At 50.3% G+C, this 70,869-nt stretch overlaps 1 protein-coding gene and 1 pseudogene across 5 annotated transcripts; both read right to left on the reverse strand.

Moving 5' to 3' along the window:
• Positions 1-6,469: 6,469 nt before the first annotated feature.
• On the reverse strand, positions 6,470-9,463 carry LOC128929296 (uncharacterized; annotated as a pseudogene). The gene has a single exon (XR_008475496.2). The product of XR_008475496.2 is annotated as an uncharacterized LOC128929296 (transcript).
• On the reverse strand, positions 6,470-54,480 carry CHST3 (carbohydrate sulfotransferase 3). Of its 4 annotated transcripts, none has more exons than XM_078345635.1 (3): positions 54,257-54,480; positions 14,223-14,469; positions 6,470-12,987 (listed from the first exon to the last, which is right to left on the reverse strand). In XM_078345635.1, exons 2-3 carry the CDS (start codon positions 14,378-14,380, stop codon positions 11,688-11,690), a joined length of 1,458 nt encoding a protein of 485 aa, XP_078201761.1. In that variant the 5' UTR covers positions 14,381-14,469; positions 54,257-54,480; the 3' UTR covers positions 6,470-11,687. The 4 variants fall into 4 exon arrangements, with proteins under 4 accessions (XP_078201761.1, XP_035123933.1, XP_035123932.1 ...); XM_035268042.3 differs by lacking the exon at positions 54,257-54,480 and adding an exon at positions 53,410-53,590; XM_035268041.3 differs by lacking the exon at positions 54,257-54,480 and adding an exon at positions 53,387-53,590.
• Positions 54,481-70,869: the final 16,389 nt, after the last annotated feature.

Raw genomic sequence — 70,869 nt, forward strand, 5'->3', positions numbered from 1 at the left:
AATGGTGCGATCTCGGCTCACTGCAACTTCTGCCTCCCGGGCTCAAGTGCTTCTCCTGCCTCAGCCTCCCATGCAGCTGGGATTACAGGTGCCTATCACCATGCCTGGCTAATTTTTGTATTTTTGGTAGGTAGAGATAGGGTTTCACCATATTGGCCAGGCCGGTCTTGAACTCCTGACCTCATAATCTGGCCAGCTGGGCCTCCCAAAGTGCCTGGATTATAGGTATGATCCACCACCTGTGGCTAATTCCATTCTTCAAGGCTCTATCCTGATGACTTTTCTAAATGCCTCATATCTCGATACTGTCACATTGGTGATGAAGTTTCAACACAAAAATCTTGTGGGACATTCAAACCATAGCACAGAGCCCATGGGGTCTTAATACATTGGGTGGGAGGCGAGGGGCAAAGGGTAGGACAGGAGGATCTAGGCCCAGACTCTGAGCGGCACCGGTTCACATTCCGAAACTGCTGGTCATTTCGGCTCCGGGTGCCTCACGCTTCTCATCTGTAAAATAGAATGCAGTCGATCCGACCGAACCACTCTGCATCTCTCTGCCTTACAATAGCTCTCTATAGCTCTTAGGAGCAAGTTCAACCTCTTTTTCTTAGCACATTCGGGTCCCAGTTTTCCTTTCCAGCCTCCTGTCTCATTACCGCCTTGGCCAGAGCAAACTGCTTCTTGGTGTCCAGACTTCCCATGTCCCCTTTATCCTCCAGGTCTTTTTTTTTTTTTTTTGAGATGGAGTCTCACTTTGTCACCCAGTCTGGAGTGCAATGGCTCAGTCTCAGCTCACTGCAACCTCCGCCTCACAAGTTCAAGCGATTCTCTCCCCTCAGCCTCCTGAGTAGCTGGGACTCCAGGTGTATGCCACCACACCCAGCTAATTTTTTTTTTTTTTTTGTAATTTCAGTAGAAATGAGGGTTTCACTATGTTGGCCAGGCTGGTCTCAAACTCCCGACCTTGTGATTCACCCACCTCAGGCTTCCAAAGTGCTGGGATTACAGGCTTGAGCCACCGTGCCTGGTCTATCCTCCAGGTCTTTGCACACATAGTGTCCTCAGTCCTCAGAGCTTTCCTGTGTGGGAGAGAATGGAGCAGCATTTGAGCCCAGACACTACGCATTGCCACGCTGATCATGGCTGAGCGTGCCCAAGGGGTCTGTGTGCCCCACAGAGGAGCATGCCCCACCGTGTGCACTGAGGCAGAAATGAGTTGAGAACATTCCAGGGGGGCAGCTCCGGCATGGACTGGTTGTGAGCCTGTTCCTGCTCACCTCCAGGTGGGCAAAAGCAGCTGTCCTCTTCCTCACTGTTTATACTGGCCACCTGCTCAGGTAGGCGGGAGAAGTCCAGGTGGGAGCCGTGAGAGATAGCCAGGGGGTGTTGATTTCCACTGTGTGTGGACGAGGGAGAGCACCTCATTCCTCAGGTCTAAGCATTAAGAAGCCCAGAGTGGGTGTTGTCAGGAAAGCCAGCCCAGACCTTAGCATTCCAGAGCTTTAAGTGAGGGGGCTGCAAACTCCAATGCCTATAGTGGCTGGGGAGCTATCACAGTGAACGGCACGGCAGCCGTGGCCTTCTTGGCCTGCTGCTTTCTCAGGTTGGAGAGACATGAATTCACAGAGACGATATTGTGTTGGAAGTCCAACATCAGTGCAAATGCTATGACGTATGGCAATGGGATTTGCTGCGTCAGTACTGGGGAGATGGAGGGATGGGCAGGTGGGGACCCTGCCCTTCTTCCGTTAAAGAGGCTGCTGCCCCACCCACCAGAACCTATTTTTCTGTGGGAATGAGAGCACCCCAAGGCGCAGATGCTGTCAGACCCCGTCCTGTCCCCCATACCTTACCTTTCACTGTGCTCTGGAAACTTCAGCCACCTGTGTCTTTACCGCTGCATCTTTACACTTTTTCCAGAGTATGGGAATGCTGTTCTGTGGGGGCTAGCGGCTGTGCTGTGAAATTAACACTCTCCAAGAGCAGCCTCAGCCCTAGGCTGGCAGGGGTTGATGTAGGAGCCTTCAAACTCCCTCCCCTCACCCCAGGGTGCAGTGACTTTAAGGCTCGGGCTTTGCACCTGGTTCTCAGAGGGATTTGGTTCCAGTTCCCCAAGGTGGTGGCTGGCTCAGAGGCACAGTTGTGCTGGCTGCCTGCCTCCTCTCCGCCCTTTCCGGGCCGTCTGCAGCTCCTAAGGAAACCATTTGCCTTTGTCCCAGTGTCAGCTGCCGGTGTAACCTAAACCAAGACACCTGATTTTTGAGAGGAGCCAAGTCTGCTTTTTATATAAAACCGCTTTGACCAGGTACGGTGGCCCACGCCTGTAATCCCAGCAATTTGGGAGGCTGAGGCAGGGGATCACCTGAGGTCAGGGGTTAGAGACCAGCCTGGCCAACATGGTGAAACCCTGTCTCTACTAAAAATATGAAAAAAAAAAAAAAAAAATAGCCGGGCGTGGTGGTGGGCACCTGTAATCTCAGCTACTTGGGAGACCAAGGGAGGAGAATTGCTAGAACCTGGGAGGTGGAGGTTGCCATGAGCTGAGATCTCGCCATGCACTCCAGCCTAGATGACAAGAGCGAAACTTGTCTCAAAAAAAAACAAAAACAAAAACAAAAACCGTCATTCTCAGCAAACTGACATGAGAACAGAGAATCAAACACTGCATGTTCTCACTCATAGGTGGGTGTTGAACAATGAGAACACATGGACACAGGGAGGGGAGCATCACACACTGGGGTCTGTTCGGGGGAAATAGGGGAGGGACAGTGGGAGGTGGGGAGTTGGGGAGAGATAGCATGGGGAGAAATGCCAGACACAGGTGAAGGGGAGGAAGGCAGCACATCACACTGCCACGTGTGTACCTATGCAACTATCTTGCATGTTCTTCACATGTACCCCAAAACCTAAAATACAATAATAAAAAAAAAGAAACCTAAACAGTATTTTCAGGACCATTTCCTTTAGGTTTCAACTTTGCTTTATTTTAGCTCTGCCTAATTCTTGAGTTCCAAGTACACATATGGCTACTAATTAAAAAAAATAAAAAATAAATAAAAACCCTTCATTTTTGAGTGTTGTCCTTGAATGTCAACTGTTTGTTTTTGTTTTGAGACAGTCTCGCTTTGTTACCCAGGCTGGAGTGCAGTGATGTGATCGCAGCTTACTGCAGCCTCGACCTCCTGGGCTCAGGTGATTCTCCCACCTCAGCCTCCCGAGTAGCTATGACTACAGGTGCGTGCCACCATGCCCGGTGAATATTTTGTTTTGTTTCTGTAGAGACAGGGTTTCACCATGTTGCCCAGGCTGGTCTCAAACTCCTGGACTCAAGTGATCTGCCTGCCTTGGCCTCCCAGAGTGCTGAGGGTTACAGGTGTGAGTCACTGTGCCTGGCCTGTCAATTGTTAAAAAAACAAATACAATGTGAGCCACACATCCATGGGACAATTAGGCCCATGGCCAAAGGTATACAGGGCTGAGTGCACCTGAGCTTGGCCTGACCCTCTGAACTCCTGGGCACCGTGGCTGTGGCCATCCCCAAGGGTATACTTTTCAATGACTTGGCTGTCTTCCTTCTCTGCACTGAAATGCATCCTCTTGTCATTCTCCCTCCCTTCCTTTCTCCCTTCCTTTCCCAATCTTCTCCTCCCTTCCTTCCTCTTTCTTTTTCTTCTTTTGAAGAGATGGAATCTTGCCATGTTGACCAGGCTGGTCTTGAACTCCTAGCCTCAAACAATCCTCCCATCTCAGCCTCCCAAAGTGCTAGAATTATAGGTGTGAGCCACTACGCTCAGCCTCTTCCTCCCTTTCTTTCTTCTTTCCTCTTCTCTTCCCTCACCTTCCTCCTCCCTCCCTCCCTCCCTTCCTTCTTTTTCCTCCTTCTAATTTTCTTGGGCAGGCCTCTCCTGCTGGGCATTTACTACCTGCTTCTTCTTCCAATAAACAGCCCACAGCACTCGGCAAAGGTTTTACTAGCTACTAGAGGATTACACCTCCAGGAAACCTATTTACTGCTGGTAACCTTTGTCCAACTGTTTCAGAAATGGCTCCTCTAAGAGCTATCTCAAACTCCTGTTTCTCAGATAAATAGTATCCCGTGGTGTTTATGCCTGGCCTGGTTCTCCAGAACCACTCTCTGTGGGGGATGCCACATCTTTTGGGTTATGCCACAGAGGTGTGCGTTGAGTTGAGGAAAACAAGAACCAGGGAGGTTTGGGGACAGCAGCATGGATGTCTCAGGGCCTTGAGCCCTGGCCCACAGTGCCCCCAAAGCTGCTGCAATCTCTGAGGGCTCCTCCTACCCTGGCAGTTCAGTGAGGATGGCGTGAAGGGGGATGAGCCTTAAACCCAACCCTGGGCTTTTTCTCCCAGCCAACTCACCCGCCACCTTCTTGTCTGCTTAGGGTGGCTTTTGGTCCTACACACTTCCAGCTGCAGGCTGCTGGTAGCTACTAACTCTTCTGTAGAATGATGGAGTCTTGGCTGGGTGTAGTGGCTCACACCTGTAATCCCAGCACTTTGGGAGGCTGAGGCTGGCAGATCGCTTGAGCTCAGAAGTTCTAGACCAGCCTGGGCAACACGGTGAGGCCCCATCTCTAAAAACATACAGAAAAAACTAGCAAGTGTGGTGCATGCCTGTAGTCACAGCTTCTTGGGAGGCTGAGGCAGGAGGATTGCTTGGGCCTGGGTGGTCCAGGCTGCAGCAGTGAGCTGTGATTGCATCACCGCACTCCCAACTGGGTGACAAAGCCTTAAAAAATAAAGGAGGCCAGAGTCCTGAAAATGTTGTTGTTTGGGAGGAAAAAAAGGTTTTCATGATAAAGGAATTCATAAAAATTGTTCTTTCTAGGCTGTAAGTCAAAGGAAAGCGGCCTGGCAGAGCCTGTCATCGCTAACGTACACTGTAACCTCCCAAAGCAACCCTGTGACCACGTTCTTGCACACACACTTTGGGACGCTGCTGCAGGCTCCAGGGCTGGGCCCAGCAGGGCTCGGTGGGCAATGGCACAGGTCCCTGACCTCAGACCCCTGCTGACCAAACTGCTTTCTAGAGAGTCCGAGCTGGCTCTCCCTGTCCTAGAGAGCCACGGGGCACTTGGCTTCTCCCCAGGGTTGGGTAAATTGGGGTGTAGGAAGGAAGATTGAGGATCCCAAAGGAGTCTGGGGGTCGGGAGAAGGAGGAGGAGGAGAGACGGTTCCGGCCTGGTGGCTGAGGTGGGGGTGGGTGGGGAGGCATCCAGGCTTCTCCGCTCTGTGATTAGTGCAATTTGTTTCCCCAGGGGGTCATTTGTGGTAGGAAACACAGCCTAGAAATTAAACTAACTATATCCAGTTCCCAGTGCAGGGAGACAGCAATAGCATCGGATTGAGGGGTGGCAGTTTCTGTTCAGGTTGGGATGACAGGCACCGGCTCAAGTACTTTCAGGGGCAGGAGGGAGATGGCTTGAGCTTCCCAGACCTGGACTGGGTGAACTGGCAGACACAGGTTTGAGATCTGGGGAGGGGGCCTCTCACTGAGCCTCTCTGAGTCTTTACTCCATCACTCCAGGAGCCACTGTCCCTGTGCTCAGCCCTCCTCTGGCCTCTTCCTGCAGCTGCTGGTCCTGCTCCCGCCATGTCCCGAGACCTACAAAGGCCCACCAGCTCTGGCTTCTGTGTTAAAATACGAACTCTCTCCTTTCTCTCTGGGGAAATGGCCATGCCCTATAGGCAGCTCTTGGGAGACAAGCAGGGCTGAAATCTAACAAGAACTGAAGTTGTTATGACGGATCTAACTGCAATTTCAAAGGACTCCCTTCAATTTCTTTTTCTATTTTTTGTTTTCTTCTTTGTTTTTGTTCTTTTTAGTATCTCTGGGACTCCCTTCAATTTCTTAGCTGAAAGGATCCTTGGCGATCTTCTCATGAGCTTTTGGAGATTTAGTTGAAGGCCAAATAAATCTAAAATGCTACCTGAAGCATGTCAAAACGCTACAGATAAAGCGTATCAAAAGGTACAGTGGCTCTCCTTAAGAGGGTGCCGCCTACCCTTTCCGCTGACTTTTGACTCCCTAATGGGGCTTTTTGGGAACAACGGTTGTAAACAACTGATTATACCTTCATTTTAAAAGGAAACTGGTGTCCAAGTCAGGGAAGTGACTCATCTAAGGTCACACGGCCAGTGGCAAAGCTGGGACTTGTGCCCAGGCCCCCGACTGCTGGGGCATCGCTCCTGTGTCTGCCCACAAATACCTGGGTTTACTCTCTCTTTACCCAGTGCAATCCCCACCAGCTCTGCCAGCCTGGTAACGTAAGGAATAGTCATCCTGTCCCATAGTGCCCTAGTGCCTTTGGTCCCTTGGGAATGGGCAGGGGAATTCCCTGTCCTGCTTCATGCTGGAAGTCACCTCCCTTCTTCCACTGTTAAAATTATGACCCAATTGCTGCTGAGAACAAATGCAAAGGAAGAGGCAGAGACACACTGCAGGTCTTGCTCATTGCATGTTTTCATTTTTAATTAAATAAGTCAAGTAGGCCAACAGGAGAGGGGTTCACATTCTAGTCTGCAAAGCAGGCCCTGACTGCTGGCGGCTGCCAGCTCTCTGAAGGGCAGCCCCAGCACTTCCAGGAGATGGCAGATTGTCTGTGGCCACAGCAAGGACATCTGGGACAACAGTGACAGCAGTGGGGCTGGGAGCAATGTGGAGCAGTGCCAGAGGCTGAGCAGAATGGGCTACATGCTACACACACACACACACACACACACGTGGGCGCATATGTACATACTGTGGCTATGTATGCCACGAAGGGTTATCATACCATGCAGACATGAAAGAGGACACAGGGCAGAGGTGTTGGCAAAAGGACAGTGTGCAGGACCCAGGCAGAAGCAGGGGGAGTCAGGCAAACGTGGACCAGAAAATACAGCTGAGATGGAGACTTCAGGGGGTGCCCAGTTCAAGCCAATGGCAGAGGAAGCAGACCACGTGGGTCATTTCATTTCCCCAGCGAAGTACCTGATCTAGGTGCCTGAGCTAGGTCCATGAGAAGGTACCATGTCTGTAGCCTTGGAAACATGTTCAGATTTGTCCCGCATACAGTTACGGGATGCCAAAGGACATGAGACCAAAGGATCTTGAAGCTCTTGAGACATGTGAAGTTGCCAATTCTGCTTTATGCTTTTGAGGTACAGAGCAACTTCCACTATCTCTGAAACTGCAGCGAGTCCAGGAAGCCCTGGGCCCTCCCTTCCATCTGGCTGCGACTTGTCCTAGAAGCTTCACAAACAAACCCAATAACTCAGGAGCCCTGGATTCCAGCAGAGGGTCCTTCTATCAGCTTGGACAGATCAATAAGACCCAGTTGGCTTGTGCAGGCGTCTGCTCCCACCACGCCCCCATTCTCTCTCCTTGCCTCAGGAATCAGCCCTTTGAGAGCTGGTTTTGCTTTCAGACTTTGGGAATGGGGGTGGGAGGGGACTGCCTTGAGGACACAGCCATCCAGTCTTCTGTTCCTGTCCTAGCAAGGGACAAGCCCTACAGTTAACTGGTCTCCCCATGTTGCCCAGGCTGGTCTCCAACTCCTGGACGCAAGCAATCCTCCCATCTTGGCCTCCCCAAATGCTGGGATTACAGGTGTGAACCACTGCACTGGGCCCCTCCGGTCAATTAAAATAGGTCCTAGTATAGGAGAGGATGACTCAGAGGAGGACTCCTGCTGGAGCTCCTTCCATTGCCAGACAGATGGCAGAGATAGATGTCATGTGATGCCTGGTGCCCTCTGTTCTGTGGGTTTGGTCAGCAGCTGCCCCGCTACGCCAGCCTCCAGCAGCAGCTCCCAGGCTGAGGGTGCTAGCCGACAGGAAACAAACTCGTCATTTACCATCTCTTTTTTGCTTGTTTAGTTATTTTCAAGTGCATGTATTGAAGAGGGACAAAAGCCTAAATTTGATTTATGTTCCTCAGCTTTTGGAAAATAACTCGGTGACCAGCTGGGGTGCGTGTGACAGAGATGGGCTTCTGTGCACATCTGGGCTTCTCTTGCCCTCTCTATGGGGACCTGGGAATCCTGCCCTCCACTAACTACTCCCAAGGACCCTCCAGGGCTCTCGTCCATTCCCCAATTTATGAACAGGTCCTGAGGGGAAGATGGCAAGAGGCAGAGTGGGGACAGCCTGCGAGCATTAGACACTGCCCTATCTCACCAAGGCCTGGAAGGTTCTGAGCCATTGCTATAGGCTGGGCTGCAGAACTCATCAACAAGAAGGAACATGAGTAACACTCATTGCTGAATGGTCCTCTGTGCTGGGGAGGCTGCGGCGGTGGAGAGAGGCCTCCGCTGCTCCGTCTGTCTCCAGGCAGGTGGGCACTTTGCAGGGGAAGGCTTCTGGCAGAGCAGCTGAAACAGAGGAGAAACCAGGGCTGGCCTCACTGAAAAAGGAGGCCCAGTCTGAAGCGGTTCCACCTTCTCCATCCCAGCTCCAAGCTGAAAACTGTGTCCACGTGGATGACTCCAACCACAGCCACAGCGTGTCAAGCCAATAGTCACACCACAGTCCTTCCCCAAACCCCAAGGTTCCCAGAGCATCACTGAGCCCCAAGGGATCCATTGCTAGGAAACATCCACCCACTTAAGTTGTGACTTAAACACCCAGGCAGAGATAATACAGCAGAAAGGGCCTTGATGTGGCATCTCAGATCAACACGAGAGAAACCAAGGGATCTCAGATCTTTTTTTTTTCTGAGGTGGAGTTTTGCCCTGTTGCCCAGGCTGAAGTTCAGTGGCACAATCTCAGCTCATTACAACCTCCGTCTCTGGGGTTCAAGTGATTCTCCTGCCTCAGCCTCCTGAGTAGCTGGGACTACAGGCACCCGCTGCCATACCTGGCTAATTTTTTTTGTATTTTAGTAGTGATGGGATTCACTGTGTTGCCCAGGCTGGTCTCAAATTCCTGAGCTCAGGCAATCTGCCCGCCATGAACTACGGCATTGGGCCATGATCTCAATGTCCAGGGGCCACTGTGGTGCTGAAGCTCGGGCTTATTCTCCTCTAGTGTTCTGAATCGTCTTCCGGTGTCCTTGGGTGAATGGAGTGTATGAATGGTTTCTATTGTTATTTTGTCTTTCTTGATTTGGGTACAGCTTTGAGTCCCTGCAGATAAAAAGGTATCTTCTGTCCCTTCTTTTCACAAAATAAATAAATAAAGTCAACGTGCAGTGTGCACGTTGTCAACGTCCTGAGAAGTCCCAAAGGCCCACTCTTGGTACCATCCTCAGAGGGCAGCGTGGGAGGCTTTGGCCCAGAGTAAGAAGGAGGGATAAAGTCTGCTGTCCACACTAGCAAGGCCCCAAGGAAGAGCCTCAGATGGAGGTGGCTGCCCCTCCCCAGTCCCAGCACCCCCCACCTTCATGTGGGGAATAAAGGAGGGAGCAGGCGGGAGGCTGGGGAAGAACGGCCAACACTTCTGGGCCTGCCAGAAACATCCTGGCCCCACGGTCACGTTTTCAGAGCTGGTGTTCCTTTGAACTCTAAATTAGAACCATATCTCTGCACATCTTACTCTTGGATTCTAAAACCAAGAGTATTGGGATGTTCAGGCAAAATAGAAAAAGAAAAGAAAAAAAAAAAAAACCCCAAGAGTGGAGACCTCCTTGAATGACTGGAGGCCACAGTGACAGAGACCCAGCAGCTCTAAAGGGCTGTTAGAGCGAGTCCCACGGGATGGATAACAGCCTCACCTTCTCAAATGGTGGCTTCCTGCCAGGACACACTCTTCCCTCCCCCACGGCAACGCTGGACTCAGATCCTGTGCTTCCCCAATGTCTGTATTACTCAACCCAAAATGTAGCCCTCTGGGTTTACAATGGGCATAATCTGACATAGAAGTTGTCCAGGAAACCAGAAACAGAGCTGGGCAGCCTTCAGCAAACGCTTGCAGCCCCTGCAAGCTCTGGATACTGAGCTCTCCTCCTGGGTTTGCGGTGGGAGTGGGGACGGGCTTCTACTCTGGGTACACTTGCTGCTTGGTCCTGAGCCCCTGCCCACCCAGGAAATATATTAGAGCGTGGGAGGGATTTTCAAATCCAGCTTCTTCTCAGGGAGAGGCGAGGGCTGTGAATCTCCACTGCTTCTGGACATGAGGCAAGAACACTGTTGGCTTTGAGATTCATCCCACATGGGGTTCAAACAGAAAAGCCCATAGGGCACTGTGGCCTGCCATGTGCCCACCTGTCCTCGCTCCTCCTGGGAAGGCTCCTCCTCCTGTCCTCTCCCTCTGCCAGGAGCCAAGTGCTCCCTGCTGGTTTTCCCCAGCCTCCCTCAAGCTCTCAGGCCTTCACTGCTTGGGAGAGGCAAAACAAAAGCAAAACATCAAACAAGAAAGACACCAAGCCATAAATAACTTAAAAACCCCAAATGAAACACCCAGCACATCCTGTGTTGAGCAATACTCTTCCCAGAGCCCTAAGGAGGAATTCCAGGCACTGGCTGTAACCATGGGGACCAGCTGGCGACCTCTGTCCACGAGGGAGACGGCGGCTTCTCAGGGAACAGCAACCCGGTGGGACTTCACCCCCAAGGGCACTCTGTACTTTCCTCTTGGCCCTGCCCCACATGAGGCCTGGCTGGAAATGGAAGGCCTGGTGAGCTGCCTTTTGCCTCCAGGGACCACAGCTGCTTCTGCCTGCCAGGCCTGAGGCAGCCTTCAAATATGGACACGTTCTGGAGCCAGCCAAGCTGGCTGCACCATTTCGAAACATCCTGCCTGCCAGCCTCGAGGATGTGGATGGGTCAGAGGAGGTAGCCATGAGAATCTAAGGCGGGCAGGGGCTTTGAACGCTACAGTTCTGAATCCACCGTTCAGTGCCAAATTTAGCTGGGAACCGTGTCACGTCATGGTCCTTTAACGTGTTTCCTTCCCCCGCCCTGCCTTCCAAATATTCCTACAAATGCAATCACAGGCTCCTCTGAGGTGTGTGAAACAGAAAAACCCTGTGAGCACAAGCAGCGAGGAAGCTTGTCTGCATAGATGTGTGTGCACTTGTGCCTTTATGATGCTTGTCTGTCCACGTGTGGTGTACATGCGTGTATGTCTATATGCATGTGTGCTTTGCAGCTCTATATGGGGTCCTGATTCATCAGTAACCAGCACAGCCATCCCATTCATGAAAATGCTGACTCGCTCTGTACTGGTTGGTAAACAGCCACTGTCATCTCAAATGAGCCTCAAATACCACCTTTGACACCCTGGGCTGTCCCAGCCCCTCCTCCAAGGATCCACCCAAATTTCAGACCTCACCATCCAGACAAGAAACGGTTAACATCAAATAAAACAGGAGGTCCGAGCAGAGCCTTGCTCCTTCTGGTTATTAAATATTTGGACTCTGGCCTGCAGGGTCTCCAGGCACAAATGTGTTTCTGTGTGTGTGAGATTGAAGCTTGCCAACAGGCCCGGGCCTGCCTGGGCCTGCTCAGGAGGCTGCAGCCCCTTGGGTCTGGGTGTGATGGCCCTCAAGGAGTCAGGGCACTGTCATGTTCTCCACGATTAACCCTGGGGCCGCCGCTGCGGTGGGAGCGCTGGCTGGGGGCCCTACTGCTACAGGAGACGCTGCTTGCTCACCACGCTGCGCATCCGCCCTCTGCGAGGGCTGCGGCAGAAAGGCGGGGCAGGCCTTTCACCAGGAGGGGCACACCGGGCCCTGGCCCGGTCTACGTGACCCAGAAGGTGCCCCGCTCCTCCAGCAGACTGAACGAGCGGTTGGTGAGGGCGGCGGCGTCCTCAGCCAGTTTGTAGCCGAAGAGGCGCATGGCGGTGCCGCAAGCAGCCTGCACCACCTGGGCCAGCTTGAAGGGCATGCTGAAGCGCCACTTCTCGAACTGCTCTGAGGAGTTCTTCTGCGTGGAGTAGATGCCGCTGCCGTCGTGGGCTGCCTGCGTGTTCTTCTGGATCCAGTCCTCCACCTGCGGGGTCAGGGGAATGCCTGCGAAGCGGTACATCTCGCGGGCCTTCTGCAGCGGCCTGCGTGCCACGTCCTCGTAGCGCACCAGCATGTAGCGGCCCCGCAGCCAGGCGGGCTGCCGCAGCCCCAGCTCTGCGGACAGGCGGATGCTCTCGCAGTTGCCCCGCAGCCGCTGTACCTCCTCCTCCCTCAGCTGGTCCTGGCCCTCGTCGTCCAGCCACTTCTTCCAGGTCTTGTACTTGCCGGCGAAGGCCACCATGCGCGAGGCCAGCACGGCGCGGGGGTCGCGCACCAGCTGGATGACTCGCAGGTCCAGGCGGGGGTCCTCGGCCAGTGGCTGCAGGAACTCCAGCTGCCTCATGCGCACGGCCTTGAGGGCCATGTGGTCCTTGCGGCGGCAGGCCTCGGCGGCCAGTGTCACGTTGAGGGGCCCGCAGCGGCGGTTCTTGCAGTGATACTTCTCGAAGACCTTCTTGACGAAGGGCGTGCAGACCGGGTCCTCGCACAGGGAGCGGCTGGAGCCGCGGCGGAACATGAACTGGGTCAGATGGTCCTCAGGCAACGGCGTGATGAAGGGCTCCAGCACGTACAGGTCGCACAGGAAGAGCTGCTTGAGCACGTCGCGATACACCAGGGCCGAGCCTGCGGCGTTGGCGCCCCCCGGCTCGAAGGACACCGTGCGCTCGATGTGCCACAGTGGCTCGAAGAGGTAGAAGATGTTGCCCTGCTGGTTGAAGAACTCGCCCACGAACGAGGAGCCGGTGCGCGTGGTGGCCATGAGCAGCACGTGGCGCCGGGGCCTTGCCGCGGCCGGTCTGGGCGGCTCCTCCTCCTCTTCTCCCTCCTCCTCTTCCTCCAAGGCGGCTTCCACTGCTGGCTCCACGCCCAGCTGCAGGCTGAGGTTGTGGAGACGGCTCTTCAGCTGGGAGAAGGCTGAATCTAGCTCGCTCAGGGACAAGAGAGACGCGTTCTCAGCCAAGACCAGGGCTGGGTCGGTGCCGTTGGCATCTGCCAGGGCTTGGGGTATCTGCTTCAGCCTGTCTGAGACCCTGTGAGGACACAAGAAGACCAGGGTCAGTGGCTGACTGAGGACCCCGCCTCCCGGGCAACCCTAAGCAGTCCTCCAACTAGATCACCAAAGCCTGTCTCAGTTGGATTTCCCCAAAAGCAGACTTTGAGGCAAGGATTTGTGTTTCAGTCGTTTAATTGGGACATGATTGCAGGAAGAACTGGGTGGAGAAGTGAGGCAGGGGAGGAAAGGCATCCATGTAAGGATGTGCTACTAGGATCACGTGTGGGCATTGGACGCTCAGTCTGATGGGGACCTGGGGGACATTTACTCCCTGGTGCTTCCGGCTTGCAAGTGTGCAGGTAGAGAGGAAGCCCTCAGGTGCAGAGCTGTAGGGGCTTGCAGTAGAACCCAACAGGCGTGTGCTGGAACAGTCCTTGCTCAGTGATCCAAATGGGGCATTGACAGTGTCTACTCTACAACCCAATCCCTGATCTACCCATCTTAGCTAATGCTTTCTGGCAGGGCTTGTGCCTGGGAGGAGAACAGGCTAAGCAATCTTTCTATATCTAACAGGCCCAGGGCACATAGCTGTATGCTGCCAATTTGAAGGGGTAAGGGGGCGTTCCCAGAGTAGCATGCCCCTGGAGTTGACCAGTACACAACCTGGCAGCTGCACATGGCAGCCCTGCCCATCAGAGTACCTAAGTACTAGCACCTTGCCTTTCCATGGGCGCAATGACATCAAGACTTCTACAGGTGATGTGCTGCTAATGCAAGGCATCACTCTAGGCCAAGAAGTACATTAATAGTAATAGTCGCAGCCAGCAGATCCTGGACACCAACTATGTGCCAGATACTGGGCTAGATGCTTTTACATTTTCTCATTAACCTTTACAACAACGCTGGTCCCAACGTTAGCCACATTTTACAGGAGAGGAAATGAAGACTCAGAAATGGGAACTATCTTGCCTAATCTTTCACAGTTGTAGAGGGCCACCACGAGGCACTCCAACCCAGGCCAGTGTCTACTCTACAACCCAAGCCCTGATCTACTCAGACAGGGATTGGGTTGTAGAGTCCAGAGCCCAAGTCTCACCCCTGTACCGTCGTGAGGACGTGTGCAGGATCCACTGCCTGGGACACAAGAGGGGCCTGGGGATGGCTTGTTGAAGGAAGGCATTTGCAGGTCCACAGAGAGCCCTGCAGTTACCTCTCTGTCCCCCCCCACCCCACCTTGAAAGGAGGATGAAGACTTGGGCTTGCAACCCTCACCTTGATATGATTTTATTTTCCTTTTCAATGAAGACAAAAACTATCACCACGAAAATCAAGAAAAGGGCATATTTGCTCCTCATCTTCAGGCTGTGCACGAAGTCCCAACAGTCCTGGGACAAAGTGAGTCCTTTCTCCATGGGGAAAGACGGGGCCATGGGGGCGCCTCAGGCTGGCCTTGGACACTCAGCTCAGGGGCATCACTCAGGACCTGGCTTGTCGTCTTCAGGTTGGGGACACCCTGGTCCTGCAGAGAGACAGGTGGTCAGAACACCATTGTCTGTACACGAGGAATGCAGAGGACGTTTCTCCACCAGACTTTTGAGGATCTCGGCCCTGGTTAGCAGCCAGGACTCCAGATCCACTCTCCAGACAGACTGTGCCTGAGAGAGACTGAAGGTCTCTTTAATAGGTCATTTGAAATGCTAATGAATCATCAGGTTCATCCATCCCACCTCCATCAGCTTCTCCCTTGACCTCACACAGCAAAGCCATGTGTATGGAAAAGAGTAGCCCTCGTAGGATAAATGTTTATAATGGCAAAAAGAGTGCAAACACCTGAATGAAAATGGTGGAGCATCCAGGTAATGGATTTTTGTGGCTACAAAGAATAATGAGGTGGATGTACAAATGTGAATGATGCAGAATATACATGAAAACACACACACACACGGTGCAGACCCTGTGCTTATGCAGGACCAGGTTTCCCAACCTCAGCACTGTTGACATTTTCGACCATGTAAGTGAGGATTGTCCCGTGCATTATAGAATGTTTGACAGCATCTTTGGCCTCTACCCAGTAATCGCCAATTTGGGTTGTTCGTTTTTGAGACAGGGTCTCACTGTGTTGCCCAGTAGCACAATCATAGTTTACTGCAGCCTCAACCTCCCAGGCTCAATTGATTCTTCCACCTCAGCCTCCTGAGTCACCAAAAGTGCACACCACCACACCCAGCTAACTTTTAAATTTTTTTTGTAGAGATGGGGTCTCGCCATGTTGCCCAGCCTCGTCTTGAACTCCTGAGTTCAAGCAATCCACCTGCCTCAGTTTCCCAAAATGTTGGGATTATAGGCACGAGCTACTGCACCTGGCCCCCACTGATCATCTGTAGCAATCAAAATATCTCCAGGCATTGTTAAGTGTCCCCTGGGGTGGGAAGGTGGGGGTGCCAAATCATCCCAGGGGGAAAACCTCCAGTGTAGCAAGATCCCATTTGGAAAAAAAAATGCCAAGAAAACATATAGATGCAGGATACAAATGGACTCTGGCTGCAGGAAAACACAAGGACTGGTAACAATGGTTGCCTCTAGAAGGGGGCTGGGTAGGTGGAGAGAGAAGGTGGAGTAAGTCTTATGCTTGCTGTGTAACACTGTGCATCAGTACACATTTTACAATGTGTATGTGTAAACTGTCAAAAATTAACTAAAGAAAAATAATGTCGGCCGGGTGTGGTGGTTCATGCCTGTAATCCCAGCACTTTGGGAGGCCAAGGTGGGTGGGTCACCTGAGGTCCAGAGTTTGAGACCAGCCTGACCAACATGGAGAAACCCCGTCTTTACTAAAAATACAAAATTAACTGGGCGTGATGTTGGGGGCCTGTAATCCCTGCTACTCAGGAGGCTGAGGCAGGAGACTCGCTTAAACTGGGTGGTGAAGGTTGCAGTGAGCCAAGATTGCGCCATTGCACTCCAGCCTGAGCAATAAGAGCGAAACTCTGTTTCCAAAAGAAAGAAAAGAAAGAAAGAGGCCGGGCACAGTGGCTCACGCTTGTAATCCCAGCACTTTGGGAGGCCGAGACAGATGGATCACGAGGTCAAGAGATCAAGACCATCCTGGTTAACATGGTGAAACCCCGTCTCTACTAAAAAATACAAAAAATTAGCTGGGCATGGTGGTGCGTGCCTGTAATCCCAGCTACTCAGGAGGCTGAGGCAGGAGAATTGCCTGAACCCAGGAGGTGGAGGTTGCAGTGAGCCGAGATCGCGCCATTGCACTCCAGCCTGGGTAACAAGAGTGAAACTCCATCTCAAAAAAAAAAAATTCATAGTGCATGAATTCTACCTAAGTCCTTAATGTGGCCTCAGCCTTCGGGTATCCACTATCTAGACAGCCTACCCCAGGCTATGTTAGGGCTCCCTACAGCCCCACCACTGTACAAAGATGATCATGAGCACCAGGGACTTTGTCATAAAGCCATAAAGCAACAATTGTTCAACCCTGAATGAGAGGACAGGGAGTTTGTCTGGGCCTCTCATTATCTCTCAATTCTGGGCCAGGCAAGAGATACACAGTTGCTGAACAACAGATGGATAAAGGAAAAACTTACCCGCAACTAAAATAGTATGCATTATTATTATCATTTAGAAACAGGGTCTTGCTCTGTTGCCCAGGCTGGCCTCAAACTCCTAGGCTCAAGCAATCCTCCTTTCTCAGCCTCTGGAGTAGCTGGGACTGCAGGTGTGCCACTGGTGCGCCACTGCACTTGGCTATAAAGTTGTTTACGGCTGGAGCGAATACAGCAATGCCTATGGGGCCTGAATCACCATTTCTTTCATTCATCCTCACCACCAGCGGCAGCATCCACATACACCCTGTTCATCTTTTCCAGAAAGAGGAACAGGCAGTAGCAGTGAGCAAGGGTGGCCAGGACCCCATATCCTGCACAGCCCCCACTTCCGAATGTCCATCCATTTTCTCCAGAAGGTCATGCACGGGGACGACCTGCTCCAGCCTGAGGTTTGGAAACATCTTACTGTGTGTGACCTCGTACAGGGCACCCAGGGACACCCTTGCTCACTGCTACTGCCTGTCCTTCTTTCTGGAAAAGATGAATTTTTTTTTTCCCAAGGGAAGGGCTGATGTTGATGTAGGGGAGTGGGAGGGCAGGAAGGAGGGTCTGGGAAGGAGGGTTGAGACAGGTTAAATAACTCACCTAAGGTTCCTCCAGCACAAGCCTCTGGCCACCCCTCCCAGGTCTAGGCCATTTGAGCTTCTTGGTTCGTCCCCAAAGTTGGGACCTGCATCTAGAATGGCACTTGGCACAGACAAGCTGTCCAAAAATCAGTGGTAAGGCTGGTGCCTGGCAGCTGTTGGCATGAGTGTGTAGAATGGCCAGTGGGGCCATGTCCCCCATGCACCCTGTTTAGCTCATGGTGGGGTGTGAGGCCACCTGCCCCACTGAGAGGGTGAGAACCACCACTGAGTTTTCAGAGTACAAGGTATTGACTTTCTGTCCTCTCTGCTCTCAGGTAGTCTAGGGCTGATGATGTGAGGGAGGCAGAAGGAGCTGGGACCAGAACTCCTGAGCTCTAGTTCCTACTGTGTCTCTACCAAGCTTGCAACCTTGTCTACGTGACAACTTTTCGTCAGGTGTTTGTTCACCTGCAGCATGAAAAGGGCAGTCCCTGCAGCATAAAGGTGCTGTGAGGAACGTATCTGATGCATGGTAAATGCTCGTGAAATAGGGGAGAGGTGAAAAGGCAGGTGTGGGTGGGGGAGTTGCCCTCACGACCCTCTCCCTTCTGGGCCTGGCACCTTGGTAAGGTTTACAAGTTGGGGTGCCTAAATGACAAGCCTCTGAACCTTCTCCTTCCCTCCCTTCCAGGGGAGGGACTTATTTGTAAGTTGCTATTCTAGCCTCCTCACCCCAGAACAGCACAGCGTTCTTCAGATCCTTTCTGATGTTGCCCTAAAAGGGAGAAGCAAAACTGGATTCTCAGACGGGAAACCCAGGCAGGCCGTTTGCCCCCTTGCCCTGCCCAGATAGCTGCGCCTCTGTTTAGCTTTGGAAACCTAGCAGGCAGGTGAGCGGGCAGGTGAGGGACGCTTGGAGCTTCCCAGAGCCAGAAGGTGGGAGAAGGTCATGGTGCCAGAGGTCACAGGGGCATGAGGGAAGGGGATAGGGCCTGGATGGGGGTTACTCAGCAAAGCCCCATGCAGACCCCATCCTGCAGGAGGCCCTTTGCAAGAAGCAGGCCTGTGACATATGTGACATCAGATGGATCTTTGTATCACTTCTCTCCCACTTTCATGGTGCAAGGGCTAGGCCTGCCCCGCTGGCTTAGCTCATGGGAAGAACTGAAAAATCTCTTCCTCCTTCTCTTGGTCCCTCCTAGCCACTAGTACTCAATACTTTATATCCAACCAGGCACGGTGTCTCACGCCTATAATCCCAGCACTTTGTAAGGCCAAGGCAGGTGGATCACCTGAGGTCTGGAGTTCGAGACCAGCCTGGCCAACATGGTGAAACCTTGTTTCTACGAAAAATATAAAAATTAGCTGGATATAGTGGTGGGCACCTGTCATACCAGCTACTTGGGAGGCTGAGGCAGGAGAATCACTTGAACCTGAGAGGTGGAGGTTGCCGTGAGCTGACATTGCGCCACTGCACGGCCTGAGCACCAAGAGTGAAACTCCGTCTCAAAAAAACAAAACAAAACAAAACAAAAATTTTCATCCTCTCAATGCTCTAGCAACTACATAACCACCCAAGGAAAAGGTGGCATCCCCTGCTTGGGTCCCACTGGAGGCTGCTTTGCAGGGTGCCAGGGCCAACAGTGAAGCATGTCAGAGGCGTGTGTCTGGCCATGCCTGGGTGCAGCAGGCAGTGGGACAGCTCCCTCAGCCCACTTTTGCCCGACACCGTGCACACTGACAGAAAACACCAGAGGCAGGGAGAGAAGCACAGTGCTGAGTTCTTTCAGGGCAGTGACCATCTGGTGGGTGCACACCACATGCCGGGGCCTGGGCAGATGCCCAGGTATGGCTGGGATGTGGACTCCTACCCCACCTATAACCATGATACAGTTCTCAAATCCCGGTTCCCGCTCTGTCTCACGTCCCTACCTCCAGGGAATAATGCTCCCGACGGCGTCCACAATCTCCTGAGGCCCTAGTGTGGCTAGTGTGGGCCTCTTACCCTCCATGCTGCCTTGCCCACTCCCTCCCCACTGAGGCCCACACTCCTGCTGGCCTCCCCACTCCCCTTCTGCTTCCCTGACTTCCTCAGGCCTGGAGCCTTCTATGGGATCACATATGGGCACACTTGCCACCCAGACAGGGGAGCACCTGAGCACCTGTTACAACTGTGCTGCCGCCTTGCTTCTCAGCCACATGGGAACTTGGAGGCACAGACAATAAGGCAGCTCCTGCTTCAAACACTCCATGCACTACCTGATAAAACACAAACCCTCTAAGGACCTTCGGGATCCAGACCCTGCTCAGCCCTCCTGCCTCTTCTCCCTGGCCCTTCCTGCCACTCCCCACCTGGGGGCTTCTGCATTGGCTGGCTCCTTCTAAACAATCAGGACTCAGCTCAAATGTCCCCCAATCTGGAGTACTTCCCTGACCCCTGACCGAATGTGAACCACCCTCATCACTTTCCCTCCAGGCACCCTGCTTTACTCCCTTCATAGATGGAAATGTGCTTGCTGATGGCCCCTCATCCCTGAGTATGATGGCTCCGGGAGAGGAGAGCTTTATCTGTCTGCTCCACCCTTGCATCTCCAGTGCCCAGAATTATACATGGCACAGAGCGGATGCTTCATAAATACTTGCTGAATGAATGAAGGAATGAAGGAATGAATGTCCTTCCCAAAGTGCTGAGCCCAGTGCAAGATGCATAATCATTCTAAGTTGACAGAAGATATGAAAAGTATGAAAAAAAAGGCAGTTGCCCCACAGTTGAGTGGCACACGTGTGCACAGGCTGTCAGCATGAGCGTGCAGGCCACAGGTGCATGCTAAGGGCGTGTGCTGAGAACCTGTGCCGGGAGCATGGTGCACACCATGGACACCGACGATGGGCAAAACTGCACATAACTGCAGTCCCTTGAATTCTTGTTTCCATCCAGCCTCTCACAGCTGTGGGCTAACAAGGGGGAGGGCAGAAAACAGCCTGAGCCATCCGCAGACAAAAGTGAGCAAGGGGACGCTGTGGGAAAAGGGGGCCGTGAGCTGAGGCCTCGAGAGCACCAGCAAGTGAGGCTTCAGCTTCCCTCCCTTCTCTCCCGCAGGGGTCTTTCTGCTCAGGCCTCCCTCGTGACTTGGCAAGATGCCTCCCAGAGAACGAAGTTTTCTACTTGGATAGCCTCCAGTCAGGTCCTTCCACTGAGGCCCAAAATGGACTGCAGCCCGTTCCAGCCTCCTCCGGGGAAGGTGGGGGTCCCAGCAAGTCGGCTGTGATAAGGGACGGCCCTGCCAGACATTGCATCAGGCAGCAAAACTCCACTCCCCTCGCCTGCCCGGGGCCAAGAGCACAGTGGGGTGGGGCGGGAAGGGGGGAGATTGGGGGGCCTCAGCTGTTGCTGGCCCGGCCTCTCGGCCTTTCCCACGGGGAGGAGGAGGAGTTGCATGGGAAAGAGGAGCCAAGGGAGGGCAAGAGCTGGTGACAGAGGAGCTCCGAGGCAGAGTGGGAGTTCCAAGGCAGAGCGGGAGCCCCGAGGCCGAGTGGGAACACTGAAATCCACTGTGGGAAAGCTCCGCATGTGCTGGGCGCTGGGAGGCCAGCCTGACCTGCTTCCACCTGGTTGCCAAATACCTTGGAGTAGGCTCTTTTGTGAGTTTTCTCAGAATCTGCAGAGTGGAGACAGAGGCAGGGCAGGGAAGCCTCCAGGCCACTGGCACAGCAGGGCAGGGAGATGGAGCTCCTATGCCAGCCTGCCTTGGTTTTTATTTTTCATTTTTACTTTTTAATTTTGTTCTTATCATTTAGCTCAAAATGTCAACTGCCTCAGTTTTAGATGAGAAGAGCTTGTCCATCCAGTGGCCTGTCCAGGCCAGGTTCCATCACATTTGGGGACACACGCAGACAGCTTGGGAAGGCCAAGGCCACCCAGTCAGGAGCGTGGTGTCTGACAGGAGAGTAAATGACCAGCCCAGAGGCTGCTGAATGAGCCAGTGAGTGAAGAAGAGCAGGAATAAAAGAACAGGAAGTGAATGAATGGCTGGCTCCAGCTCCCCCCACACTGTACACACCCTATACAGCCCTGGGGCTATGGGGCTGTTACTTTCGAGAGCATCCTAGCACCCCAGGGCTCCAGCGTCCTCTTCCTCTCCAAAGAAAGAACCGATCTTTGATTTCCTTGTGTCCAATCACCCCCAAGACTGAGTAGAAGCAGGCAAAGGTGAAGATGTGTGTCACCTGAACATCAGTGGATGTCCACGTGGCTGTAAAGGGGTGAGGGTGAGTGCCATAGGTGGACCTTGGGTCTAAGGGCCAGCCTGGCAGGAGTGGGGCTGCCATAGACTCTAAGCCAGCCCCAGCCAGGACAGGCCTGGCTGCCCCTCGGCCCTTTATGCCTGCGCAGGGCTGTGGGGAAGCACATTTTCTTGCCCCCATTGGACACGATCCCTTCCAACAGCTGCAGGAAGTACAGGATCCCAGAGAGCAGCTTCAGGCCTCCCTGTCAGGGTGGAGAGGCAGGAGCTGACCCACACCTCCTGGCTTCACTGCACTTGCCTCGTCAGGAGCTGTGGCTGAAGCTGGTGTCCAGGATGCCTTCAACCATGCAGCCGGGCAGCCTGGAGAGGAGTGTGCTGGCTCATTCAGAACTGACCTGGACATAGACCAGGATTCATGGCCAAGGATGTGGCCCCAGCCCTGAACTCCAGCCTGTGAGAAGCATGGCGAGCATCTTATCAGAGCTGGCAGGCTGGGTAACTGCAGTGCATTGGCACAGTGAAAGCAAGCCATGCAGGGGGCACCGTCACCGACGCAGAGCTACAAAAACATAACGTTATGAGTCTTTTCACCTTATACCCTTTGACTGACTTTTTTGGGGGGGACACAATCTCACTCTGTCACCTGGCTGGGGTACGGTGGCATGATCTTGGCTCAGTGCAGCCTTTACTCAGGCAATCCGCCCACCTTAACCTCCTAAGTAGCTGGGAGCACAGGTGTGCACCACCATGCCAGGCTACTTTCTTTTTTTAAATCACGTATGGAGACAGGGTCTCTACATTGCCCAGGCTGGTATTCTCTTTTATACTGTTTGAATTTTGGTAACTATACACCTGTATGAGTTTATTACTTTTAAAAATCAAATCCAAAATTTCAAAAGAGGAAGGCACGATCACTTTGGAAGTGGTATGAAAAATACATTAGAAGAGGGAGGGACTGGAGGCCAGGAGCCCAGTCAGTCCCTTCTGCAGGGACTGCAGAAGGGAACCAGGAGAGAGCAGGCGGCTGAGCGAGGCGGTGGCAGAAAGGTAGAGGGGAGGTCACACCCGTGAGATGCTCGAGAAGTCAAAACAAAACAAACAATAAAGAGAAACAGGAAAATGCCCCCAGCAATGCCTGTGGGTGGGGGGAGGTTAGGGGGACAGAGGAAGCTAGGAGGAGCCCAGCTCTTGCCTCGGACGATAGCAGTCTGTTCTCCACGGCACCCACAGTGCCTGGCACGCAGCAGGGCTCAGTCAGTGTTTGTGAAGCAAATGAATGGGCTTATGCACTGCCTTAAAGAGTAAGGTGCTGTTTGCTGTAGTTTCCTGTAGGCTGGTGGTCTCCCCCCAGAGCCAGCAGAACATTGGGCACATAAACGATGCTTAATTAATATTCCAGTGAAATAAGAAGGCCGGCATAAAGTTAATTTATTTGCTTAGAAAGATGTATTGCCCAGAAAGATGCTTATGTTTTGACGCTGAACCAAAAAATAGGACATATCAGTATCTCCAGTTGCAGTCTATTTTATTTTTTTTCAAAAGTGTGTGTAAACACACATATGCACCCACACACAGACACATACAGGGTGGGAGAGAGAGAGATAGAGAGTCTTGGCAAAATGTCTGACAAAGTTAGCAATGAGTGTCTCTGAAGCCATGGGTGCCTTCAGTTTCCTTGCTTTTACTTACTGTCTTTGAGGCCCTGTGACCTTAGGCAAGGAACTTAAAGCTCTTTGAGTATAGTTTTCTCAAAGGCGAAATAGGCATATTTACAACAACTACTGTATACTCAGTGGCTGTGAGAAGTTTAATGAGATGATGCTGGCAAAATGCTTCACCTACGCCTGAGATGTGTTAGGTGGTACCAAGAAGGAACCACTGGCCTTATTTTTACAGATGCAGCAGAGTCAGTGGTTTGTACACTGGTGATGAGTGTTACAATGGGGGGAGGTGTCTCAGTTCCCCCCAAACCAACAGAACGAGGGAAACAGTGATGACCTGGCCTGGCCACCAGCTGGCAGTGTCCTTAACCCAATCATTTAGTGGATGGCATTTGGGCCTGGCCTCTCATCCTGCCTCTCACCTCTCTGGGGATAAACTTGCTGACTTGTCCTGTCCCAGGCACTGAGTATGGTTTTCTCTGCCCCAGGCACAGGACTGCTGGGTGGTGGAATGTGTACCATGCCCTGAGGCAGCAGGTCAGCTAGAGAAAGATGGAAACACTAGAGCCAGACCCCAAGGCATGCCCTCCCCTCAGCTGCCCTGCAGGATCCAGCTGCTCCCACCTTCCCTGTGGCCTCTCATGGCCAGAAAGGACTGAGCAGGCCTCAGGAATGGTGGGAGCCATGGGTATGGGATGAACACAAAGGACAGCAGCTTTCTCCGCTCTGGCTGCTATGTGAAGGTCCTGGTGTGAGGCCTGAACCCAGCAGGTCTCAGAATGGTTGGGCCAAGAACAAGCAGAAATGCCAGTGGATTTTGTCCCTAAGACATAACCCTGTTGTTGGCTGTAGCTCAGGTCAGCAGCCTTACACAAAGCAGTCTCGCTTGCCAATGCTACTTGTGCTTTTCTTCCACTGTGCAAGTCTGAGGGGGTATTTCTTTCTTTCTTTTTTTTTTTGTCTGATATGGAGTCTTGCTCTGTGGCCCAGGGCAGAGTGAGGTGGCATGATCTTGGCTCACTACAACCTCATCTCCCCGGTTCAAGCAATCCTCCTGCCTCAGTCTCCTGAGTAGCTAGGATTACAGGCATGTGCCACCACACCCAGCTAATTTTTGTATTTTTGGTAGAGATGGGATTTTGTCATGTTGGCCAGGGTAGTCTCAAACTCCTGACCTCAGGTGATCTGTCCACCTTGGCCTCCCAAAGTGCTGGAATTACAGGCATGAGCCACTGCACCCAGCCTGGGGGGTGTTTCTTTCTAAGTGGTTCAAGAGAAATCTGTCCTGTACACCAACTCACTAATCAGGAGAAAACATGGCGCTTGTCCTGAAACTGCAAAACATCAGGACTGAAAAGAGCTCGGTAATTTACTTATCCATTCTTCCTCACTTTTCATTTATAGAAACTCTGGTTCAGAGAGGTCAACTGCTCGACCAAGGTATAAACTGGGTAGTGACAAAACCCAAACTACCACCAGGTTTCCTGTCTCCCAGGTTAGTGACATCCCTGCCCAACTGCATCATCCTGACTCTTACAGCTTAGGCTGCTCCAGAATCTTCAGCATAAGAATGGCAAATACATGGCACACCTTCCACCACCTAGCAGGCCTGTGCCTGGGGCAGATATCACTAATCAATCACCATCCTTTTCTCAGCTGAGACTGGATATAGCCTTACAACCGTCTCAAGGCAGGGCCAATCCATTAGAGTTGGTGTGTAAGATAAAGCCCATGGCCTTCACCACTTTTCAGAATCCTCACTGGCTACCAAACGGAATTCCTCACCATGTCTTGGTTTAGTATTCTACCACGTGACACGACCCACAATGCCAGCCCAAATTCCAGCTCTCCTCTTGCTTACATAACCCCTTCATTCAAGCACATATGCCTTGTGCATGCAGCTTTCAAGCCTTTAGCCCATAAAGCCCTTTATTGCACAAAACACCACAGGCCATACTAATTGTGAGGTTATTGAGAATAGCTCAGGACAGCTGGGCACAGTGACCCAAGCCTGCAATCCCAGCATTTTGGGAGTCTCAGGCAGGTGTATCACTTAAGATTCAGAGTTTGAGACCAGCCTGGCCGACATTGTGAAACCCTCTACTAAAGACACAAAAGTTAGCCAGGCGTCGTGGCTAACTTTGCAATGCTTGCAATCCCAGCTACTTAGAAGGCTGAGGCAGGAGGATTGCTTGAACCCAGGAGGTGGAGATTGCAGTGAGCTGAGATGGTGCCACTGCACTCCAGTCTGGGTGACAAAATGAAACTTAAAAAAAAAAAAAGAATAGTTAAGCATTAAAGTTTGCGAAAAATCAGCCTTGTGAAAAGAACTGCAATGAATACGAAGTTCTCCTTATAATTCTACCTTTGTCCCTTGCTTGACTTGTGATTTCATGAATGAGGAGGAGGTGGAGTTACAGCGAGCCTAGGAAATTGCACAGAACTGCTGACAATCCATTCCACACCACGGCTGGCAAAGATCTTGACCCAGCTAATGTTATATTATTACTTACATGCCTTTATATGTTTTTACGAATACGAGCGGGCCAGATTTTATTGTGCTTTGCTTTATTATGCCTCACAGATACAAACCAAAGGTGGTGGTAGCCCTGCCGTAAGCAAGTCTGTCAGCACCACTTTTCCAATGGCATGAGCTCGCTGTGTGTCTCGGTGTCACATTTTGGTCATTCTCGCAATATTGCAGACTTTTTCATTATTATTATGCCTGTCATGGTGATTTGTGATCAGTGATCGTTGATGTTACTATTGTAATTGTTTTGGGGTGCCAAAACCACACCCATAGAAGGCCATGGATTTAATCGATAGATGTGTGTGTTCCAACCGCTCCACCAACCAGCCATTCCCTGGTCTCTTTCCCTCTCCCCAGGCCTCTCCCTGTTCCCTGAGATACAACAATATTGAAATTAGGCCAATTAATAAGCCTACCATGGCCTCTAAGTGTTCAAGTGAAAGAAAGAGTCACACTTTTGTTGCTTAAAATCAAAAGCTAGAAATGATGGAGCTTAGTGGGGAAGGAATGCTGAAAGCCAGAAAGGCTGAAAGTGAGGCCTCTTGCACCAAACAGCCAAGTTGTGAGTGCAAAAGACAAGTTCTTTTATTTATTTATTTATTCTTCTAATCTTATGACAGTGTTGTTTTTTTTTTTTTTTTTGAGACAAACTCTCGCTCTGTTGCCCAGGCTGGAGTGAAGTGGCGTGATCTCAGCTCACTGCAACCTCCACCTCCTGAGTTCAAGTGATTCTTGTGCCTCGGCCTCCTGAGTAACTGGGATTACAGGTGCCTGCCATCATGCCAGGCTAATTTTTATATTTTAAGTAGAGAGGGGATTTCACCATGTTGGCCAGACTGGTCTCAATCTCCTGACCTTAAATGACCTGCCCACCTCAGCCTCCCAAAGTGCTGGGATTGCAGGTGTGAGTCACCACACCCGTCTGGAAAAGTTCTTGGAGGAAGTTAAAAGGGCTACTCTAGGGAACACACAAACGACAATAAAGTGACATGGACTTACTGCTATATGGAGAAAGTTTGAGTGATCTGGGTAGAAGATCAAACCAACCACAACATTCCTTTAATCCAAAGCCTAAACCACAGCACGGCCCTAACTCCCTTCTATTCTAGGAGAGCTGAGACAGATGAGGAAGCTGCAGAGAAGCTGCCAGTTTTGGTTGGTTCATGAGGTTTAAGGAAGAAGATATCTCCACAACATAAAAGTGCGAGGTAAAGCAGTAAGTGCTGATGGAGAAGTGGCAGCAAATTATACCGAGGATCTAGCTAAGATCACTGATGTAGGTGGCTGCAGTAATCAATAGGTTTTCAATGTATGGAAGGAGATGCCATCTAGGACTCCCATAGCTGGAGAGGAGAAGTCCATGCTTGGCTTCAAAGCTTCAAAGGACAGACTGATTCTCTTGTTAGGGACTAACGTAGCTGGTGACTTTAAGGTGAAGCCAATATTCGTTGACCTTTCCAAATCTCCTAGGGACCTTAACAATTAAGATCTACTATGCCTGTGCTCTGTAAATGGAACAAGTCTGGATGACAGCGTATCTGTTTACAGTATAATGTATTCAGTATTTTAAGCCCACTGTTGACACCTATTGCTTAAAATATTACTACTCATTGACAATACACCTGGTCACCCAAGAGGTCTGACGGACAGGTAAGAGGAGACTAATGTTTCCATGTCTGCGAACACAACAATCGTTCTGCAGCCCATGGATCAAGGAGGAATTTTGACTTTAAAGTCCTTTTTGTAATTAATTTTTTTTTTTTTTAGAGACAGGGTCTTACTCTGTCACCCAGGCTGGAGTGCAGTAGCATGATTATGGCACACTGTAGCCTCAAACTCCTGGGCTCAAGCAATCCTCCTGTCTCAGCCTCCCAAGTAGCTGGGACTGCAGGTACATGGTATTTCACCTGACTAATTTTTTTTTTTTTGAGATGGAGTCTTGTTTTGTCACCCAGGCTGGAGTGTAGTGGCATGATCTCGGCTCACTGCAACCTCCGCCTTCTGTGTTAAAGTGATTCTCCTGCCTTAGCCTCTCTAGTAGCTGGGATTACAGGTGCTTGCCACCACACCCAGCTAATTTTTGTGGCAGTGCACTCCAGCCTGGGCAACAAGAGCAAAACTCCATCTCAAAAACAACAAAAAAAGAATATTCCATAAACATAATTGACAAAGCAGCAGTGGCGTTAGAAAGAATTGACTCTAATTCTGGAAGAAGTGCTACTGGGAATCAAACAGCATTGCATGTTACAGAGAAGTTTGTCATGAAAAGAAGAGTCAATTGATGCAGTCAACTTTACTGTTGTGATAATTTTAAGAAATTGTGGCTGGGTGCAGTGGCTCATGCATGTAATCCCAGAAGTTTGGGAGGCCCAGGCGGGAGGATCCCTTGAGCCCAGGAGTTTGAGACCAGCCTGGGCAACACAGTGAGACCATGCCTCCACAAATAATAAAAACATTAGCTGGGTATGGTGGCACACACTTGTGGTCCCAACTACTCGGGAGGCTGAGGTGGGGGCACTGCCCAGGCGATCAGGACTGCTGCAAGCCATGATCGCAGCACTGCACTCCCACCTGGGCAACAGAGCGAGACCTCATCTCAAAAAAAGATTAAGAAATTGCCACAGCCACCCTAATCTTCAGCAGTTAGTCAGCAGTCATCAACGTTGCGGCTAGACCCTCCCCAGCAAAGAGACTACAACTTGCTCGCTAAAGGCTCAGATGATTGTTAGCATTTTTTAAAGAAAATAAAGTATTTAAATTAAGGTATGTACTTTTTTTTTTGGACATGCTACAGTATACTTGATAGACTACAGTATATTGTAAATGTAATTTTTTTTTTTTTTGGAGTTTTGCTCTTGTTGCCCAGGCTGAAGTGCAATGGCGATGATCTCAGCTCACTGCAACCTCCGCCTCCTGGGTTCAAGTGATTCTCCTACCTCAGCCTCCTGAGTAGCTGGAATGACAGCTGCCTGCCACCAGGCCTGGCTAATTTTTTGTATTTTTAGTAGAGACGGGGTTTCACCATGTTGGCTAGGCTGGTCTCGAACTCCTGACCTCAGGTGATATGCTCGACTTCGCCTCCCACAGTGCTGGTATTACAGTCAGCGCACCCAGCCATATAAACGTAACTTTTATATGCACTGGGAAACAAAAAATTTGTGTGACTTGCTTTATTGTGATATTAATTTTGCTGCAGGGGTCTGGAACTGAAACCTGCAGTATCTCTGAGGTATGCCTGTAACAACCAAAATATAGAAAGTTTTAGGGCTTCCCCCAAAAGGTTTTGGGTTGTGGGGAAATTTGGGGAAGGCCGCTGGAGGGTGTCTGGAGTGTGAACATAATCTCCTGTGAGTATTTCAGCAGAAAAAGGCAGAGGGCAACTGCCCAAAGAAAGCACAGACATGCAGAGCAGAACGACAGTCTGTGTGATGCCATTTTTCATATATTTGATTAGCGAAGAACAAAACGCCCTGGAATATTCTGTGGGGGTGAATTTATGAGGAACTGACTGGCAGAGACGTGAGGCTCATCAAGTGGCCATGGGCTCCTCCACATTTCCCAGACTTTTTCTGCAGTCAGGTGGAGGCCATATGACTGGTTCTGACAGGTAGGATGTGGGTGAAAGTGATGTAAGCCACTTTGCTTAAAATTATCCCACACCTTCATCCAGGCCTCTCTTCCCTGGCTGTGGTAGCAGTGGAGGCCACATGTTCCAACTGGCTTAGTTCATGATGGAAGCAGCCTGGATCCCTGAGATGCTGCTTGGAGAGCCGTCCCATCTGCGTAGATGTGATACAAGAGAAAAACAAGCCTTTGCTGTGCTGAATACTGAGCTTCTAATTGTGCCTGCAGCATAAAATAGAACCTAACCTGTCCTGTCCTAACACGTAATGTTCATGGAGGTGTCCTTTCTGAGCACAATTTGGTCAAACCATCACAGTTTTAAATATGCATACTCTTTGCTATGATCTGAATGTTTGTCCCCTCTAAAATTTTTGTGTTGTAATCGAATCCCCAGTGTGCTAGCATTAAGAGGTAGGGCCTTTGGGAAGTGACTAGGTCACTAGTGTGGAGCCCTCATGAATGGGATTAGTGTTCTTTTAAATTAAGAGTCCTGAGGGGGCTTGTGTGCCCCTTCCATCAGGTGAGGATGCGACAGGTAAGTGCCATCTTGGAAGCAGAGAGCAGCCCTCCCCAGACCAAATCTGCTGGCTCCTTGATTTTGAAATTCCCAGCCTCCAGAACCATAAGCCATAAATTTCTGCTATTTGTAAGTTTCCCAGTATACGATATTTTGTTATAGCAGCCCCAAAGTCTGCTATATAACACTCTTCGACCCAGGAATTCCACTTCTAGGAACTAATCTTGCAGACATGCTTGCATGAATACAACAAGGACACATACAACCATAAATTGATTATAATTACAAAAGTTTAACTATGACCTTAATGCATGTTAATAGTCAAAATCAAAACAAAAACAAAAATCCGCAACTTGCTAGCTCAATGTTCGGTACGTTTACCAGTGCAATATTCTGTAATGATCAAAAAGAAAGAGGCAGTTCTGCAGGGCTGACATAAAACAGTGTTCAAGACACGGGCGATAAAGGCAAGGGCAAGAGTATGTGTGGCATGCTACCAACCACCTAAAAACTGGGCTGGAGCCACACAAACGGCATGTGCTGGATATCTTTGGAGATGGAAACAAGAGACTGACGAGAGTGGCTGAGAGAACCGGGAAACAGGTGGGAACTGTCACTGGACTTTGAACTTATGCTTTCTTCTACTATTTAAATTTGTTACCATGTTATTAAAATAAAATATCAAAATACTCTGAAAGTGTTTATAAAAATAAGTAGAAATAAAAAGCATACGGAGTTGTGTCCCAGTCCATCATCCTACACACAGTTAGCGCTTAATATCTACTTGAATGACCAAGTCCATCTAAGCAGCTTTATGACGAACCTAACCAAGAACAGGCAAGAGGGAGCCTGACAAAGATGGCGACTGCACCAGGTTTCCAGCATTTTTTTTTTTTTGAGACAGGGTCTTGCTTTGTTGCCTAGACTGGAGTGCAGTGTGGTCATAGCTCACCTCAGCTTCAACCTCCTAGACACAAGTGAACCTCCTGCCTCAGCCTCCCAAGCAGCTGGATCACAGGCATGTGCCACCACACCTGGCTATTTTTTAAAAACTTTTTTCGAGAGACAGGGTCTTTCCCTGTTGCCCAGACTGGTCTTGAACTCCTGGGTTCAGGCTGAGGGTGGCAAATTATTTCCTTTTCTTTCTTTTTAATTTTTTTGGAGACAGTCTCACTCTTTCACCCAGGCTGGAGTGCAGTGGTGTAATCTTGGCTCATTGCAACCTCCACCTCCTGGGTTCAAGAGATTCTCCTGCCTCAGCCTCCTGAGTAGCTGGGATTACAGGCACATGCCAGCATGCCTGGCTAATTTTTACATTTTTTGTAGAGATGAGTTTCACCATTTTGGTTAGGCTGGTCACAAACTCCTGACCTCAAGCGATGCGCCTACCGTGGCCTCCCGTAGTGCTGGGATTACAGGTGTGAACCACCACAACTTGATCTGGCAAATCATTTTTATCTCATGAATAAAAGCTAATAGATTGGTAATTGGCAGCCTGGAGCACTTTAATGAGAAGAATTCTGAGGTCAGGCTTGTTTTCTGTGGGAAAGAATGTGGCAGTTGATTAATGATGTCTGCCGTGTGTATAGATAGAGTGTATTAGGCTGTTTTTGCATTGCTATAAAGAAATACCTAAGACTGGGTAATTTATAAGGAAAAGCAGTTTAATTCGCTCATAGTTCTACAGGCTGTACAGGAAGCATGGTGTTGGCATCTGCTTGGCTTCTGGTGAAGCCTCAGGGAGCTTTCATTCATGGTGGACAGTGAAGCAGGAGCAGGCACTTCAAATGAGAGAGAGAATGAGGAAGTGCCACACGCTTTTAAATGACCTGATCTGGCAAGAACTCATTATGAGGAAGACAGCACCAAGCCATGTGGGATCCACCCTCATGAGCCAAACACCTCCCACCAGGCCCCACTTCCAGCCCTGGGGATTACAATTCAACATGAGATTTGGGCGGGGACAAATATCGCAACTATATCACAGGGGAAGGGCTAGCACATGTGTCACGTTCTTGTTACCCCTGCTTTAGGAGGAGACGGCTAAGGAAGGCTAGGAATCTTCTGGGCCCTGGAGTCCTTTATCTTTCCTCCTCCCTCACGTGCCCTATTTTTTTTCCATTTTGGTCATGCTCATTATTGCAAATCGCTGTGCCCACGTGTGGGGTTTGGAGCTTTTGTCAGTTTTATCAATTAGCAACCTTTTGACCAGAAATGTGTGCAGTACATATACATGCAAGGGGTGCATATTCATGCAGATGCTCAGAAGCTCATGGAAGCAGTGAGGGGACCATGGGCTACCCTTCAACCGCTATACAATGGCCACAGCTTCCCACTTTGTTCTGCACCTCATAAGATGGTTCCATCACAGGATTTCCGAGATAACCGGGTAGAGAAAAACTCTCCATGCATAAGTCCAGGATTTCCAATTCCTGCTCTATCCTCCTTCCTGACCTTCTAAGGAGACGTTCTGTACCTGGAGAATGACGAAGTAAGGGACAGGACAGAGAGGATAATTTCTTCTGCTCCCTGCTTTCTTCCAACCCTACTTCTGAGTGTTTCCTCTGTCTTTTTTTTGAGATGAAGTCTTGGTCTGTCGCCCAAGCTAGAGTGCAGTGGCATAATCTTGGCTCACTGCAACCTCCGCCTCTCAGTTTCAAGCAATTCTTCTGCCCCAGCCTTCCCAGTAGCTGGGATTACAGTCAGGCACCACCATGCCCAGCTATTTTTTTTTTTTTTTTTTTTGTATTTTTAGTACAGACAGGGCTTCACCATGCTGACCAGACTGGTCTTGAATTCCTGACCTCAAGTGATCCACCCACAGCCTCCCAAAGTGCTGGAATTACAGGTGTGAGCCACTGTGCTGGCCCCCTCTGTTTCTACACAGTGGCAACTGAATTTGAGTCCTCTGGAGCCTCCTCAAACTTCCACTTAATGGTCCCAGTAAGAGCAGGAAGTGGTTTTATTCCTGTGATGAAAAGAGAAACCCCAGCCTCTTCCTTTTCTTTCTTTTTTTTTTGCTGCTGCCCTGACTTCAACCTGTTGTCTTTTTTGTCAGCAAGTTCTGTCCCAATCTCAGCTCTAGATCTGTAGAAGAAGCAGAGGTTAAGGAGAGAGGGGCCACAGGGGTCTTGGGCAGTAGGGGGCTTGGTCTGCTGCTATCCTCTGGGCTGATCTATGGCCACAAAGGAGCCCATCTACACTTGGTCTGCCGGTGGAAACAGGTCAATTGTCTAGCTGCTCTGAGCACTGGACACATGGCCCTGAACTTGGACAGACTTGGAGTGGGTCCCAGCTCTCCCACTTACTCTCTGCTGACGCTGGGTGAGGAATAACTTCTCTGAGCCTAGGCTGGCCCCATAGGATTATTATGAGCATCAGAGAAGCTGTGTGAGCTCTGAAAATTGGGAGGATTGCACACAGGCTGGGCATTATTGCTGGTCTGAACAAATGTCAGCCGGAGTCCATCTATGCCAATGGCACTGTTGGTTGGTATTTTTTGGGTACATCTCTCCCCACACTGGACTGTAGGGGAGGGATGCTGGCTGATACACTTCAACTTTATCCTACAGAACCAGCCCAGGCGATGCCTGCCTGCTACAGCTATTCCTATCAGTCAAGGGCCCACCTTTCCAGCATTATTTACAGGGACACTCACCTAATATGCCAGGCCTTGGGCCTGGGCACACCTGGACTTGGCCATGGCCGAACAGTTTCTCAGCTAGGAGGGCAAGTCAGTTTCCACTCCAGGCCAAGGCTGATGGATGGGAAAGGGCTACCTGGCACGCTGTATTTGAGCAGGTGGATTCCCTGCAGGAAAAGAGTGCTGTGATTGTTCTGTGACATCTATCATGGGTAAAGGATGGTGTAGCTATTGTGAATCTGCTGCACCTGTTTTAGAGTACTGGGTTTCAACTCTGACAGCATATGAGAATCATCCAGAGAAGTTTTAAAATTACTGAGGCCTGGGTGCCAGTATTAGGATTAGGATTGTATTCTTGTGGGTATGGCCTGGGCATCAAGATTACTTGAAGCTCCTTAGGTGATTCTAACCTAGAATTCACAAAGATGGAGAGCCACTACTTTTAGAGCACCCAGCTTCACTACCCGGGAGCTCTTAGAGGCAGCGGGAGCTGCTGCCGCCTGTACATACACTAGCTATCAGCAAGGCCAGAGTGGCAGCAGGCTGCTGAATCTCTTCTGAACCAGGGAGGGATGCCAGGAGAACAGGTCTGTGTCCCTTATTTTACCTACTCAGTAATAAAAAGCAACACTGATGCACATACAATAATCTGGATGAATATCGAGGGAACTGTGCTGAGTGAAAACTTTTGTGTAACCACAAAAGGTTACACACTGTATGATTCCATTTACAGAACATTCCTGAAATGACAACACTGTAAGAATGGAGAACAGACTAATATTGCTAGGGATCAAGGAAAGGGTGGGGCAGGAGGGAAGTGAGTGTAGTCATAAAAGGGCAACACGGGCTGGGCGCAGTGGCTCATGCCTATAAGCCCAGCACTTCGGGAGGCTGAGATGGGTGAATCACCTGAGGTCAGGCGTTCAAGACCGGCTTGATCAACATGGAGAAACCCCATCTCTACTAAAAATACAAAACACCCGGGTGTGGTAGCGCATGCCTGTAATCCCAGCTACTCGGGAGGCTGAGGCAGGAGAATCGCCTGAACCCAGGAGGCGGAGGTTGCGGTGAGCCGAGATCACGCCATTGCACTCCAGCCTGGGTAACAAGAGCGAAACTCTGTCTGGAAAAAAAAAAAAAAGAAAGAAAGAAAGAAAGGAAAGTAAAGAAAACTAGCTCCCACAACAGCAGGCACGGTTTCAAGAGATCTTTGAAAAACGGAAAAAAAGAAGTGAACTAGTTGTGTTCCAACTGAAACTCAACTGGAGTTTGGCTTTTTGCAGAACCATGAGCAACCAACCTTCCTGGGGTCTATACAGGTGGAGTAATAAGCGTGGGGACTTTCTGAGGGAAAGCCGAAGTGAAGATGCTCCTCTTCGTGGTAGGGGGAGAAAAACAGGACAGGATTCTGGAGGGAATGGCATGATATCTGATCCCCCATCAGCGGAACAACGTTTTGTGGGTTCTGCTAAGGAGAGGAGCTGGGACAGCGAGTCCAGTGAGACCATTCAAGGCTTGGTGCCCAAGCAGTGGTGCAATAGGGCCCAAAAAGCTCTGTGCGACCTCAGCGGGTCGGCCAAGCAGGGCCTTGGGGTGAAGGAGGTGGGGGCGGCCGTGCCATCTGTGCAGCACAAGCACTCTGACCGGGAGGCCTGGGACATCTGGGTTATCTTTGAATTGCTCACTGGACTTTGCAAGGGGCACAGCAAGCTTCAGGCTGCTCAATGGCAATTTTGCAACAGCTCCCAGGCAGGCAGGAGGAGAAGGATTTGAAGAACTAAGATGGAAATTGGTTAAGATTGAAAACTTTTGGGAAGGTACCTAAAGAACCTCTGAGTGATAAAAGCTCACATGAAACAAGCATATTCATTTGCTGAGCACTTGCTCTGGGCCAAGCATGGAACCAGGCACTAGGAACAGGAAGGAAAAGACCCAGCCCCTGCCCCAGAGGAGCTGAATAGCAACAGAAGTTAACACGATGAACAGGAATTGTTGTTCCAAGTACTTCATGTACATAAATGTATTTAATCTTCACAAGAACCCTAGATCACGATCAGATAACAGACACCGTCCCCATCAAAGGCAAGGGGAAGAGAAAACTTCCCCTCAGTTAAAGGGAGAGCTGGGAACTGAACCCAGGAAGCCTGGCTCCATAGTCCATGAGTTCAACCACTAGGCTCTATGTCTGAGCAAGTGGATTTAGCCAGAAGGAAGCAACTGTACAGCAGTGGGCAGATTGGAGCCCTGGTCAGGAACTGATCTTTGGGGACCTGTTATCAACTTGTGGTGTGGCTTTGTGTTAAAGGTGGAGGGTGTCCATGTTCTTGGTGTCTTGAATAAAGAATTGGGGCCTGGCGCGGTGGCTCATGCTTGTGGTCCCAGAACTTTGGGAGGCCGAGGCTGGCGGATCACCTGAGGTCAGCAGTTCGAGACCAACCTGGCCAACATGGTGAAACCCCGTCTTAAAAAAAGAAGAATTGGACAAAGCACACAAAGCAAGGAAGGAACGAAGGGATTTACTGAGAAAGTGGAGAGTCTGAGGCCTTGCCTTTCCCAGCTTCTGGAGGCTGCCTGCTTTCCATGGCTCATGGCCCCTTCCACCAACTGCAAACCAGCAATGGCTGATAGTTTTTCTCACCATGCATTATTCTGACACTCCTCTTCTGTAGTCAAATCTTCTGCCTCCCTCTTATAAGGACGCTTATGATTATATTTAAGGATCTGCTGGATAATCTAGGATGACCTCTCAACTCAAAATCCTTAACACCATCTGCACAGTCCCTACCATGCAAGGTCACATATCCACAAACGCTGGTGGCTCATATGTGGACATCTGTGGGGGTCATATTGCAGCATCCCATAAGCACCTGATTCCTTAAATAGGGAACTCCAAGTTAAATGCTTAGCACAGCATCTAACAGACCAGAGGCCAGTGATACTGCACCCTAACTGGGCGTGAGAATCACTCTGAGAGCTTTTAGAAAATATCAGTGCCAGGGGTTCACCCCTGAAGATTTCAAGGTGGGGGGATCTGTGCCTGGGAATTTTTATAAGTTCCCTAGAGACTGCTGGGCAGCCAGGGGCGGGGTTGACAGTAATAAGCACTGAATTCATGTCAGCGGTTATTCTTATTCCGCATAGCTACTTAGCACCAAACCTCAGTGGCCAGGACTGTTCAATAACTGTCTGTTGAATTGGGCTGAACGGAATCGCTCCTGGGATGGGCGTTTCTCTCTGCTGCACCAGGGCCTGAAGAATGAGGTTCTGTGGGCTGACAGAGGCTCGGGCGTCTGAATCAACCTCACACCCAGAAATGGCTGCCTGTGGGGGCTAGAGTCTTTTCTCCTTCTCGAAGTCCAGTTGAGGGGGCTGACCTGGGAAGAATCTAGTCATCAACGGGCCATTGTTACTGGAACAGAGGGGCTCTGTGCACGTTTAACACCCCTCTCCCTTGCGGAGCTGATCCCAGCTGAGGGCTGGCTTCTGGAGGGCTGCGAGGCTGGGGAGGGGGCCATGGGGGCCCCAAGGCTACGAAGGAGGAGGATTAGGGGTGGGGGCTGTCAGTCCCTGGTTGGAGAGCAGCAGCAGTTTGGGATATAGGCCAGTCTCTGAATCTGGCAGGCTGCAAGGCCAAGGTGCTGCCATGTGCTACCATGCCAGGAAAATTTCCGGTTAAAGCTGGGAAACCAGGGACCCCCAGTGAAACCCACCAGACCCGTACCAGAGGCAGCAGGGACAGCCTTCCCCATGGGGCAGTCACGCTTGACCTACCTTCTTCCCTTTAAAAAAACAGAAAGGTAAAACCCACATGCTAAATAGCGCCTTTCATTGCCTTTAGAAGAACAGTGTTTTCAGAAAGACTGGGAGGGTTTTATGTTCTGTGGGTCTGGGATTTGAGAGGCAGGGAATTTAACCAGGGCTAGGCATAAATGTCCCTTTGCTTCGCAGACCTTTTCTACATTCAGCACTTTATATTAATAGAGTGAACGAGATTTTAGGAGGGTGGTGTTAGGAGCCCAGTGACAATGCCTGACCAGCATCCTCAAGTACCTCAGAGATCCACCGTTCAGACGTTAGCGACTAGTACTTCTCATCCATTCAATAAAGCAAATCCCCTGATGGTCTTTGCCAAGGGAGCATGTTGCCTTAAAAATATTCTAGGAGGGTGGGTCTCAAAGTGGGGTCCCCAGACTAGCAGAATCAGCCCCTCCTGGGAACTTGGTGGAAATGCAAATCCTCAGGTCCCACTCCAGACCTAATGACTCAGAACCTCAGGACAGGGAGCATGTTGTTTGAGCACGCTCTGCAGTTGGGTGTGATGCACACAAATGTTTGAAAAGCGCTGGTCAACAGCGACATTCCTCAAACTGCAGGCTGTGCCAACAATTCGGTAGGTTAAGATAAGCTTTTTTTTTTAACAACAGCATTTTGATGATTAGAAAATATCAGAATGCCTCATGTATCATGATGATAAGCATGAGTTGATAAGCATGAGTTTCTTTTCTTTCTTTCTTTTTTTTTTTTTGACACAGGGTCTCACTGTGTTGCTGGGGCTGGAGTACAGCAGTGCAAACACTGCAGCCTCGATCCCCGGGGCTCAAGTGATCCTCCTAACTCGGCCTCTCAAAGTGTCTGGGATTACAGGCATGAGCCACCGTGCCCAGCCAAAATATGGGATTCATAAGGCTTTTGTTTCAGTTCCGTGTGTGTGTCTGAGTCTGAGGTTTTATTCAAAAAGTTGGAAAGCCACTGTTGTAGAGCTGGAATGTGCTCAGTGAGACCGGCTCCTTTTCTGTAATTTGTCTGAATGGGAGGTTTTGAAGCCCATGCCTGAGAGTTCCCCATTCCCTCTTTCCCCATCCGATGCAGTCATGTAGGCAGCAGACAAAAGGGAAGGACTGTTTCAGGGCAGACAATCTTTACAACTCTGGGCTGAAGGTAAACTCAATTGTGCATTTTCCTTGTGCCCCCGTGCTCCCACTCCCTCCAGGTAGACCTGCCTACTGAGGTGGCTATCAGCACCTCAATATTAGTGGTGATTTGCTGCTTTCTTTTCTGTACTTACCCATTGTACTTGAATTTTACATACTAAGCATCAAGCATTATTACAAAAATAATATTCTGACTGCTTTAAAGAAAAAAATAAAAAAATAAGGAGAAAAAAACTAAAGTCATTTCCTAAAAAGAATTCAGAGCTGAGAGTCCATCTCTGGGAAGAGAAAGGGAAGGTGACACCTGAAGGGGCTGGGCAATCATTAGCCTAGGGCTGGGGGTGCCTAAAGCACCAGCCCTCCCCGATCTGTGCCTGGCCAATTTCCACCCATCCCTTAAGGCTCAGCCCAAATCCCACACATCCCCACAGCCATAACCAATCCCCCAGGGGACTAGTCTAACCCCTCTCCAGCCATCTGTCACCCTCACCTACTTAGAAAGCCCTTTTGTACCTCCAATTCTCACAAGAGCCTGGCAGGCAAGCTGGGTCCTCATCTCCACCCTCTCCTTCATGAGAAACAGAGGTCCAGAGACCTTGAGTGACCCGCCCAAGGCCACCCAGCTGGATGTGCCAGGCCAGAATGAGAAGGGAGGGCCTCCTACTGCCTGTTCCTCTCCCACACCATTCCTCTCTCTACCTTGCACCATTTCTATCACCTTTCACCTTAGAGGTCATGTGTATGGCACTGAACAAATATGTAAGGGAAGAAGGAAGGAAGGGAAGGGAAGGGAAGGAAGCTGCCCCGGGGCCAAGGAGAAACCGGTATGTTAAGAACCTCCCTTGGCACTAGTTCCCCAAGGTCAGACATGGGGAGGCATCCTGGGGAGGGTGCAGATGACGTCTAGCTGTGCCTCAAGCACTTCTGCTCTTGGCCCACAGAGCTATGCTGAGGGGTCCCTCGGAGAAGGGGAGGGCACCGCCCCTCTGGGGTACAACAGGAGCCCTGTATTCCCTAGAGGCCAGTTCCTCAGTGCCCTTTAAACACGGGCTGCTCACCAGACAAACTCCTGTGCCTTGATCTTCTCATCTGCAAACGGGGTATAAGGACAGCGCCCACCACAATGGGAGCGCTGTGAGGACTAAACGATGGATGTGTGTGCTTCTAGAACAACGCTTACACATAGTGAAGGGCAGAGAAGGCTGCTCTGATCACTACTTTTGTTATTAAATAAGCACTGGGGAATGACAGGTCACCCTTCGGAAGAAGGGAGTAGATTGTTGAGTTCGTGGTACTCTCTGGGGAAGCCTGGCAGCACGGGGTTAGGAACCTGGTGACTGGGGCCTGATACGTTGGGGATCCAAGCCTAGCTGAGGCACTTTTTTTCTTTTGAGGCAGAGTCTCACTCTGTCGACCAGGCGGGAGTGCAGTGGCATGATCTCAGCTCACTGCAACCTCCATCTCCCAGGTTCAAGAGATTCTCCTGTCTCAGCCTCCCAAGTAGCTGGATTACAGGTGCGTGCCAGCACACCCGGTTAATTTTTATATTTTTAGTAGAGACAGTGTTTCACCATGTTGGCCAGGCTGGTCTCGAATTCCTGATCTCAAGTGGTCTGCCTGCCTTGACCTCCCAAAGTGCTGGGATTACAGGTCTGAGCCACCGTGCCCAACCCTGAACCACTTTGTACAGTGTGACTGGGCAAGCGACCAGCCCTGAACCACTTTGTACAGTGTGACTGGGCAAGCGACCAGCCCTGAGCCACTTCGTACAGTGTGACTGGGCAAGTGACCAGCCCTGAACCATTTTGTACAGTGTGACCGGGCAAGTGACCAGCCCTGAGCCATTTTGTACAGTGTGACCAGGCAAGTGACCAGCCCTGAGCCATTTTGTACAGTGTGACCGGGCAAGTGACCAGCCCTGAGCCATTTTGTACAGTGTGACCAGGCAAGTGACCAGCCCTGAGCCACTTTGTATAGTGTGACCTCTCTGGGCTCCTTCCTCCTTTGTCACACGGGGACAGCAATGCTCCCTCACAGGGCTGCCATGAAGGTGAAATAGGATGATGCCTGTAGAATGGATGGCACATGCCCAGCATAGAGACAGGGTCAGTATGAGGAGGAGGTGGTGCAGTTACTACTGCTGAATGCTTCAGGGACCTCCCTGCTCAGCCAGTGGCTCAGCCCAGCTGGTGGGAGACCTTCTTTAAAAAATAATCATCCTGGCCAACATGGTGAAACCTGGTCTCTACTAAAAACACAAAAATTAACTGGGTGTGGTGGTGTACACCTGTAATCCCAGCTACTCAGGAGGCTAAGGCAGGAGAATCGCTTGAATCTGAGAGGCAGAGGTTGTGGTGAACTGAGACTGCGCCACTGCACTCAAACCTGGGCAACTGAGCAAGACCCTGTCTCAAAACAAAAACAACAAACAAGCCCCAGCCTGGGCAACATAGCAAGACCCCGTCTCTTAAAAACATTTAAAAATTAGGTGAAGCACACCTGTAGTCCCACCTACTTGGGAGGCTGAGGTGGGAGGATCACTTGATCCTGGGAGGTCAAGGCTGCAGTGAGCTATGGTTGCACCACTGCATTCCAGCCTGGGTGACAGAGTGAGACCCTGTCTCAAAAAACAATCAAGCTTAGGGGACTTTGAATACACAATGTGGCTAAGAGGCAGCATAGGTCAGTCAGATCACCCCTGCCATGCCCTGACCCCACTGCCCCAGCTGTGGCTACTGCCTGTAAGACAAGACGCGGCAATGTTGAAGGGGCAGCTGGGAGGGCAGGTTTCACCTGGAGCCTGAGAATGCTAGGCTTGGAAGCTGAGTGGGCAGGCTGGGGCTGGCCTCATTCATACTGTGTGTGTGACTGCTCAGGGCTGGGGGCTGGGACTGTGGGCAGTAGCCCTGCTTGTTGGGGGGCAGCCTCAGCCTCAGCCATGATCATTATCATAATAACAGTCCTCTGGCAGTGCTGGACGCTGCAAGGGGCCCGGTGCTATTTCCAGGTTGTGCCTTGGTTGACTGAATTGTGAAACAGGGAAAGGTTTTGTTTTTAAGCTGGACAATTTAAATGCAGCTGACACACACACCAAACTAACATTGCTGAGTGTCTCAGTCCAGCATGGGAAAGAGACTGCGCAGAGACTGTTTTGTGCCTTTTCAACTTTGTGCCATGGGCATGTATTATTGATTTTTAAAAATTTAATAAAACTAAAACTGAGGGGAGGGGCGTTAAAAAAAACCCCACTAAAACCAAAATAAAAGTAGGTTCCAGTTTTCTACCTGTAGAGGCAAAGTTCTTCTGAGGTTAGCCTCTTGTTTGGGAAAAGTCATTTTCACAAGTCTTTGAATTTAAGCAGAGAACAAATCCTATCACAGAAAGGAAAACTTGGGGGCAACTGGAAGCAAAATGGCTCTGCCAGTCTAACTTCAAAGCCTGCCTTCTCTGCAAGCACAAAGACGGCTTCCCAGAAATTATTACTGCAGTGACTGGGCCTGAGCCTGAGGAGGGGGAGTTGCTGGTTTGAATTCTCTCTCCTATAGCAGAGGGAATGGCCACCCCTAAAGCCTGATGAGACTGGGGCTGGGGTGGGCGGACTGTGGCGTCATTAGCATTCCTGGGGGCTTCCCAGAAATCCTTGGGGCAGGGGCTGGAGTTGTACAAACTCCATAGAACTAGGGATTGGGGTACATTGATGTAGGCATTAAAAGGCATGGGGGACCCCTAAAGATGGCAGGCTCGCAGACCCATGTCCCCACAGCACCTGTCCATTGAGTGCAGTGGCAGTGTGTTGCATGCTGGGTAATCAGTCACTACAGTGAGTCCCTTCCAGGGACAGGTACCGCCAGGACTAGGGCGTGCTGGCATCTGGGTGGTGAAGGAACATTTCCCAAAGCCTGGGGAGGGCCCCTGTGGCTTCAACAGTGCTCCAGGAGCTTTTCTCCTACCCTAGAGGGCCATTTTCCCCAAATCACAGACAGCCGCTGACTGCAGAATGAATCAGAAGTGCAAGCCCAGAATAGAGAACCGAACAGGACTGTGCCAACCAGTGCCAGGAGGGAATGCCCTCTCCCTGCAGAAAGAAGACTGAGTCTCCATTTTACCTCTTTCCCACTGAGGGAGTTCAGACAGCCAGAAAACTGCTCTAAGCCTCAGTGTCCTCACCTGGAAAGCCAGGATAATCACAATTCCCTTGCGAAGGTGAGAGGGCATCATTCTGCACAGGGCCTGGCCACTGACCCTCCTCTCCAGCTACCCTGACTGATGGCAGCACCGGGAGAGAGCTGTGAGTTGCAGCAGCAGCTGCAAAGGCTGACATCTGCACCCCCCGACGGGCCAAGGAAGCTGGCACTGGGCCCCTAGCTTGACTCATACTCCTTTTCCAGGTGTGGCCACCAGCACCAGGACAGGCACCCCCTGGGTCCCTGTGCTCCTTCCAGAGAGGAGAGTCAACAGACATTTAAAGAAACCTCTCACCCCAAACAGCCACATGGGTGGGATTTGCACAGCAAGAGAAGCTGGACGTTCTCCTAAACAGATCTACAGACTTCAGGCTGCTCTGGGGAGGGACCTACACTCTGAGATGAAAACCCCGTGTACTTCCTGTCTGCACTGTATAATTTATTGACCAAATGTTGAGTACATCCCACCTTCTGTGGTTCTCTGGTGGCTTCATTTGTGGCCAGATGGCAGAGTGGCTAAGAGTACATCTGGAGTTGGACAGTCATGGGTTTGAATCCTGGCTCTGTGACCTCGGACAAGTTGACTAACCTCTCTGAATCTCCAGGATGGCATCTGTAAAATGAGACTACACTGTGCAATCAGACGGATGAAAATAAAGCACTCAGCTCAAAGACGCTTAGTACAGAAAGAGCTCTCAGACACACAACTGGATTCTCCAGGAAGGTGGGGCCTGCCTGTCAGTCTCTGAATCCCCTTTAGGTCATGGCATAGTGCTGGGCACATAGCTCTACCAGGCTCCACTTTTAAAAAATTGATCCCACCCAAACAGCAGGCACCATTCTTAAGGAAAAGCAACTCTAAAAGCTTGACACAGGCTTCTGAGCTATTCCCCCTCTGCTCAGAATTCCAATCAAGGGCTTGGCATGGAAGCCCTTCTGGAAGCTCTTCATGCCCATCACCACTTCCAGAAGCTTCTGCCTCAGCAGTGTGTACGAGTGGAGCTGGGGCAGGGGCCCTCGGCAGGGAGGGGAGAGGTGGGAAGGTGGGAGACCAGGGCTGGGGAGAGGAAGCCAGTGCTCAAAGCTGGGGTGCTGACCTGGTCCTGCTACCTGGGACCTGCGGGTCCCCTTGGGGACTTGGGGCACTGAGGTCATCAGAAGAACCACAGAGGGCAGACAGCAGGTGGGCGGCAGACAGTGAGACTCAGTGATGTCATGTTTTCCCCAAATGACTCAATGGTTTGCCCTGGGCTATGAATGGTGAACTGTATGCTGTGGCCTCTAGGCCCGCCTGGCATCTCTCCCTGTCTCCGCCCTGCCCCAGGGACCCACAGTTGCCACATTCCTGCTGTGCTCCTGGCTGCAGCCCCCGCCCAGGGCTCATCCTCATGATGCCCCTTCCATGTCTCTCCAATCTCCACTTTGAGGGAAGACGCAAGCGACAGCAGACCTGGGTGTCATTACTGTCTCTGACTCTCCCTGACTGAGTGACCTTGGGCAGGTTACTCTACCTCTCCGAGCCTCAGTTTCCTCATCTGTGAAATGGAGACAACTGTGAAATTGCTAACAACTTGCTGGGCTATAGAGGGCCTGGTGAGCATGACTGTGAAGAACCTGGCATGTGGCAGGTGCTTAGTGAATGGAAAGAATGACATTAAAGGGCCTTTATGATCTGACCTCAGTTTCCTTTTCTAGCTGCATTAAAACATATACCTATATAATAGCTCACCCTTCTTGATGCTCACTGTGTGCCAGACACTGCTCTCAACAATTGTATAGATACACATCTTATTCCCATATCATCCCCATGTGGTGGGTACCAGTAGTGAGAAAACTGAGCACAGAGAAGGTAAGCAACTTGGCCACAGCCACACAGCCAGTATGTGGGGAGCTGGGGTTCCCATGGAAGCAGCCCAGCTCTACAGCATGTGTGCACAACCACAACTCCATCCTGCCCATCCCTCTCTCTTTGTGCATCCTGTACATTTCAGTTCAGTCCCGCCAGACTCCACACCAGGCCCTATCTTCAATCTCAACTTTCCCATCCCCATGCCTTTGCCCAGCTTCCCTCATGCATTGGAATGCCTGCCTCCTCCAGGAAGCCTCCCCCAAGTCCTCCCTCATGTCCACCTTTGTGGGCTCATCACAGTGGGACTCAAAGGTGGTTACTGGGACACCCAGGTCTCCTCTCTTCCAGCCTGAAAGTCCCTCGGGTTATCCCACCATCTTGCAGTGCCAGCATGAGCATAGGCACACAGTTCCTGGACAGGTGATAACCAAGAACTCAGCATTCTGGGCCCCACTACTTTTGTAAGGACAGACAGCTTGAGGGCTGGAGCTGGGGCCCCAGAACACTTCCACCCACCCCTGGGGAGGCAGCCAGCCAGGAGGGCTTCCCTCTTTCTGCTCAGGGAAACAACTCAGTCATGGGAGGCCTTGTTACTTGGGGATGGGAACTGGACCCTGGAGAGGGTGAACAGATGTCCACTTGCTGGTGGGGTTCAGTAGAGGCCCCAGAGTGCAGCCAGCCACCAGCCAAAAAGCGGGATTCAGAGCAGGCAGACAGACAAGTAGCAGGACTGGAGGGGCTTCTGGAAGGGTTTCAGGCCCATCCTCAGGATCCCAGCCCAATACCCATGGGGTAACGACCTCAAGAGGTCATGTGCTGGGGTCCCACTCTCCCTGTCCCCTCCATGGCCCACATTAGCCACCCCACTCGCTCACCATGGGTCCCACTATCCTCCCCAGACATGAACCACTCCCTCACAGAAGCATCCTGGATTGGGCCTGCCCATCCTCCCAGGCAGCAGCCCCCTGCGGGTCCTGTGCCACATCTGTCACTCACTCCTTCCATAATCAGGTAGTGGCACTCACTGCCAAGCTTGGGGCTACAAAGAAGAACAAGGCAGACAGCTGTCCTCCCCTTGCAGAAAGCATTGCCTGGTGCAGACCACAGATCACTGAACCAGTAATCATAATATAGCAGGCCGAATGTGGCAAGGGGGACCCTCAGGCAACCATGGGGAGGGCCACCACCCAGGCTTCCAGGAGAAGGTGACATCCAAGCCAAGGGGAAAAGGGGGAAGGAGGGAATGTCCTTGGCAGCTGGGAAGGCTACAGAGAGTGGGGTGTGTGTGTCTGGGAAATGAGGACAATTTGGAATGTGGGATACCGAGTCTAGGTGAGGCTGGGGAATAAATATTTGTTGAAAGATCACAGGACCAGTTATCACTTGGGGTGGGGTTTTCTGTCTTGTTGAAATGGCCACTAGGGAGGCAGAAGTTCCCGATCTGCCAGCGTCCCCTTGCCAACTGAGACCACAGCCGCTGCCATCTATACCCTTCCTGAGACCAGGTCAGGGCACAGGGGAGCAGCATCAGCAGAGTGGGCCTTGCAAAAGACCCTGATGCAGGATCCAAAATGCCCTGCCCAGGGCAGCCAGCAGGTGCCAGAGTCAGACCTGGAGAAGGCCAAGGCAACGCCAACCTTGCCAGAGCTTCCCAGCCAGAACCTGGTGGCATGCGCCGGCCACGGTTTGAAAATGAAGGTCAGCGTGTGCCATTTCTCCTCTTAGTGCAGCCACGGTGGGACAGACACACACGTGGTACCAAGGCAGGGCTGAGAGTCCAGACTCTGGAGTCGGCCTCGGGGTTTGGGCCCGGCTTTGTCCCTCACCAGCTGCGGCATGTCAACAACTTATCCAGCCTGACTGCCTCTGTTTTCCCATCTGTAAAATGGTGGGAACTTCCTGGGAGAGCCACCTCTGGAACTTCCTGGGAGAGCTCGGTGAGGGGGTGCCCAGGTGCTCAGGGCAGTGCTAGGCATACCAGCAGCTCTTACCATTATTGTTTCCTGTGCACGCTACCCCCTCCACCTACACCAGATGCAAAAGATGGAAGAAAAGTGAAAGAGAAACACATGTCTCAGGGTAAAAAGAAGGCAGCTGCCTGACCTCTGAGGTCACGGCCAACCCTTCACCCTCTGGTGGGTGACCCTGAGTTGTGACTCGCAGTTTCCAGGTTTCTATTCTCGGGGCCTCTTCAGACACGTCTGTCCTCAACCCTGCAGGACAGGCCTTCAGCTTCTCTCTGTGTTCCTGACAAGTCCCTGGAAGTCTCCAGAGGAAAGCTAGGCACCTGTAGCCCTTCCCTGTGGCTGGAGTTGGGAAATTCCTTGCTGAAAATCAGCATAGTCAGGGGGTGGCCCAGTGTGTTTTCAAAATATTTCCTCAGATAGCACTGTTTGGCTCAGACACGTTAGCACTTTCCAGAATCCTGCAGATGGCGAGGCAGCTGGAGAGGAAGGGAGGAGAAGATGGAGAAGCGGGGAAGTCGGGGCAGGGAGGAGACGCCCAGGGCTAAATCTCAGGTAGCTGAGTGGGCTGGGGCTGGCACAGGCGGGCATCGGCGTGGCATGTGTGAACAAGAACAGCACACACACGACAGAAAGCCGATCAACCTGCAGACATACTCGGCAGACGGTTAAGCTGTGGAGCCGTTTTATGAACCAGAACTTTCCTCAGAAGCCCGAAACGTAGAATAAGGACAGGCAGATGTGCAGTGCAGCCCACTAGGCCTTCCCCACCAAGGCTGCGGGATGCAGGGCTCACCCCACAACCACCCTCTCCAGAAGCCTGGCAGCAGCAGGACAAAGTAGCAGGACCCAGAACTTTCCGGCAGTGCCCCACTCCCTAGATCCCAGGGGCTTCAAGGCCTGCGGACTCAGCTCAGCACAGCCAGAGAACCAGAAGGGCCCTCAGCCACTCCCTGGCTGCAAGGTGGGAGCCCTCCACTGCCAAGCCCTGGTTCTCCCCCTGCTCACCGGATGCTTGATTTTAAAGGTGGTCACTAAATAAATTGAAGTTATTAAGAGATGGAAAATGTGCTTCCTATCCCACAGACTTAGTCACTCAGAACAGTGCTTGAGTTTCTGGAAATCATTGGCATGACCTTACCCAACCACCCCTGAGCTGATAGGACTCCAGTCCAAAGCAAAGAAACCTGGCTTTTTGTCCAGGCAGCCTACAAAGTAAATGAATGCATGAGGGTTTGCTCACAGGTAGGCCCCACCTTGAAGAGACATGCGGGAAAATCAGCTTTGGTCTGTCTACCCTAAAGCAATGTTGAAGAAGCAAATATTCTCGGATGCCACAAAACTGGAGAAAAGCCCCATCACTCTGCACCATCAAAGTGCAACTCACCAACCAGCCAAGAGGTCACCGTCTGCTCGCTGGGCAGGGCCTGGGCTCGGGACTGACTCAGAGAGAGTATGGCTGAGTGGGGACCCCCCGCTGTCTTCTCTCCCACATACATGTTCTTCTGTGCCCGGCCACTAGCGTCCATGCAGCACAAGCACTGGCCAGTGGAGGGTGTGTTCCCTGCCTTTTGAGGCTCTCGAAGTCAAGGAGGAGGGGCTGGGCGGGGAGGGGGCAGGTGTAACCACAGAGGCCAAATAAGAACATCCCGGGCTGGCTTCTGAGGTGGTTGTTTACTTGCGGCATTCAGGAGAGGCCGAGCTGGAAACTGGCTTGTTTATTTTCCACACTTTTCCTCCAAATCTTTTTCATAGAGTCCTCTGGAACCTCAGTGATAATTTCCCAGGGCCCAGGGAAGCCACAGTCCCTTCACACACAGCCATCTTTGTGAGGAGGCAGCAGGGGTGGGGTGTTGCGGGGATCAAGAGGAAGGAGGGCGACTGGAGACAAGAAAGCCACCGGTGGTCAGGGGCTCCTGGGGCCACCCCGGCCCTCCACGCTAGTGGGGGCCCAGGAGCCACAGCCAGATTTGGGGCAATGGAGACAGAGGGCTGAAGCGTGTCCACCAGCAAGCACAGAACAGACCGTCCAGGCCTGCCAGGGTCACCCCAAACCCCGCTGTGGAGTCCACGTGCTTGGAGTGGGACTAGCAGCATTCTGCCATCACTTCAGGCCTCAGAGAAGAAAAAGTGACAAATATCGTTTCCGTTTAGGAATGAAAAGGAGAAGGGTCTTCTCTCTGGGGCATGACTTCACAAAAGCCAGAGACTGTGAGTGTTCCCTAGCAGCAAAGACCCCACCTGAGCCGCTGCCCTAGGAGTTCCTAGCAGAAGCATTCAGAGCCCCTCCCAGAGTTTCACCCAGCATCTGACCACATTCTCCTGAACCTCCCATGTCTCAGGCACTGGGATGGAACCGGGAGTACAAAGATGGACAGCCCCAGCCCCTGCAGGGGGTTGGCTTCTCCCCACACCTAGTCCCCCAGCTTCCGTCCTGGTCAGCATGTCCCCTCGGCAGTGGATGGGGAGAGGTTTCCAGTTTCTTTGCAGCTCAGCACTAGGAAGGCTCTCAGAACTCACCCAGATGGGCTTCCCATGGAAGGTGGGCAGGGACCAGCTGGGCAGTGCTCAACCAATGCTCCTTGCATCTTTTGAAGGGTGCTAGCTTTTCCCATTCTATGGACACCTGTATCGGGGCTCTCAGGGCAGAGATGAGTGTGGGTGGAGCAGTGAGAGCCCTGCCCCAGCAGGGGTAACTGGTCTCAGCTCTTGGGAGGCAGGGTAGAGAATACCACCCCAACTGAAAACACAGCTGCCCCGGCCTTTGCAGCTCCCTGGCTTCGTGACCTCGGGCATCCACTGCACCTCTCCGAGCCTCATGTCCTCATCTGTAAACAGGGCCAATGGAGAACTGCTGTCTCCTGGTGGGTCATGGGTGTAAAAGCAAGAGCTGGGGACCAGATGGGCATGTGGTTATCACCTCCCCTGGCTGCCCTGGCTCTGCTCCATCCTTCCCTCCTGTGGACTAGGAGCTGCTAAGGAGTTCAGCTCTCCAGAGCATGTGGCGGCGTGGGAAGGGCAGCTGTGACATGGGCCCTTATGTTCACCGGGTAAATGACAATAGGAGGTGTCAAGTAAGGGCTGATTTCCCAGGTAATGGATAACCCTGGAGAGGACCAAAAAGGGGGGAAAATACCGTAACCCATTTGAGGATGTTTGGTATTCAAGGTATGGTCACAAGTGGCAGCTTTGTCCCAACTTCTCAGATAAGCAGTGAGTCATCTCTCCCCGTGTCCCCTTCCAAATCTCCATAATTTCCTGACTCCAGAGCCACACAGAAGGTTCCAGCAGCCTGGTACCACCCAGCCATTGATTCCCAGGACCTAAGGTATAATCCAGGCTGGGCAGAGCGTGTGGAAAAAGAGGAATGCAAGCAGAGGCCCTGGGACCACGTTAGTAAGACACTTCAGTGCTGTTTCCCTGTTGCCATGGAGAACCAATAAGGACCTTGCAAACAGCCTGGCATGGTGGAGACAGGGTGGGTTCTGGAGTCAGACGATCCAGGTTCAAATACTGGCTTTGCAATTGCAACAAAAACAAAATTTGACAAATGAGACCTAATTAAAGAGCTTCTACATAGCAAAAGAAACTATCAACAGTAAACAGACAACCTACAGAAGAGAAAAATATTTGCAAACTATGCATTCAACAAAAGTCTAATATCCAGAATCTATAAGGAACTTGAACAAGTTAACAAGCAAAAAACAATCCCATTAAAAAGTGGGCAAAGGTCCAGGCATGGTGACACCTGTAATCCCAGCACTTTGGGAGGCTGAGACTGGTGGATAACCTGAGGTTGAGAGTTCGACACCCTGACCAACATAGAGAAACCACATCTCCACTAAAAATACAAAATTAGCCGGGCGTGGTGGCAGGCACCTGTAATCCCAGCTACTGGGAGGCTGAGGCAGAGGCTGCGGTGAGCCGAGATTGTGCCATTGCACTCCAGCCCGGGCAACAAGAGTGAAACTCCATCTCAAAAAAAAAAAAAAGTTGGCAAAGGACACAAACAAATGCTTTTCAAACCAAGACATACATGTGGCCAATAAGCATATGAAAAATGGTCAACATCACTAGTCATTGGAAATATGCAAATCAAAAGCACAATGAGATACCATCTCATACCAGTCAGAATAAAAAGTCAAAAAATAACTGATCCTGGCCAGGTCGTGGAGAAAAGCGAGTGCTGGCCAGGCGTGGTGGCTCACACCTGTAATCCCAGCACTTTGGGAGGCTGAGGCGGGTGGGTCAGGAGATTGAGACCATCCTGGCCAACATGGTGAAACCCTGTCTCTACTAAAATATATATATATTAAAAAAAAAATTAGCCAGGTGGGTGCCTGTAGTCCCAGCTACTCAGAAACCTGAGGCAGGGGAATCGCTTGAACCTGGGAGGCGGAGGCTGCAGTGAGCCGAGATCACACCACTGCACTCCAGCCTGGTGATGGAGCAAGACCCTGTCTCAAAAATAAAAAAGAAAAGAGAAGAGAGGAAAGGGGAGGGGAGGGGGGGAGGGGAGGGGAGGAGAGGGGAGGGGAGAGAAGGAGTGCTTATATACTACTGGTGGGAATGGAAATTAGTTCAGCTATTGTGGAAAGCAGTTTGGTGATTTCTCAAATAACTCAAAGCAGGATTACCATTCCACCAAGCAATCTCATTATTAGGTACATATCCAAAATAATATAAATTGTTCTACCATAAAGACACATGAACACATATGTTTATCATAACACTGGTCACAATAGCAAAAACATAAAATCAACCTAAATGCCCATCAACGGTAGACTAGATAAAGAAAATGTGGTAGATACACAACACGAAATACTATGCAGCCACAAAAAGAATAAGATCAGTCCTTTGCAGCAACATGGATGGAGTTGGAGGTTATTGTCCTGGGCAAACTAACACAGGAACAGAAAACCAAATGCTGCATGTTCTCACTTAGAAGTGGGAGCTAAACACTGAGTACATCTAAACACAAAGAAGGGAACCACAGACACCAGGGCCCACTTGAGGGTGGAGGGAGGGAGGAGGGTGAAGATAAAAAAAACTACCTATCATGGGCCTGTGCGGTGGCTCAGGTCTGCGATCCCAGCACTTTGGGAGGCTGAGGGAGGCAAATCGCTTGAGCTCAGGAGTTTGAGACCAGCCTGGGCAACATGGTGAAACCCTGTCTCTACAAAAAATATTAAAAAATTAGCCAGGCATGGTGATGCCAGCCACTTGGGAGGCTGGGGCAGGACAATCACCTGAGCCTGGGAGGTCGAGGCTTTGGTGAGTGGCAGTGATTGTGCCATTGCACTCCTGTCTGAGCAACAGAGACCCTGTCTCAAAACAAACACAAACAAAAGAAAACAAAACCAAACCCAACAACTATCTATTGGGTACTATGCTTATTATCTGGGTGATGAAATAATCTGTACACCAATCCCCCATGACATGCAATTTACCTATGTAACAAACCTGCATATGTACCCCAAACCTAACATCAAGTTCAAAAAAAAAAAACATGGCTGGGCACGGTGGCTTACACTTGTAATCCCAGCACTTTGGGAGGCCAATGTGGGCGGATCACGAGGTGAAGAGATTAAGATTATCCTGGCCAACATGGTGAAACCTCGTCTCTACTAAAAATACAAAAATTAGCTGGGCTTGGTGGTGCTAGATTGTAGTCCCAGCTACTCAGAAGCTGAGGCAGAAGAATCACTTGAACCTGGAAGGCGGAGGTTGCAGTGAGCAGATATCCCGCCACTGCAGCTTGGCAACGGAGCAAGACTCTGTCTAAACACACACACACACACACACACACACACACACACACACACATATTGGCTTTGGGTCTTACTAGCTGTGTGATGTTGAAAAACTTACGTAACTTTTCTGATCCTCGGTTTGCAAAATGGAGATAAAATGCTAACCTTATAGGGATGTAATGATTTATTTAAGTAACGTATACAGAGCTCTCGATTCACAGAGGGCATAATGAAAGGGGAAAGGTGCTATGGGAAAGGAACTGGCTGCAAGGTTCCACCTGAAATTGGGGGTAGCCAAGCCCAGATCCCCTCCTCTTTCATCTGAGGCCACAGTCCTTGGTGCTACTACCCACATGCCTTGCTAATTTCAGTGTTTAGAAGTTTGAAATGCACACTGAACCTGGTCAGAGCTCTTCACAAGGGGGCAGGGGTGGGGAATGACACATTTCCTTTCAATGACATGCCCAGGCCGCCCCCACATCTTCGTGCACTCTCAATCCCAAGACTACTGGCAATCCAGTTCCAGGAAACATGGATGTTTCTGCTCCTCTGGAAAACTCATGCAAACTGACACAGAAGAACCCACAGCAATACTCAGTACAGGGACTGTGACCACCCCTCCACCTGCTGCCACCACAGAGCCAAGCCACTGCTGCAGGACACAGCTGCTAGACCTTTCATGAGACCCATCTCCAGCCAGGAAGAAAAGCAGCTGCCCCCAAATTCTACATGTTCACTTGTTCCTCCTGCCCCCAGCACATGCCCAGCAGCCTGGCCCATCTCTTTCTCCACTTACCCACCCCTCTCCCCTGCAGCCAGGAGATGGGAGGATTGATGGATCTAAAGTTATTCTTCAATGGAGATCCCACAGAATCTACCAAATAGCCTGCCATCTACCAAAACCCACATCAACCTCAGCTTAGCCAGATACAGAAATGAAACTTTTCCTGCTGCCCTCTTAGCGGGGCAGAGGCCAACGATGAGCTCAAGTCCCCCAAGGGCAGCCCACAGGACACAGTGGAACACACACTGCCTGGACCATTGTCCCAAACAGATCAGGCAGAACTCCGAGGAGCTACTCAGGCCCCCTCCTCTGCGGAAGACCAAGTCCAACCCAGCAGAGGCCCACTGGGCTTGCCTCACAGTGAGTCCATAAAGAATGTCAATTACCGGTGTCATTTTCATCAAGCAAGTACTGACTGAGTGCCCACTGTGCCAGGCACTATGCTAGGCCCAGCAAAATCCCTGGTACATCTTGGGGCCCAGGAATATCACGCATCAGAAACCATACACAAGTTCAAGTGCAAGGAAAATAAGGCTTCAGGTCTCCCCTGGCTTCTCCCTAACCTTTTAGGCTTAAATCCGCCCACCTCCGCTTCCCCTGTCCACACCCAGGGCTGGAATCTCCTCACTCAGTTCCCCTGGAAGTCCCGGAGGTAACACATCCGCTGGGGGGAAGGGTAGGGACCCTTCTTCCCTGGAAGACTGTCACGGCCACCATCCTGCTGTCTAGCGCAGCAACGGCCTGCCAGCCTCTTCCTGGCTGCTCACAGACCCTGGCACGCCGGCTCTGAGTTTATGAATCACTCCCTCCTCTCTCCGGGCCTCGCCTCCGGAAGGGCTTCGCACACCCAGACACATCACCCAGACACCGAGTTTCCACACCAAATCCGCTCCTGCTGAGCCCCGAGAACCGACTGCAACGTCTGCTCCCCCGACCCTTGGTCTCGAGGTTCTGGCCACGAGTTTTCAAAGCCCAGGCAGCCTCTCTCCCGCCCGCTGCGCTTTGGGGGCCCCTCTCCCTGGGGGCTGTTAGGGCAGCAGACAAAGGCCGTGGATGTGCTGGAGGGGTGTGAGGACATGCATGGTGTCGAGGCCAAATCCCCCAGTGCTCCAAGGAATGTGCATTTCGGTGTGTGGCACGTGCCTGGCCAGTGTGGGTGTGCGCAGACCGGCCTGTGCGGAGTGTGGGGCATGAGTGGCGATGAGCTGTGTGTACCTGGCAGGTGTGATCCGGGTGCAGCGGTTTGTGGGCGCCTGCCTGGTCTTTTCCCCGAGCTGGGAACTCCCTCTCCCACCCTCCGCTTCTTCCCCTTCTCCCTCCAAAGTTTGGCGCGCCAGCCCGGACCCGGAAGGCAGGCGGGGGAGGGGGGGCTCCCGGCTGTGCGGCCTCCCCCGGCCCTGGCTGCAGTTCCCGGACGCCGGCGCCTCACTTACCCCGGCCGCCGAGGCTCCTCCGGCGCTGGCGGCCCCGACCCTCCGCGGCTGGGGTCCGGCGCGGGCAGCATCCGCTCGCAACTTCGCGTTCCTCTTGGAAGATCCCGGCAGAAGCGGCTCCGCAGCCCCGGCGCCCGCGCGGCCCGGGCTGCGCGCCCTCCCCGGGGCGGGCAGGAGGGATGCAGGCGCGGCCCGGCCGGTCGGCACGCGGGAAGGGAAGCGGCGCCAGGCGGGCGCAGCAAGCGGGCTAGTGGGCTTGCCTGGCGCCCTCCCCGCTCCGGCCCGAGCCGGCGAGCGGCAGCGGATTCCTGAACCGCGTCCAAGGCGCCCGGGAGCTCTCCTCCTCCTCCTCTTCCTCACCCCACCCAGCTCCCACCCCTGCGCGCCCGGCAACTTGGGAACCGTTGGCGAAGTTGGCGCTGCTCGGGCTACGCGCCGGCCGGGCCTTTAGGGGAGGAAGGGGAGGAGGAGGAGGAGCCGACGGGAGAGGACGAGAGGGAGGGGAGCCGCCCCCAGGGAGCCGCTCTCTCCAAGACCCCTCTGCGGGCCTTTGTTCCGGGCGCTGCCCCTCTGCCCTCCAGTCCCCTGGGATTCTCTTGGGGCCTCTCAGGTACCCACACTCTCCCCGCGAAGCTGGTGGGTGGAGGCTATGTAGAGACCCCAAAAGCTTCGTGCTGGAGCCCCCGGACTGTGACCACCCCCCACCCCTACCGTCGCCAGGGAGACCCCTCTGGCTACACTGGTTTTCCGTCATCTCTGCCCAGAGAGACTCTTCTTGCTCCCGCCTGGGGCAAGAAGACTGGAGGACGGTTCTCCGCCACCCCCCGCCGGTTCCCAAAGAACACAGCACCGTCTCCCTGGGCGGCAGCAGGTCCCCCACCCACCCTTGCGCGCTTTCGTGCACGGCAGGCCAGTCTCAGGTTCCCCGAATGGAAGAGCCAAGAAGCAGGAGGGACAGAAGATCTTTCTGGCCCTCCAGGGCTGCCTGGCTTTATCTTCGGACTCTCCCAGGCAGCTGAGTCTCCGGCTGGGCTGCCAGGCGAGTGGGGTCCTGGTCGCCTCCCGCGCATGGCGTGGTCGGCTGGGCAACACTGGCTCCAGGTTGCAAAGGCCAGCTTCTCGAGGGACGAGGTCAAGAGCTCAGAACTGGAACACAAACCGAACTTCCCTGTTCCTTGTCCGAATCCTGGTGATGGTCCTGTCTCCTAACACGCGAGAACGTCTTGGATTCCACTTGCTGGGCTTTCCTCCTGGGACTTCCAGTACTTAACGTCATGAGCTATTTCAGGCCTCTCTAAGACAGCAGTCCTGACATTTAACGGGATAGTATAGTGTTTAGACAATAAGTTATTTCCTGTATAGCAGAAGCAGGAAAATCCAAAAAAGCTAAAACCTGAACATCTACACTCGGAGGCCCTCTGCCATTCTCAGCTTTTACAGATGAGCAGCAAACAGGAGAACCAGATAGAACTGATCCTGACCCACGGCTTCCCAGGAGCTGGCCTCTCAGTGGGTGGGAGTCAAAGGTCCCAGTTCATCCTCTAGGTCCAGACCAGATAAAGCTTCCACCAAGGTTGCTGGGGGGAGGGGGGCTGAGGGGGGCATGGATGAAGCACTCCAGATCCTCCTGTGAGATCTGAGTCTCTTGTAGCAGAAAAACCTGATTGGGTGCTTTGGTCCTATCACTAACAGTTCTGTGACCTGCCCTAGGAATCCAGAGGTTTGCTGAGAATTCAGAGCCCAGCTGACCTCTGAGTCCCTGTCTGCATCTTCAGCAGCCCTGGCTGCCCTTCCCCGCCTCCCCACCCCACCCCACCGGTGGCCTCTGTCTTGGATTCAGTCTGCCTGCTCTCCAACAGCTTTTCAGAGCTCTTCTGTCTCAGATGGGAGGGTGGCATTTCAGCCTCACAAGTCTGTCAAGAAGCCACATTTTACCTGCACCTGCTGACCTTATAAGGGGCCTTCCCGCTGGGACATTTGGAGTCTTGAATTTTATTTGGAGTCTTGGAACTTTGTGATGCACCTGAGGGATACAAAGGCCAAATGCCAGAACGGTGTCACCATCGTATTAAGGAGAAAGGGGCTGTGCCGCTGTTGCGGGGTGGAGAGGAAAAATTCCTGTTTTCACTCAGCCCTTGTTGAGCACATACTGGATACCAGGTCCATAGGAGGAAACATGCCTTAGTCCCACTCTCTGTCTAGAGAAGACACACATATGTCTAAGCAAATACTCATTCATCCTGGGATGATGCTTAAAGGCCCCATGAGAGGGGCTTACAGCCCATGGACCACACAGGCATGTTAACCAAACACAATGTGTGGACTTTGGCCAGGCGCAGTGGCTCGCACCTGCAATCCCAGCACTTTGGGAGGCTGAGGCGGGCGGATCACTTGAGGCCAAGAGTTTGAGACCAGCCTGGGCAACATGGTGAAAACCCATCAGTACAAAAAATACGACCATTAGCCGGGCATGGTGGGGTGCACCTGAGGATTGCTTGAGCCTATGAGATGGAGGTTGCAGAGAACCAAGTTCACGCCACTGCACTCCAGCCTGGGTGACAGAGCCAGACCCTGAGTCAAAAATAAACAAACAAATAAATAAAAACAGTGCATGGACTTTATATCTTGATTTAAACAAACTGCATTTTTAAAATATTCATAAAACAATTTGGTGAAACATGAATTTTGATGGCATATTTGATGATTTAAGAAACTGTCATTAAATTGTATAGGTGTGAAAATGATGTTGCGGTTCTGCTTTTGTGAAAAGGAGTCTTTATCATCTAGAGTTATGTCTGGAAATACAGGTAAAATGATGTGTAGAAGTCTCTTCCAAATACTCTGAGGAGAGGAAAGGCATGGGTAGGAGTGGGTGGAAGTGTGGATGAAACCTGTGCCTTGTAGTGATCACTGTTGAAGCTGTGATGGGTATGTTGACTCATTAGACTATTCCTTCTCATTTTTTACATGTTTAAAAATTTCTTTGCTGGACACAGTGGTTCATGCCTATAATCCCAGCATTTGGGAGGCTGAGGCAGGTGGATCACCTGAGGTCAGGAGTTCGAGACCAGCCTGGCCAATATGGTAAAACCCCATCTCTACTAAAAATACAAAATTAGCCAGGTGTGGTGGCACATGCCTGTAATCCCAGCTACTTGGGAGGCTGGGGCAGGAGAATTACTTGAACCCAGGAGGCGGAGGTTGCAGTGAGCCGAGATTGTGCCGCTGCACTCCAGCTAGGGAGACACAGTAAAAAAAAAAAAAATTTCTTCAGCTGGATGCAGTGGCTCACGTCTGTAACCTCAGTACTTTGGGAGGCTGAAGCAAGAGGATCACTTGAGCTCAAGAGTTCAAGACCACCTGGGCAACATGGTGAAATCCTATCTCTACAAAAATTAGAAAAAATTAGCTGGGCATGCTGGCATGTGCCTGTAGTTTCAGCTACTCAGGAGGCTGAGGTGGGAGAATGGCTTAATCTCAGGATGTCCAGGCTGCAGGGAGCCGAGATTGTGCCATTGCACTCCCAGCATAGGCAATGTCAGGCGCGTCACTTGTGTAAAGAGACCGCCAGGCAGGCTTTGTGCAGACAACAAAGCTGTTTATTTCGTGCTTGGGTGCAATTGGGCCAAGTCCAAAAAAGGAGTTAGGCAAAGCGTGTAGGAAAGGGGACTGGTTATATAGGCTGGGGCAAATGATCAGTTAAAGGTGGTAATTTATCTTGGGGAGGGGAAGGGCATCACGGGATGCATGGTTACAAGGGTGGAGGTTATTACGAACAGGCATGATCATAACGGTGGGGGGTATTGGTTGCAGAGGGGAAGATGCCATTAATTACATATTTACAGGGGTGGGGGTTTTGAGAAACTCAGTGTCCAGGAGGAAATTTTTGCAAGGCTGAGCAGGAACAGTGATTGCAGGTGCAGGGAGAGAGCAATTAGTTGAGGCAGGAACAAGTTGTTTCACTTTTTTCTGTGGCTACCTGGTTACTCGTGGGTACTTCAGACTTCCTGGCTCCTGGGGATCATCCAGAGGTGTACGTGCGGGTCACCAAGGCTACAATGGCCAGGCTTGGACTTGGGGGCCTGACAGGCTGCAGAGTGAGACTATCTCAAAATTAAAAACAAAATTCTTAACAAAAAGTTAAATCAAAGGCTCCCTGTTTCTGCTGATACTCAGTGTCAGCCAGATGAAGAGGGGCATGTGGGCAGAGACCATTCTCTTCTAGGAGGAGCCAATGCAGGCACAAAATTGACAGGAGGGGAGAGCAGTAGACTGCAGAGTTGAGTGTGGTCAGGAAAGAGACCAGAGCAGGAGGCAGTGATGTACAAGTGTCACCCAACTGGCCACAACCAGCGATGTTTGAATGAACTCTCAGTTATGTGAAAGCATTTTTCAAGAGGCCCTATAAAACGCACCCCAGTGTTTTCTGGCTTTTTTAAGTTAAAAAATGCACCCTAGGACAGTCAGACCAAGGAGAGAAAGAGATAGAATGTACTCCCCAGCCCGCATTGACCACTGTCACCCCAAGGGCCTTTAACTCCTCCTGCTTTGGGGTTTTGCAGGGGTAGACACCAAGGAGAGTCCTGCATCTCATGCTTTAATGACTTAGAAAAGCCCCAGGACGTGAGGCCAGGTGCTGGCAGGCTGCACCCAGTGAAGCTCATCACAGTCTGTGCAGAGCTAGTTGCCATGGCCATGGTCAGAATGAATAAGAGGAGAGGGGCCAGGCATGGTGGCTCATGCCTGTAATCCCAGCAATCTTAGAGGCTGAGATGGGCGGATCACAAGGTCAGGAGTTCGAGATCAGCCTGGCCAATATGATAAAAACCCTGTCTCTACAAAAAATACAAAAAAATTAGCTGGGCATGGTGGTGCATTGCCTATAATCCCAGCTACTCGGGAGGCTGAGGCAGGAGAATTGCTTGAACCCAGGAGGCAGAGGTTGGAGTGAGCCGAGATAGCACCATTGTACTCCAGCCTGGCTGACAGAGTGAGACTCCATCTCAAAATAAAAATAAATAAGTAAATAAGAAGAGAGGGCAGAACATCTTGAAGTGGTGCCTAAGAGGTGTGTGATACACATCACCATCCATATCACCACCACCATTATTATCCCCATTTTACAGGTGAGAAAACGGATGCTCACAGAGCCTACCCAACTGGTCGACAGTACAGCCAGGATTCGAACCCAGGAAGTCTGGCTCTCAAGCTTGCATTCTGAGCCATTACACAAAGCTGCTGCTTGGGGGCAGTGGCCCTGCACCCTCACCCTTAGTGGGCCTGGGGATTCCAAAGCCTTTAAGGGTTGTGAGGGGAATAGACCAGGGTAGGCTTAATTATTGAGGAACAGTCAAAGGTAGGAGAAAAAAAGAGAGTAGAAATAATAAGCATATATTGGGAAAGAGTTTTGGCAATTTGTACTTATTCATTCAGTCAGTCAACAAATATTTGTCAGGCACCCATCCCATGTCCAGCCCTGCTCTGGGGCTGGGGAGACAGAGGTAAACCTGCTACACAGTCGTCATGTGACACACAGACTGGTGGAGAAACAGGCATGCGGTGAGTTCTTCAGAGCAAGGTGACCACGGCAAGAAGTGGGATGGCACAGGGGTAAGAACAGGGGCTTCAGGCCAGACACCATGGCTCACGCCTGTAATCCCAGCACTTTGGGAGGCTGAGGCTGACAGATCACCTGAGGTCAGGAGACCAGCCTGGCAATGTGGTGAAATGCTGTCTCTACTAAAAATACAAAAATTAGTCGGATGTGTTGGCACACAACTGTAATCCCAGCTACTCAGGAGGCTGAGGCAGGAGAATTGCTTGAGCCCGGGAGGCAGAGGCTCTGTGATGGTCTAGAAAAGCGATGAGCAAGGCGGGAGCAGGGCCAGGCAGATGGAAAGGAGGAGACATGAGTTACCTAATTCTAGAAATAGCCGGTGTCCAGTCCTGGGGACCAAAGGGAAGGGTGACCACATGGGATGCCACAGACCAGACTTGGGTCTGCTCACTGATCCGTGTAGCCTTGGGTATCCATTATCTCTTACGACCTCAGTTTCCCCTTCTACACATCAGGGACACAGTGCCATTGCTCTGAGCACCCTTCCTGCTTGGGATTCTGAAACGGAGAGCAAAACCGACTGTGCTCTAGCCTTTCTTCTGCCCCACTGACTTTTGTGCAAACACTGGTCTGGTGCATTTGGAGGATGTGCACATCAGCCAGCAAGTTCTTTGAGCATTTTTTTTTTTTTTTTTTTTTTTTGAGAGGGAGTCTTGCTCTTGTTGCCTGGGCTGGAGTGTAATGGCACAATCTCAGCTCACTGCAACCTCCACCTCCCAGGTTCAAGCTATTCTCCTGCCTCAGCCTCCCAAGCAGCTAAGATTACAGGCACCTGCTACCACACCTGGCTAATTTTTGTATTTTTAGTATAGAGCCAGAGAAGGCCGTGAAGAGATGGTTCTCATGCTTGTGTGCCTGATAACAACTATCACAAAAGACTGCACAACCACAGCCTTGCACAAAGGCCAGTTACAACCTTACACAAAAGTCCCTTCTGCAAGGACATCTGCCCGGCAACTGCCTGTTGCAAACGTGAACTGGCGTCACCACGTTATTGATCTTTGTAGCCAAGGATACATGGTTGCCATGTTGACCAGGCTAGTCTCAAACTCCTGACTCGTGAGGAGTCTGGCTCAGCCTCCCAAAGTGCTGGGATTACAGGCGTGAGCCACCGCACCCGACCTTTCTGAGCATTTCTAGAACACTCCTGTGTGCAAAGCCAGTGTGTCAGTTGGAGCCAGACACACCAACAGCTTATCTGAGCATTGTCTATCTCCTCTGGGCTTTCTCCTCTTTCACCTCCCTCATTTCCAGCAGCTCAAGGTAAGAGCGTGATAAGAAACAGCTGAGTAAAATGGGAAACTCATAGGACTTGGAGCCAGGAGAGTTGGTCCCAGGCCTGGCTCTGCCATTAACTAGCTGTGTGACCTTAAGCAAGTCACTGGCCTCTGAGCTCAAGTTCCTTCTCTGTACAATGAGAGAGAGAAACTGGTAAACTCTGGAGCAGATGAGTCTTTCCTTCCTGCTTCCTTCACTTCTGGGCCACCCTCTCCCGGTGCACTCCACGCTCCCACCACCCCAGCCAATGCCTTCATCTCTTTGTTGAAGGACTGGCCTGGGCTGCAGCACCTAACTGGCCAGTGCTCAGGAGGGAGCCCTGGAAGTACCTGGGAATTCATGCCCCCCAGGGGCAGATCCCTTGTCACCTGATCAGGACAACTTTGAGATGTGTCAACCTAAATAACGGAGACAGGCTCTCCAAATATATTTCACAAGAAAAGAACTGTATTTGGAAATAGAGCATTACCTTGGGAATATGCATGCCACAGTAAACTATGCGGGTATTCAGGGAGGTAAAGGAAGACAGAGGTTTCTAACGGGAAAAATGAGGAGGATTACATGACTGTTTGGAAAGAATTATCCTTGGCGACAAAGATCAATAACGTGGTGACACCAGTTCAAGTTTGCAACAGGCAGTTGCCGGGCAGATGTCCTCGCAGAAGGACTTTTTGTGTAAGGTTGTGATTGGCCTTTGTGCAAGGCTGAGGTTTTGCAGTCTTTTGTGATAGTTGTTATCAGGCGCACAAGGATGAGAACCATCTCTCCATGGCCTTCTCTGGCTCTGTTTGTCAGGTTTTTTGTTTGTTTGTTTGTTTGTTTTGAGATGGACTCTTGCTCTATCGCCCAAGCTGGAGTGCAGTGGAGCGATTTTGGCTCACTGCAACCTCTGCCTCCCGGGTTCAAGCGATTCTCCTGCCTCAGCCTCCCGAGTAGCTGGGATTACAGGTGACCCTCGCTGCCTCCAGAGCTGAACTCCCTGCAGGACTGGGTCCCCACCTCCCCACCTGTGGTACGTGGCTTGACATCACCTCTTTGTTTGGCCTCCATCCTTTCCAAATAATCACTTTTACTCAAATCCTAGACTCAGGCCCTGCTTCAGGAAATCCAACCTAAAACTATTCCCACCCTGACAGTCACATCCTATGTGACCTTGGGCAAGTTGCTTCCCCTTTCTGGGCCTCAATCTCCCTATCTGAACAAGAAAGACATTAGATGAGTTGATGCTCAAGGTCCCTTGTAGCTCCAGATCAGCGACTCTGCAGTAATCCATGTTCCAGCCTTGAGCACAGGGTTCCAGTCACCTGCATCCCCCTGCCAAATGTGCTAATCCTGGCAATCTCTCCTTTCTTGGAATCCTGATCAGAAACTGGGTCAAGAGGTCAGTCCTGAAATCCTGGACATCCCAGGCCACTCTGAGCCTCTCCCCAGGGCCAGTTTGGGCAAGAGGGGCTACTGGGCTGGTGGGATGCTGTTCAAAGATGTCCTTAGAAGGAAGCCCAGGGGCCTAGTTTCCATGGTGACCAGAATCCCCTGGGAGCTGGTGAGGAACACACGGACCCATTCAATTGTGACTGTAGGCCTGGCACTGGATACTCGCCTTCGGTCCAAGATGGTCAAGGGTTTTATACAGGGGCTGGCCCCATTAGTAACTCTTGCCCTGCTGGAGAACTTTGAATGGGTTTTGCTGTCATGCTCAGAAATATCCCAGATGTCGCATTGGTGGTCTAGTGGTGAGCATAGCTGCCTTCCAGAAATATCCCAGATATCTACTATTCCCTCAAACACCTTGTTTTAACTTTCCAGGCAGGAGGTAGGAGGAAGGAGCATGGGTGTTTGGCAAACTCTTTTGCGGCCTCACCCACTAGGGACTCCACCAGGAGAGCCTGGGATCGGAGGACCTGGGTTGGAATCCTGAGCCCAGCTCCAGCTGGCTCTGCAGCCTCCTTCCATTCCATAACCTCAGTGTGCTCCTTTAGTAGGATGGTGGATGGAAAAAGCAGCCATTCAGCATCAGGCAGACTGAAACTGCCTTTGCAAAATGATCACTGAGATAATGAAGATCTACCCTAACCAACTCCATCTTGCTTCTAACCTCCAAGCTGTCCTCATTCATTCCTGGGCATAGACTGAACTAACTTTGGGAGGAACTTAGTTTATAGTCTATGGTTTAAAACAAAAACAGTAACAGCCCTTTCCCAAAACAATCTTCCTTCTTGCCCGGGGACTAGACTGCCTTTGTAAGGAGTAAGAAATTAGCCACAAGATGAGAAATTATGGTTTAGGAGTCATGCAGCTGGAGGCTACAGGATTCTGACCCTCCCTAAACTGCTTCTAACCTCAGTGCTTGAGATATTTTGCAGACCCTGCACTTGATGGATCAGTTGGCACCATTCAGATTGATAAACTGGCTCATCTGATCTTGTGGCCCTCACCCAGGAACTAACTTAGCACAGGAAGACAGCTTCAACTCCCTCCAATTTCATCTCTGACCTGTCCAATCAGCACTCCTAGCTCACTGGCCTCCCCCCATCTACCACATTATCCTCAAAGACTGATCCCGGAATGCTTGAAGAGACTGATTTGAGTAATAATAAAACTCTGGTTTCTTGCACGGCCAGCTCTGTGTGAATTACTCTTTCTCTATTGTAATTCCCCTGTCTTGATGAATTGGCTCTAACTAGGCAGTGAGCAAGGTGAACGCATTGGGTGATTGCAAGACCTGCATTTGGATTCCAACTTTGCCCCTGAATTTGTTCAGTGAAACCAGTTGTTTGCCCTCAACATGCCATCCCTACTCTTGGTGCTGAGATTCAGTTGCCATCAAAGTGGACTAAGTCCCTATTCTCAAAGGGTTTATACTCTGGGAGAAACAGGCAAAGATCTGATAACAGAATGGAAAGTGGATGACACTGCAGGAGATAGAGGTTAATGCTGTTAAGAGATAGAATACTGGGATGGCTGTGCTGCCTGTGGAGTAGCCATTCTTAATTTCTTTACTGTCTTAATAAACTTGCCATGGACTCACCTTGAATTTTTTCTGCACAGAATCCGAGAACCCTGGCTGGGTGCAGTGGCTCATGCCTGTCATCTCAGCACTTTGGGAGGCTGAGGTCAAGAGTTTGAGACCAGCCTGGCCAAAATGATGAAACTTCATCTCTACTAAAAACACAAAAATTAGTGGGGTATGGTGACAGGTGCCTGTAATCCCAGCTACTTCAGTGGCTGAGGCAGGAGAATCGCTTGAACCTGGAAGGTTGAGATTACAATGAGCCAATATCGGGCCATTGCACTCCAGCCTGGGTGACAGGCGTGAGATTCCGTCTCAAAGAAAAAAAACCCTCTCTCGTGCTTGTGGTCTGGACTGGGACCCTTTTCTGGTAATGTCTTTCTGGTAAACCATGGTAAACTGAGGAGACCCCCAACCCAAAAAAAATAGACTGCAGCACTGATTGGCTGACTTTGGGTAAGTGGGGTGCATTTACCTCGCTAAATGATGGGATTGGGTTAGAGGCCCAATTTAGGGGAGTTAGAGTCTCTCCTAAGACAGAGAAATTTACCCAGCACTTTGGGAGGCTGAGGCGGGTGGATCACAAGGTCAAGAGATTGAGACCATCCTGGTCAACAAGGTGAAACCTCGTCTCTACTAAAAATACAAAAAATTAGCTGGGCATGGTGGCGCGTGCCTGTAATCCCAGCTACTCAGGAGGCTGAAGCAGGAGAATTGCCTGAACCCAGGAGGCAGAGGTTGTGGTGAGCCGAGATCGTGCCATTGCACTCCAGCCTGGGTAACAAGAGCGAAACTCCGTCTCAAAAAAAAAAAAAGACAGAGAAATTTAAAGGTTCCTCTTTTTTTTTTTTTTTTTTTTTTTTTTACATGGAGTCTTGCTCCCATTGTGCAGGCTGGAGTGCAGTGGAGCGATCTCAGCTCACTACAACCTCCTCCACCTCCTGGGTTCAAGCAATGCTTCTTCCTCAGCCTCCCAAGTAGTTGTATGCCACCAGGCCTGGCTAATTTCTTTTTATTTTCGTTTTTAGTAGAGATGTGGTTTCTCCATGTTGACTAGGCTAGTCTTCAGCTCCTGACCTCAGGTGATCCGCCCTCCTCGGCCTCCCAAAGTGCTGGGATTACAGGAGTGAGCTGCCACACCCGGCCATACTTACCTTTTATTAAGAGGAATCTGGCCGGCAAGGTGGCTCATGCCTGTAATCCCAGCACTTTGGAAGGCTGAAGCAGGTGGATCACGAGGTCAGGAATACGAGACCATCCTGGCTAACATGGTGAAACCCTGTTTTTTCTAAAATTACAAAAAAAAGTAGCTGAATGTGATGGCACATGCCTGTAATGCTAGCTACTCAGGAGGCTGAGGCAGGAGAATCGCTTGAACCTGGGAGGCGGAGGTTGCAGTGAGCCGAGATCGCACCACTGTACTTCAGCCTGGGCACCTGGGTGACACAGCAAGAAACCATATCAATAAATAAATAAATGGTAAGTAAGGATACTTGACTGAACTTGGGTTTAAGTCTCAACTCAGGAAGGTTAAAGCTCTTCCTAAAATTTAGGGAGTTAGAGGCCCCCCACCTCAGTAAACTCCCTTTCAGCTAAGGATGGGTTTGGCACTATAGGATGCTAACTGCTATTCTCTTCAAATTAATCTGTCTTGCCCTCTTTGCTGAGGATTGTTGGTGATAGGATTAGGCATGTATAGGAGTATGGAACATGGGGAGCTTTTTTCTTCCAAAAAGGGAAAACTTGAGAGCTAATGAGACTGCTAGAAAAGATCCCTTTGCAACTGACAAGTGGCTGCCTGAAACTTTAATTCAGCATTTCTCGGTGGATGGGTGTTTCTCTGGCTTCCCAGAGTGCTTGCCTTCCCCACCCTGCCACAAGCAATGCTTTTCACTCTCTTTCTCTCCTTTCCCTTTCTTATCTTTTCTGCTACTCAGGGCGACCATCTTGCCCAGAGACCATATGCTGAAAAATGTCCTTGGGAGCTTGACCTTGTAACCACGTGGCAGTACTTCCTCCTGGTCTCCACCATCCAGGGAAAGGGATTTTTTTGAGTTCATGTCAGTTAGCCCTAAAAATTATCTTGAGCAGTTAAAAGCCTTTGCAAGTTCAAAATTGGCTGCTTTAGACTCCTTCTGGGAAGAACAATGAAAACTGCCCAGTGCTGTAGCTCAGCTGCTAAGGTTTTGCCATTTTACAATGATGACCTGGGTTTAATTCCTGGCTTTGGGAATGAGTCCTTTCTGAGTTGATATCTGTATTGCCTTTACCATTTGTTGATTATCTTCCTCTCCATGAACTATCTTGAATTTTCCTTTATCTGAGCCAGAAATATTGACTGTTTAGTCTATATTTCTGGCTAGAGTCTGGTATTAAGAAATTTAAAAGGATTTTTTTTTTTTTTTTTAAGAATGCTTTGGTTAAAAGCCTGCTTAATTAAAAGCTGATACTCAAGCTCTAATAGCTTGGGACTCCCTGGGAAAAACAGATAAGGTGCCACAGATGCTGTTTTGGGAAAAACCTCTGTTTTCCTCATGGAACCCAAGAATCAAAAGTGGATAGATGCCTCTCAAAATCTAAGATTATGCTCTGTTTTGCATTGCATTACCTGATTTTTTTTTTTTTTTTTGAGATGGAGTCTTGCTGTGTCGCCCAGGCTGGAGTGTAGTGGTGTGATCTTGGCTCACTGCAACCTCCACCTCCTGGGTTCAAGCAATTCTCTCCGTCAGCCTCCGGAGTAACTGGGATTACAGGTGGTCACCACCACACCTGACTAATTTTTGTATTTTAGTAGAGATGGGGTCTCACCATCTTGATCAGGCTGATCTTGAACTCCTGACTTCATGATCCAACTGCCTTGGCCTCCCAAAGTGCTGGGATTACAGGCATGAGCCACCGTGCCCAGCCTATCTGATGTTTTTTACTTTTGGGAGTATCAGAAATTACTTTGCATTATGAGAGAGCTTTGGTGTGTAAACTAGGTAGGAGATATACTTTTATGGATGGCTAATGGCAGTTATGGGGGGGGATATGTAACTCTTTGCACATTTGGATCAGAGCAGCATGATCCTGGCCACCTGGAAGATATGGAGATATTCCTTCACTGAGAGATAAGATTCCTATGGGAAATGGGTTGATTCCCTCTTTTTTTGGGATCCAGGATCTGGCATAAAAATGGGACCCTTTTCAGACCATGTTGGAGACAAAAAAAAAAAAAAAAAGGGACCCTTAATTTCTGGAGATCTATTTTTGCCTTCCAGCTGTGCCTGGTTATTAGGCCCTAGAAACTGCATGCTTTCCTGGCCTTGTTTCTCCAAGGGCTCCATCCTGACACCAGTAATCTAAGAAAGTGGCAAATGGGGTGGGTGTGATGGCTCAGGCCTGTAATCCCAGCACTTTGGGAGGCCAAGGAGGGTAGATCAGTTGAGGCCAGGAGTTTGGCCAACACTGCAAAACCTTATCTCTACTAAAAATACAAAACAGTAGCCAGGTATGGTAGCACATGCCTATAGCCCTATAGTTCCAGCTACTCCAGAGGCTGAGAGGCAGGAAAACTGCTTGAACCTGGGAGGTGGAGGTTGCAGTGAGTAAAAATTGCACCACTGCACTCTAGCCTGGGTGACGCAGTGAGACTGTGTCTCAAAAACAAAAAAGTGGTAAATGAGAACTCTTACAATTACTGGATCATCTGTCTGTCTGTATATGTATATGTGTTACGTGTGTGACATAGAAGAGCTTTGATTAATTGGTTTAGAAATATTGGGAGCTGGTCAGGGATGGTGGCTCATGCCTGTAATCCCAGCACTTTGGGAGGCTGAGGCAGGTGGATCACAAGGTCAGATGTTCAAGAGCAGTGTGGCCAAGATGGTGAAATCCCATCTCTACTAAAAATTAGCCAGGTGTGGTGGCGGGTACCTATAATCCCAACTACTTGGGAGCTGAGACAGAGAATTACTTGCACTTGGGAGGTGGAGGTTGCAGTGAGCTGAGATTGTGCCACTGCACTCCAGCCTGGGTGACAAAGCAAGACTCTGTCTCAAAAAAAGAAGAGAAAAGAAAAGAAAAAATAAGAGCTGAAATCAAACATTTTATCAGAAAAATAAAAAGCATAATGCCTTTTAGTTCACATGACTTAAGTAATTTTTGGGAAATAAAGACAATTTTAAAGATTATGAGTAAAATAAAAATGTCTTCAAAACTTAGGCATTTGATCTAAACTAGGCAGGTCAGATATTAGGTTTGCTAAAAGCATTAAGACCATACACTGCTTCTTTGACTTCAAGAAATTATTCAGTTTACCTACTTTGGAGCATTAGATTCTAGATAAGGCCTGAGGACATGTGGAGAGCTATGCCCTCTGCTATGCTGGAAAGAGTCAGCCTTTACCTGCACTTCTGTTTGATGTCCTAGGCTCCACACTTAATACATAAAAACAGAACATGTAATTGAGACTACTGAAGAAACCATTTTACATGCAAAATGTATAAAGAAAGTGAAATGTGTTTTGGTAAAAGATTATAAGAAATCATAGGAATGTGTTTTTGCTTTGCCTAAATAATTAAAACATTGCTTTAAGTTAGATAAGATAAAGCTGAAAATTTAAACAAGCTGTGGAAGGTTGTGAAAAGTTAATCTTGTAAAAAAAAAAATCTGTGTGTGAACTTATTGCTTAAAGTTAAAGGGCTATTATTAGGTTTTTCCATAAATTGAGCATTGGAATAAAAGCAGAACAGTTTCTCTTAGAGCACTGATCTAATCCTAAACAAAACTTGTAAACTTTATAAAAAAGATTTATGTGAATCTTATGGTCAAACTGATTAACATTAAATACATTGTCTATATGCTTTTGTTAAGAATTGGGTTTAAAATAAAAAAAAAGAATTGGGTTTAACATCAATAATGCACTAATGCAACAGTGAAATTTGTCTTATTTTGTATAAAAATCATATAGGAAGCATTGTCAAATATGAAATGGTGTTTGACTTTCTTTGTGCTGTATTTGTATAAATATGTTATTGATATGTGTTCAAAAATTATGGGAAACTTCTATAAGTCTCATACAACTTAGTGTATGTTATTAGTAGTTATAATTGTTAGGTAAATTACCGTATGCCACAGAAGTAACCAAAATTCTTAGTCAATTGTAGCTTTAATAAAGGCTGCCCTAAGAAATTTGCCATTCATAGACAATTGCTGTCTTGTTTTGGTGCTCTTCAAAAGGTGGTTTTATGGTCAACTATAGAACTCTTAACAGGTGCTCTTGAATGTGGGTTTCTGATAACTTTGAAGACTGTGACATTAGAATAGAGAAAAAACTTTCAGGACTCTCATGTGGAGCTGAAATATTCATCAATACCAAGCAGAACAAGAGTTAATTGCATGGAATAATCTTTTTGATTTTTTGCTTAAAATGTTGCTGATCCTTTTGTTTTATTTTTTTTTTCAAGAAAGCTTTTAAGCTGTTTACTTTGTAACAATTGAGTAAAGTATACACCTGTGAACAAAATTGGAAACATATTTGTTTCCCTCTACCTGATTTCTCCAGAAATTGGAGGCTATTTATGAGTATTCTTTGTTTTAATAGAGACAGGGTTTCACCACGTTGGCCAGGCTGGTTTCAAACTCCTGAAGTCAAGCAATCCACCCACCTCGGCCTCCCAAAGTGCTGGGATTACAGGTGTGAGTCACCATGCCCTGCCATTATGAGTATTCTTAATTTATGGCAATATAGTTATAAGTGCAATAAGAATCTGTTTTCTTTTGCAACAGGACACAATTTGATAAATTGGTAAGGCCTTTGACTGGAATGGTGTACTTTCCTTTAAAGAATCAAATTTAGCCAAGCATGGTGGCTCACACCTGTAATTCCAGCACTTTGGGAGGCCAAGGCGGGCGCATCAACTGAGGTAAGGCTAGTTTGAGACTAGCCTGGCCAACATGGTGGTAAAAAAAAATCAAATTTGACTTATAAAGTCAATAAAAGCCCCTTGGGAAAACTGGCCTCATACCTTGTCTACACAGTCCCTTTGCAGGGTTCCTGACATGTGGTAAGTAAGGAATGTCACTTTCTGTTTTTCTTTTCTTTTTTTTTTTTTTTTTTTTGAGACAGCATCTAGTTCTGTCACCCAGGTTGAAGTGCAGTGGTGTGATCTCGGTTCACTGAAACCTCTGCCTCCCAGGTTCAACCGATTTTCCAGCCTCAGCCTCCCAAGTAGCTGGGATTACAGACGTGCACCACCATGCCCAGCCAATTTTCTATTTTTAGTAGAGATAAGGTTTCACTATGTTGGTCAGGTTGGCCTGGAACTCCTGACCTCAGGTGATCTGCTCGCCTTAGCCTCCCAAAATGCTGGGATTACAGGCATGAGCCACAGCACCTCACCAAGAATGTCACTTTCTAACAGGCCCAGGAGCCCAGGGTTATCTTGGGATCTCAAAGAAAAGGAATTTACCCAACTCATACGTATTTGAGGATACAAACCTATGGCTAGCCTCAGCTTTTTAAAAAGTCTTATATAAGATTCCTTATGGAATAGGGAATAGTTACATCAAAGCCAATTTATAAAGCTTATGTGGGAAATAATTATTCTTGCTGTGCTTTATACAAATAATCAGGCCAAGTATAAAACTAAGGCCTATTTTTGCAAATAAATTGGTCCCATTAAGATTTGTCTTTAGCAAAAATGGTAAACTAAAGAGAAGAAAATC

Source organism: Callithrix jacchus, chromosome 12 (genome assembly GCF_049354715.1).
Source record: "Callithrix jacchus isolate 240 chromosome 12, calJac240_pri, whole genome shotgun sequence".
Classification (NCBI taxonomy): domain Eukaryota; kingdom Metazoa; phylum Chordata; class Mammalia; order Primates; family Cebidae; genus Callithrix; species Callithrix jacchus.

Bases quoted from the DNA above. Each gene is read 5' to 3' on its own strand.
- CHST3 (XM_078345635.1), bottom strand. From the start codon at position 14,380: ATGGCCCCGTCTTTCCCCATGGAGAAAGGACTCACTTTGTCCCAGGAC. The intron at 12,988-14,222 runs GTGAGGGTTGCA...GTGTCCTCACAG, and splicing joins GAAAATAAAATCATATCAAG to GGTCTCAGACAGGCTGAAGC.